Below are 72,089 nucleotides of genomic sequence, written 5' to 3'. Positions count from 1 at the left end.
AAAACCAAACTAAAGGGAAGGAACAACAACAACAGACGCCTGCATTGACAAGCGAGGGGGTCAAGAGATAGGTGTAACTTTAGTTTAAAAGATTACAAAACATGGTTTCACTTTATTTTGATGGTCCCTTTAACACATTCAGTTGAGTATAAGTAATTTTGCACCTTCATGTCTTACTAACGCTCATTAGAGTGTTAGTAGAGTATTGGTAGAGTCAGGAGAATGTCTAGAACGTCACTATAATCTGCACGAGTAAGCCATGATTAGCTGGTTGTTTGCATAAAATAGTCCATAGAAACTCACTTGATTTAATTTGTCTTTTAGACCTGATGGATGTGATCAAGAAAGAAAAATCTGTCTCCTGCCCTAAATCAAAGCTGAAGATTCACATAAGGATGCACAGCGGAGCAAAACCTTACACATGTGATCACTGCAGGAGCTGAAGAAGAGGCCGTAACACCTTTAAGAGAGACATGAATCTAATATTAATTTTTAACTTGTTCTTCATTGTTTTTCTTTAGAACATCTAGTTTCTCTTCTACTTCTACTCTTCCATGCAAACACAGTATATACTTTCATGTATCATTTAAGCTGGACACTTCTCTGAGATGCCTTGCTTGTCAGCAAAGAATCATGCAAAATGGGAGAGGGACGATTTAATGTTAATAAAATTCACAGTTATTCATTTTATGTCTCAGAATGTGTGTTTCTTGTCTTTAATTTCACCCCTGTAAGTTTAACCACCGTGCGCCTCTTCCCTTGATGTGCTGGATCTGTGAAACACGAGTCTGAGGGGATAGAGAAGGGGAGGTGGAAGCAAATGCATAGGCAGAGACTTGTGGCTCCATCGGTAAAAGAATTAGCCAATCACCATTGAGTATTTCACTTTCAGCAATTACGAGCATTGAGAAAAGTAACATGAGGAGGCTAGTCTCCCTTGGTATATCAACCAATCATCGAGATGTAAATTACATGATATTATTTTTAACTTCTACCCTTGATGTAACTATGGAGAGTAGAGCTATTTAATATTTGATTGCAAACTAATTTTGCAAGCATTGCGTTAGTTCAGGCAGGCCACGTCAGCCAAGTTCACATCAGCTGATAGCCAGCTGTTCATGACGTGTTCCAATCCAGTGTCGACATCTATCACAGCGGCACATATAAACTCCCATTCTTTCAGCAATTTCTCCATAGCATCACTGCTCGCATTAAACTATTGTATGGCTGCAAGTTAATTCAACATTGGCAATGAGGAAACTGCTATTCTTAGCGCAAGTCATTATTACATTACTGACCGTGTCTGATCTGGATTCAGACGAAGAACAAGTTCAACTTTTCTTAGAAAACGCCGGCGAGAATTTTGATCCGGACAATGCTCCAAGTGTGCGCAGAAGTTCGCGACTGGCCAACAAAACAACTCCTCTGCTCGTTATAGCTGACTGGCCTGCTGAAAAAATTATTGTGACGCTGTACAGCCACACCATCCAGTCTCCTCTCGGAATCAGCCGCGAAGAACTCCTTTCTTTTCAATTCTTCCTGGAAAACATCCCAGAAACGCCCACAACTCCATCGACTCCAAAACCATCCGGATCCAGGAAAGCCACTGCCAAACGAAAGCACTTCTGCATTTCCTCCCACGGAACGATCCAGTAACATCGCACCGCTCCAGTCTACAGAGGATCCTGTGCTGTCAGCCCTTCAGAACATTCAATTTCCCTTAACAAGCTTAGACGCTAGGATCAAAGTCTTGGAAAATCAGCCTTCTTTCCAATCAACTTCGTCGACGCCTGCTCCCATGGCTCCCGTTGCTGCTGCAGATGCTGCTCCCTCCACATCATTCATCATGGGACCTGCTGACCTTCTACCGCGCAGATCCTTAGCCACGGCTCTCCCAGCGTCCACCACCGGAGCCCCTTTTTTTCCACCAGCCGTTGCTATCTCTTCCCAGCTGTGCGCCCAGATCCTCGCAGGTAACAAAATAGTAATCTGGTAAAAATCCTGCTGTGCTCAGAGAGCCAAGATAAACGCATAGTTGACTGTGGAGACATATCTGTCATGCAGTGGCGGCTCCTGCAAAATCTCTCAGGGGGGGCAAATGTTTGGATGATTTATAAGTATGGTCCACCCATGCAATGGATAAATTAACAGCTTAAGCATGTAAAGGCAACTTCACTACTTTAATATTAATGAAAAATAAAGTGACTCTTACAAAAAAAATAAATCTTTATTTACAATAAATAAATCTCCTTGTTTGTTTCTATATGAGTGTTAACAATTCAGCAGCAAGTCAAAATTAATTCAAACAAAGCCCAGCCAAGATGCGAATTTCCAAAAACGTTTACTCCAATTTCAATTTAATAAGAAACAACTGAAATCACATAACTCACTATTTACGCTACTTGCTCTGGCCAGCGTAGAGCAAATCGCTCTGAATCTGAAGGGCTACATTTTATTTCTCCATTTAATAAACTAACTATTCCGTCAGATAAATATTTGTTGTGAAAGAAATATAGTTACATTGTCAAGCATTTTATCCAAAATTTAAGCACTATTCAAACCTTAAACACATCAAAATTCAAACACTTTCAATGATTTCAAGCACCCGTATGAACCCTGCACATCACTAGCTGCTAGTTACACTACTCACTATTATTACACGGCTTACATCACATTACTCGCTTAATACACTGCTTACTCATACTGAAATTTTGCTCTTCTCTCTTTCAAAGTAGCAAAGTGATCAATTACTCTCTCATTATTAGTTCCCTCTCCATGGAAAGCATAGCCAGTACATTCAGACGATAGAATTAACTGCGTTCGCCATGACGTTGTTCAAGTTCAACTGGCCTCAACTGTCAACTCGCGAGATGTCCTAACAGTCGCTCTCGCTCTCGCTCTCTTTTTTTTTATTTTTTTTTTATCACATTTGATGAAGATATTAAAGTAGTGTTTCATTTTTTATTGTTGTTCAAATTCAAAATTGTTTTCAAATATTATTTGTCACTTAATCTTAAAGATTTTTAATAGTGTATGTTTGTTCCCACCAATCGCTGCACAAGTTAAGGATACGTATGATGACGAAAGCACGTTAGTGCGAGCCCTCCCGGAACCCATAGAGAATGCATTGCAGTGCCTGCAGTTCGAAAAAAAAACATCTTTGAATGTAAGTCTATGGGAACACTCTGGGCGATTCTCAGCCAGAGTGAAATTGCCCAAAAAGAGGCGGTACTCCACAGAACGTGACATGACGCTGATTGGACTATATCCAGAGGCAGAACATACAGTGACGGCTAGCGTAACTCTGTGGTTGAATGAGACTGTGAATGTGATTGAAAAAGTCCCTTTCACACTTTGGTGGTGCGTCGCCCAATCGCCCTAATGAAGAACGCCCTAATTTAACTTTAACGAAAATGTGTGTAGGTTTTCTAATTGTAAATTTATAGTTATTGCACAGACGGACATTCCCAAGTCCGTGTGTCCTCGGAGAACGAAAACAAATAAAATAAAGCCTTCTACACCTGTCAATGTTCCTGAACTTGACAAAGCTTTGAGAAAGCATCCCGATTGCTGTTTTGTGCATTATTTGATAACTGGACTTTTTTTTGGATGGTTTAACACTTCTCCCAAAAAACATATTTCTTTTGCAATAATCTTCAGTCAGCCATCAAAGAGCCCGAAGTAGTTGATAGTTTATTGACAAAAGATGTAAAGAAAGTTATTTGATTGGTCCTTTCAATAGTTTCCAGTTTTTCGCAGTAATCCTTTAGGTGTAGCTACAAGGAAATATTTAATAACGTTTAATAATAGTGTAAGGCGTGGGGTTTAACTGTCCGTGGATTAATCTCAAGAATGACGATGGACTTGAAATATTGACGGCTAACAACTTTTATTGAGCAGAGTGTTAGAACTGGGGAGCAGAGCAACACCACACTTATCTCCCGCACAAAACTCGTTCGCTCTCCCCAAAAACTCCGCCCCTCTCATTTCCTCATCCTCTTTCTCTGAGGACTCCACACCAAAATAAAAGTCCTTAACAAAAATATGTATAAATAGAATACAATGAATATTAAACAAAAGAAATGTCACATTAGTTACCCTGTGGGAAAAGAAACGTCCACGTTTTCAACATACAGAAAATAACAATGCCATTAATAAACCAGGCAAAGCAATGTGCAGATTATTGGTGCACTAAAACCAAAAGTTTCAATAAACACAATATGGTCCGTAGTCCAAGACATGCAAGGATTTCAGCAAAAGTTATAAAGCAAAGGATGGATAACCCTTTTTCTTTTTTCTCTTTTTTTTCTTTCTTTTACTTCACAACATAGTCTTTGAACTTTGCAGGCAATTTGACAGGCCTGCGACCTAACGGTCTAGAGTCTAGAACAGCCTGTGGAGCCACAGCAGTAGGACAGCCCCCTTTTGAGGTTACAGTGTCCATATTATCAGACTGAGGGACATGAAACTGTCCAGTGTTTTGAGTTACGTTCAGTGGTGACTGTCCCACAAACAATGACCTAGTTGGATTGGGGACTTCTCCAGTAAAGACAACAGAAGGCAAGTTCTCTCGGACAGCAAGCATAGAAGAATTAGAAGTGCTAGGGGGTACTTCCTTTTCAACAGTCTGTGTAATGGGAGACAATGCATCTGATGCTGTATGCCCCAGCTTATATGTGGAAGACAGGTAGGGTTTAAGACGGTTATGATGTACCACTTTTGGTGTCTTTTCAGGAAAACCTTTTGGCTGAATAGCATACAGCACAGGATAACCATCGGCAGGCTGGACAGTTTGTGTTACAATGTAGGGTCCTTGCCAGCGTGGGGCCAGTTTACATCGGGAATGAGCAGGATCATTCAGCCAAACCAAGTCTCCCACACTGTACGTGGTGAATTTGGCCTTTTTGTCATATTGAGCTTTTTGCTGTACATGAGCATGTTCCTGATTCTCCTGACGCAACTTGAATGCAAACTGCAGTTTCCTGTAGACAGACGTAGCATACTCTGCCGGGGTGCCAGCAGAGGCAGTAGAAGCTTCAGTAGGACAAGGAAAGAGTAAATGAACAGGCAGTCTGGCTTCACGTCCATGAACGAGGAAAAAAGGGGTGTATCCAGTACTGCTGTGCACACTGGTATTGTAAGAGAACTGGATTGACCTCAACATGGTATCCCATGGCTCTGTTTGCTGATACAGACATTTACTCAATTGGTCTTTCAGGGTGCGATTGAATCTTTCAATTAAACCATCTCCCTCAGGATGATAAGGAGAAGTCCTAGTTTTGGTGACACCCAACTTGGAACACAACTCCTTGATTAAATCTGCCTCAAACTGGCGGCCTTGATCTGTATGAAGGCATTCAGGAACACCATGCTCTGTGACGTACTGTTCAAAAATACAGTGTGCCACCGTTACAGCTCTTTGGTCCTTCATGGAGTACAAATTCACGTACTTGGTGAAATAGTCTTGAAGAACAAGGACATATCTATGGCCTGATGGTGTCACCGGAAGCTCAGTAATGTCAGCTGCCACCTTTTCAAAAGGATGATTGGCATGAATAGTCTGTAAGGGAGCTACTCGATGTGGGACTGGCATAGATCTAGACTGGCATGAAACACACTGTTGGCAGTAGTTCTCTATGTCTCTAGCCATATATGGCCAATAGAAATGCTCCCTGCCCCTTGCAAGTGTCTTTTTATAGCCAAGGTGACCTACAGTGGAATGACCATGTAAAAAAACGTAATATCTGGGGGACAGCTTTACTGGGAATGACTACATGAAGAGAGGGTGACTCTTTTGGTTTGTTACAGGCAAAACGGTAGATTGTTCCATCCTGCAAATGCAGTCTATCAAACTGTCGCCAGTACACTTTGAGCTCTGTTGAACCTTTCTTTAGAACCCAGGCTGGGGGTCTCTTTTCTTCCTTCAACCATTCACTCACTGTCCTCAGTGTGACATCATCTTTCTGACACTGTGCAAGATCTACTGACAAAGTCTGAGAAAGGTCTATGACAGCATGAGCGGTCAGAGGGGCGGTGTCTACAGAAGGTTCTGGTTTGTCTGACATTGCGGGAACAGAAGGAAGAGTATCACTGTGACTCGGGCGTCTAGATAGTGAATCTGCATTTGTGTGCTTTACGCCATTCCTGTGTTTTATGACCCAATTGTACACGTCAAGCTCCAATACCCAACGTGCCCTACGTCCTGTTGGATCTCGATCAATAGGCATTGTCTTTAACCCTAACAAGGGGCGATGGTCTGTAACAATCACAAAGGGGCATCCTTGCAAGTAGTGTGAAAAATGTCGAACAGACCAAACAATAGCCCACCATTCTCTGTCAAAGGTGGACCAGTTACGCTCTGTTGTGCTTAGCACATGACTGGCATAGGCTACTACCTTTTCAACACCCTGTTGCTGTTGTGCAAGCACGGAGCCAATCGCATGGTGAGATGCGTCCGTATAGAGAATAAAAGACTTGCTGAAATCAGGGTAGGTGAGAATAGGAGGTGAGGATAGAACATGGCGAAAATACTGAAATGTGTCCTCACATTGTTCGCTCCATGTGAATTTGGTATGTTTCCTCGTCAGAATGTGTAAAGGGGCTGCCTTTTCCGCAAAGTCTCTGATAAACCGGCGATAGTATGAACAGAGGCCTATGAAAGCTCTAACTTCTGTAGGTGTAGTTGGACGAGGCCAATTCAGCACTTTCTCAGTCACTTTGGGGTCAGGTTGAATGCCATCCTTTGACACCACATGTCCTAGAAAGAGTACAGATTGCTTGAAAAGCTGACACTTTTGAGGATGGAGTTTGAGACTGGCCTGCCGCAATCTACCAAACACTTCAGCGAGATCGTGAATGTGATCTTTAAAGGTCTTACTGAAGACTATGATGTCATCGAGATAAACCAGAGTCTTAGACCAGTGGAGGCCACGGAGAACAAGCTCCATCAACCTCTGAAATGTTGGGGGGGCATTAGTAAGGCCCATTGGCATGACCTTAAACTGATAGAGGGAATCTCCTGTAGTAAAGGCAGTTTTTTCTTTACTAGCATCATCCATTTGAGTCTGCCAATAGCCACTTGACAAATCTAGAGTGCTAAACAAGGTGGCTCCAGAAAGGGCATCTAAACTGTCATCCACACGTGGCAGTGGATGTGCATCTTTGATGGTTATTGAGTTCAAACGCCTGTAATCAATACAAAATCTGTAAGACCCATCCTTCTTACGAACAAGTATCACTGGGGAGGCCCATGGGCTATGGCTAGGCTCAATTAAGTCAGCATCAAGGAGTTTCTGTACTTGTCTGTGGATTTCCTCTCGTAGGACAGGAGATGTACGGTATGCTCTCTGACGCACAGGGGATGTGGAGGATGTGTGTATGCTATGCTTAATCAAATCCGTTCTACCAAGATCAGTAGAGGAAGTACTGAATACATCACAGTTCTCTTGTAGAAGGGAGTTAACTACTTCTAACTCATTGGGAGTAAGAGTGTCTGTACCTATGCGAACATCAGGTAATCGGCACGAAGGGCTTGGCAGGTTAACCTGAGCTACAAGACCGTCCACAGGCTTATAGAAATCAGAAGGCATGTCACGCACAGTATAGAACTGACCCAAATGGGTCTGTTTGGGCAACTCAATGTCTTGGTGTGTAGGATTAAGCAGATGAACTACTGTGAGCCCATTTTCGACATTAGAGAAGCTACGAGCAACAGCTAAATCTTTGTCAAAGATCACATGTGGTTCCAAAATACCTTGAAAACCATGTAGCTGACTTCCTGTTTCTGAGGTACACGCTACCGAGGCAGGAACAACAATCTCTGTCAAAGGGGGGACTGAGACCTGTGAGAGGAGGAACACATTACAGCAAAAAGGCAGTGCTTGGGAGGAACTGAGAAGTGAAATTTTTTCATTCTTGAACAAAAAAACACCAGAGGCTGTGTCAATTGAAGCACCACGCATTTTGAAAAAGTCCCACCCAAGAAGAGCGTCCTGTCTAGAGTCTCTTACGACATACATGTTCATACTGAATATGTGTGACCCCAGACGTAATGTGACAGATAATGAGCCTAAAATGTCTAGCTGTTGTCCTGTCAGTGTGTGTGCCACCTGGAAACTTTTCAGTAAGGGGCGATGTTTAAGTGCAGGGATGCGTTGACGTAAGGCCTCACTGATGAGTGACAAACCAGCGCCCGTGTCAAGGAAAATACTGACTTCTTGGTCCTCCACGAGGCCTTTTATGTAAGGTGTCCAGACTGTGGTGTCCACAGATGTGACTGCATTGTTGCTATGGGCCGCTGACAGTTGAACTGAAGATTGGCCCTCATCTCCAGCTACCACTCGTTTCCCGAATGCGGATGTTCGACAAAGTGTACATGGCGTGAATGGGGTCGTTTTGGACTTGGAGAGCGACGTCTGTGATACTGCTCATCCCTCCGTCGATCTCGGTTCTCACCTGGGCTGCTGTCATCCTTCAGTTGATGCCTGTAGCTGGGTTGAGAAGGCACTGAGTCATCGTATGCAGTATATCTCTGCGGAGGGCTAAAGTGGGTCTCTCTACTGTCGTATTGTAAGGGTCTGTCATACCCTTGCTGCTGCTGATGATAACTTGGCCCGGGGCTCCCGTGTAGTCTGCGATGAGTGTTACTGGAACGTACCGGAGATCTTCCTCTGAAGTAGGGCTCATCAGATAAGGTGAAATGTTGATAACGAGAAGATGGCATATAGTGATTGTCTTTCACTCTGTCAAGTGAAGGTGATCTCTGACGATAGGAGAAGTGACGATCAGGAGGTGAGACAGCACTGGTGTGATGAGGCTTAGGCTGCGTCAACATAGTCACGACAGACTGAAGTTTGTCTACTTTCAGATGGAGGTCACTGAGCTGCGCTGCGAGCATATTGGCAGACTCAGTTGTGAGGCTGTGTACCTCAGCAGGTTGAGGTGCAGAGGATGTCGGCAGTGGAAAAGGCTCAGTGACTGTGGAACGTGCCCTCTCACACCGACCAGCCACTTTAATCGCATCCTCAAGTGTAGTTACACCAAACTCATACAGTTTAGTTTGCAGTGAAAGTTCAAGTCCAGCTATAAAGCGTCGCAAAATTTCACCTTTGATGGCAGATTCTCCATAATCCGGAAAAGCCTGGTGAACAAGGCGGGTCAATTCAGCAGCATACACTTCCAGTGGCTCGTTACTCCGACGCGGTCTGGCATTTAAGTATGTCTGAAAAGTTCTCAGTAGCTGTTTGTGGTCAAAAACTGCAGCAATTTTGTTACATGTACTGTCATAATCAGCTTTTATGTCATCCGACAAACTATCCCAGTAACTGAATGCAGCACCAGCCAATCTTGAGGGAAGTACTTTGGCAAGCTGAGGTTTGTCCATACCTGAGGTCTCACAGCATACTTGAAAACGACGAGCCCATTGAGAAAAACTTTCGTTGCCATCCCCAGTGAAGTCTGGAGGTAAAACAGCTCTGAAGTGCACTTGTGGGGTTGATACATTGTCTTCAGCCATGTTCAAAAGAGTGATGCCAATGCAATTGTACCAACCAGGCCAGTACCAGCAAAGTCTTATTTATAAAGATTGTCTGCAAGTTAGACTTATACTGTAACTTTTGCAGTGAGGATGAATATATAAATAAAAAAAAAGTACATGAACACATAAAATAAGTCTATTTTATAAGTCTTATTTGCAGTGTCTTCTCCTTTAACTCTCGGCTATGTGCAGTTACCGAAGTCCGCCACAGGAGGGAGACACACGCTCACGTTTCAGAAAAAGTGAGCGTCGTCAAATCCTGGCAATGAGCCAACTTCAAACCGTCGAGATGCAGGTGTCTTCTTTAACTCTTTTTTTTTAACCAAAATAAAACGAAATAAACAAATAACTACACATGAAAAGAAAACTCACACGATGGTGAAAACAATGAAGCTGCTCTAAAGTTATAAATATAGTCCGTCGGAATACAGTCCATGTAAATGTAAACGTTACACGTTAAGCAAAACGCGTCCGTACCCGTTTAACAGCAACTTCCCCAAAGAGGCCAGAGACGATCACCGCTGCCACCAATAAATATGTAAGGCGTGGGGTTTAACTGTCCGTGGATTAATCTCAAGAATGACGATGGACTTGAAATATTGACGGCTAACAACTTTTATTGAGCAGAGTGTTAGAACTGGGGAGCAGAGCAACACCACACTTATCTCCCGCACAAAACTCGTTCGCTCTCCCCAAAAACTCCGCCCCTCTCATTTCCTCATCCTCTTTCTCTGAGGACTCCACACCAAAATAAAAGTCCTTAACAAAAATATGTATAAATAGAATACAATGAATATTAAACAAAAGAAATGTCACAATAGTTTCTTCAGCTCCTCGTGACAACATTAATGTACCTAGCATTAACAGTTTGATTCCTCTTCCCAGTTTTTCTTTGTTTTATGCTTCAGTAGATCACGCCATTCAGTTCATTAAATGAGCTGGTAAAGGTGCTTGGTTGGGCAAAGCCGACATCATTGATGCTTTTAAAATCATGCCGCTTCACCCATCTCAGTGGCACGTTTTTGGAGTTCAATGGCGTAAAACTTTTTTTTATTCTGTTAGACTTACTTTCGGCTGCCGCAGCAGCCCTCGTATTTTCGATACTTTATCGGAAGTGCTCTGTTCGATCCTTTTAAATGAATATAAGCTGCCTTTCATGCTTCATTTGTTAGACGATTTCTTGGTCGTGGACTATCCAAAATCTAAACCCGAACGATGTATTAATATTCTGAAAGAAACCTTAATACACTAGATATACCTCTCTCAGAAGAAAAAAACAGTGGGGCCTTTAAATTCAATCGAATTTCTTGGCATCATCCTAGACAGCAATCTCATGCAAGCTTCCTTACTTTTTAATAAACTTGATCGTCTTAGGGAGGTTATTAAAGGGGTCATATAATGGTACATGCACTTTTACAAGTTGATTGTACTGAAATGTGTGTTGGCAGTGCCTGTACACAACCATAATAAAATGATAAAAATCCATCCAGTGTTTTTTTTTTTAATCTTCTTATATGTTTCCTCCTGTCTCAAATCAAGCTGTTCGATATTGTGACGTCACAAAATCGACGCCCCTCCCACGATGGCTGATTGACAGCAGCGTTTCAAAACACAAACCTGCCCTCGTGAGCGAGCTGTCAATCATAGCACGTGCCGACGCGCGTTCATTGTTGATAGCTGGAGCACTGTGTAGAATGGCGTCGGTCTAAGAGATTGTGGTGTTCTGTTCTTGGGTGTAATAACGAACACAGCAGTCATATTGATGGTGTTCCTAAATCCGTACAGCTGAAGACGCAGTGGCTGAGTTTGTTTGCGATGGGAATATTCCCCACGATCAACATCAATGCTGTCATGTTTGCGTGAATCTTTTCACCAGACTGCTTTACAAACGAGGGTAAGTATAAAGCTGGTTATTTGCTAAGAAGCTGCTCCTGAAAAAAAGGATCAGTACCAACTATTCGTGTTCCTGCTGAACCTCCAGAAGAAGAAGTGAGTGTAACGTTTTATTGACCTTTATATTAATCTTTATATTAATCTTTGCAAATAGCTTGCACGCTTCACAATGAATGTGGCTATTTTTACACTCAGGGTACATTATGGCATGTTTTCTATGTACGACGTTATCAATATAATTCATAATCCCACGTTTACGCGTTATGGTTATTGTGTTATTGTGTTACAAACGGTGTGCACAGAACAGAGGGGCAGGGTGAGCAAAGCCCATTATCATTTAAAGACACATGCACTGAAACGGCGTGCTGAAAACAGAGCTGTTTTTTACCAGGTAAAATGAGTGTTTTCTTACAATACTAATGATAATTTTTAATTAAAGTATATTACAAACTTTTAATTTAGACCCTAAAGAATCATATTAGCTTGTACAAAATTATACACACATTATATTACCCCTTTAAAACATTTTTAAACCGTGATTCTATCACTAAAAAAGGATTACTCTCTCTGTTAGGGCATTTTAATTTTTCTTCCTAATGATATCAATACCTGGCTCTAGGCAAGCTAACATTAAGGGCGAGGCCACACGCAAATTAGGATGACCTATAGAAAAGTATATATTTATTAAAGTAACAAGTTAAAGAGTACCTCAACATTAATTACACAAAATAGTGGTCTGGCCTGGCAGCATAATACAGCGGTTTTAGTTGTTTTCGCGGATCCGTGTAAATGGGGATTATTTTGACAATGGTGTCGTCTGAATTCAGAAATCAAGTTCAAGTTTCTGTTGCAATATCAAGTTCTTCTAAGCTATCTGCAGGGCTCGCAAAATTTCAAAATCGCTGGTAGCCCTTCGGGCAGGCACTCTCCAGATTTTGGTAGCCCGAAATGAATTTTACTAGCCCATATAAAAAGACTAAATTTTTAATGTAGATTATTGGTTAGGAGTCAACACAATGAATCAAAAACTTTTTCAAAACACAAATATCAACAAATATGCATCTGATTCTAACTGAACTGAAATGTGTGACCAGTATGGAACATGAATCAGTCTGTGTCGGTGGCTCAGCCCCCAATGAGGGTATGATAAAAAAATAAATAATAAGTAACTCTTTAGTTTAGGGTTTAATGCTCACTATTAACTTGTTTCATTCACATGCAGATGGCAGGGTTTTTTCATCACTGAGGTCCCGAATGTGAGGTAGGCTAGTTAGGGGGGTTCGGGGGCACCCCCGAGAAAATTTAGATTTCTCTGATCTACATATGTGCATTTTAAGATGTTTTGAAGGCCAAAAAAATTGGATAACAATAGCTTTAAAACCATATAAGTGGGCAGCTGATTATTTTTCTCTCCTCATCAGCATCACACTCCTATTCTCTTTGTTTTTCTCTTGCTCTGTCTCTTCCCCTCCTAAAGCTGAGCTTTGACCGATAGAGGCTTTTCATTTTTGTCTGTCAGTGAAAAAAGTAAACAAAGGGTCAACTGATAGGTTGATTTATGAATCATTTTCTCAGATGCATTAATTTACTGAAAGCTACTAGGAAAGCTAGGTAGCCTAACTAAGTTTATTGAATTCATTCACAGTATGTACACATTCATTATTGATCTTATTTCTAAAACAGGGCCGTAGACAGGGCTTTATAATCAAAGAGGTCCTACATTTAAGGTTATTAGGGGGTTTACATTTTTTGTTTCTCTGATATGTCCATTTCAAGACGTTTGAAGGCCAAAAAAAGGATAAGAAATAGCTTTAAAACCATGTCAGCAGGCAGTAGATGATACCTGCTCTCACTTCTTATCCATCACTCTTTCTTTTTCTCTCAGTCTCCTCATCTTGCCATCTCTTCTCCCTACCTAAAGCTGAACTTTTTTAATTTACTGAAGGCTACAAATTGTATTAATTCTCAACATGTACACATTCATTATTAATCTTGTGCCTATGATGAAAACGGCTTTGTTAATGCTAATGTCCCCTCACAATGACAGTAAACTAATTATTAGTCACATTACATAGGCCTATTTTCAGTTCCAAATGGCGAAATTCGACAAAAGTATATTCATTTGCCTGATTATTTTTGTCATTTGTTTCACATTTATGACCTAAAAAAGCTGTCAAATATGAAATGTTTAGTTTAGCTACTTACATTTTATCTCGCACTTGACCGTAAACTGAAGCGTCGAGTCGCTCTGCTCAAATTCGCGCTCAGCAGCTTCTTGTGAACATTAAGCCCGCCTACTTTGATTTGATTGGTCATCTCAATATTCTGACATTGACGAGCACCGCAGACCAGACACAGATGAACACACACACACCCTGTCCTCTCTGTTTCTGACGTGCTCGGCGCCGCTTCGGATTGAAGATGAAGAACGCGCTGAATCTGATTATAACAAGACTGAAGCGAACACTATTTCAGACAGCCCGTCGGGTAGGCCGGTTATGCATTTTGGTAGCCCGACTGGAAAACACAATAGCCCCGGGACGTCGGGCAGGCGATTTTGCGAGCCCTGATCTGGGATGCTGAGATGATTAAACTGATCAGGAAGATTATCGAAAAGCAATCTTTAGTGGCAGAAGTGATAGGTCTAACATTTGTAACACGGAGTCGGCTTTGGAGCCTTGGCTAAATGTAATTTACATGAGACTATAATGATATTAGATGTCATCGCTCTGCTGCAGAATTTCAACGGCACCAACACTTATTCTGTGTGATAATATTAGATCTAGAGTATGATTATGACAATGAGTATGTCCAGACACGGGTTGTCTAACTCCACTAGAGTTCAGAATGTCTTTAAATGCCAATCCCAATGAATTTTTTTTTCGATATCCACATGTATATTAAAGCTGCCGTCGGCAACATTTTTTTGATCAAATTCAGTGAAATTGACACTATAATCCGACAGAACAACATAAAAAAGGTGGTTTTAGAAAAAAAAACGAGCTTCTAACTCCACCTGGAGCGTGTTATTTGTTTGGCAAAAATCCACCGCTCCCGTCTCATCGGGTCCAATCAGCGTAGGGGGGTGTGAGATCTGACTGTCAATCACAGTTCGTGCACACGCCACAGATCCCCCCTCCTTCGCGCAGACGCGCACATTACAATATCACATGCACACGACACGCCTGAAGTTCGCCTGAAGATTGTACGAAGCGTGATGGCGGAGAGAAAATCTACTAACAGGGCCGTGCACAGACATTTTAAGGGGCAGTGGCCTAAACCAAAAAAGGGGCACTATTTTGTTTTTTTGGGGGGGTTAAGTTTCTGGGTTAACAACAGAAAATTAAGTTATTTGTATTAGATCTGATCGAGAGTACAATAATTTGATTAGACAAGCAGCTAATTCGAACGTGGATATGTTGTACACAGGGCTGGACTGGGGCAAAAAAATAAATAAATCGGCCCTGGCATTTTGGCCCAGACTGGCCCACTATATGATCATAAACACCACCCATCTTTGCACGCCCTTAAATATATGCATACCAACTCCAATTCCTTAACCCCCCCCCCCCCCATAAGAAAATTTTGTGCATTTTAATGTTAAATTCATCAATCTGGTGCACTTTGAGAGTTCAAAATTAAAAGCTCCAACCCATATTCAGTGTGCAAATTAAACAAAGAAAAATTCAAACCTCTTTTAGTTACAGTGTCTATTTACATTACACCTACTACATAATAATAGTTATAATATTAATCCAATGACAGTAATAGCCATATTTTGTAAAACAAATGCACTAAAACAATAAAGGAAACTTTCATAATTAGTTTTGTACCAATTTCTATACTTGAAAGAGATAAGCACATGATCTTTTGTTTTGACGGAAACTGCATCAAGCTTTTATTTTGGTGGAAAACATGGTTTACAAACGCCTCTCATTAAATTTCTAGTGAATTGCTGTAATCGTCAACTATGCAGATGTGGAAATAATCTGTAACTGGGTTATGGGTTCCTACACTCATGACATGGCCGAAGTGTTTTGAAAGTAGTTCTGCTTACCGCAGGCTCTACACTCTCTCATCTCTCTCCTGATCCTCCTCACTATCATCATCATCACAGGAGCTGATGAAGGGCAGAAAACATACACTACCGTTCAAAAGTTTGGGGTCAGTAAGACTTTTAATGTTTTTAAAAGAAGTATCTTCTGCTCACCAAGGCTGCATTTATTTGATTAAAAATGCAAACAAAAACAGTAATATTCTGAAATATTTTTACAATTTAAAACAGCTGTTTTCTATGTGAATATACAGTAAAGTGTAATTTATTCCTGTGATCAAAGCTGAATTTTCAGCATCATTACTCCAGTCTTCAGTGTCACATGATCCTTCAGAAAGGAAGAAAAGAAATAAAATAAATCAATACTTTTATTTATCAAGGATGAGTTAAACTGATCAAAAGTTACAGTAAAGACATTTATAATGTTAGAAAATATTATATTTTAAATAAATGCTGTTCTTTTGAACTTTCTATTCATCAAAGAATTAAAAAAAAAAGAAAATTGTAAATAACTGTTTTCAACATTGATAATAATAATGAATGTTTCTTGAGCATCAAATCATCATATTAGAATGATTTCTGAAGGATCATGTGACACTGAAGACGAGTAATGATGCTGAACATTTAGCTTTGATCACAGGAATAAATTACAATTTAACATATATTAAAATTGAAAACAGTCATTTTAAATTGTCATAATATTTCACAATATTACTGTTTGTTTTTTATCAAATAAATGCAGTCTTGGTGAGCAGAAGATAGGCTACTTCTTTTAAAAACATTAAAAAATCTTACTGACCCCAAACTTTTGAACGGTAGTGTATATTTTGACACAGTTTACAGTGTCTGCTTTAAGGGCCTGTTTCTATTTTTTCACGCTGTTTTTATGCACATTCCTTGCGTTTCTTCTCCATCTCGCTGACTATTTTGACAGATACACACTGACACTGCTGCACGCTCGCTCACTCGTTTAAAGTTGTGATTGGCCCAGCCCAGTGTCAATCAAGAAAAGAACCAATGGGCCGCTGATCTACGTGTTTCATGGGCTGGTCTGTCAGAAGAAAAAGAACAAAAACTAACGCTGACTTTTTCTGACCAATGCATTACACCGGCACAAACCCAGCACCGCCAATTAAGCAAAACAAAACAAACTAATGGGCCGCCGATGTACACATTTTATGGGCTGTTAAAAAAAAAAATAATAATAATAATAATAATAAAAATAATGTATGAGTATGAGATGTATCGGCCCAAAAAGCACGTCGGGCCACCGGGAAAGTGCACGGTATGCCCGATGGCCAGTCCAGCCCTGGTTGTACAAGCTGTTAGCACTAGTAGAAAGAGCCAGAAGCCAGAAGACCAAGAGCAAAAATTTACCGACATAAATAAATAAAAAAATAAAAAAACTAATTTCGCAGATTCAACCACTGTCTTGCATAGCCTACCTGTTAATGCGACAGCTTTTGTGAGCTGTCGTATACTGTGAGTGATGCTGCGGAGCGAGCGGGAAAACCTGGAGCGGATTAGCAGAATCAGCGGAATGCTTTGAGCTTTGGTGGGGGTGGGGAAGAGGGGCACCTCAGTCGATGAGGGCAGAGGGGCAGTGGCTCTAGCCACCGGGCCACCCCCCTGTGCACGGCCCTGTCTACTAACAAGCTTCCAATTCCTCGGTTATTGCTATCTATGGATAGATTAGCCAGGGCAGCCTACCTCTGAGTCCATGGTGTTGATCGATGCAGAAGAGACGCGCGCGTTCACAGAAAATCAGGTACACACGCACTGACGATGGGCGGGTGCTCGTTGGTAGTGGGGGAGGGGCATGAGAGTTGTAAACATTCAAAATTTTGGCTAAGTCCACTCAATCTGCCAGACTTGCCGACTGCAGCTTTAAAATCACCAACAGTTAGGACTGCAGCCAGTACTAACTCTGATAGAATGTCCGCAAATTCTTTGATAAATTCTGTATGGTGCCCTGGTGGCCTGTGTACAGTAGCCAGCACAAATCTCAAATGTGATTTATCATTTACACTAGATCTTGTTATATTAAGCACCAACACTTCAAAAATAATTATATTTGAAACTAGACTTCTTAGTAATTCTGAAAATATTACTATAAATACAGCAACACCTCCACCTTTGCCTTTTAGACGAGGTTCATGTTTATAACCGTAATCTTGGTGGGTGAACTCATTTAAAGTAATGTAATTGTTTGGTTTTAGCCAGGTTTCTGTCAAACACAGCACATCTGCAGTAGGTTATGGTCTGTAATCATATCATTAACAATAAGTGCTTTTGAAGTAAGGGATTGAATATTCAGCAACCCAAGCTTTATCATTTGTTTATTTGTATTATATCTGTTTTTTATTTGTTGAACATCAATAACATTTTTACCGTTAGATGGGTTTGGAATTTTTTTGTATTTCCTAATTCGGGGAACAGACACAGTCTCTATATGATAATATCTATGTGAAAGATTATCTATGTGATGGGATTTATCTAATCTCGGTGAGGTGAGACAGCTAGCAGATGGTCAGATTAACCAGTCTGTCTGCTTCCTGACCTGAGGGAGGGATGAATACCATCTCTTTTCAACAGGTCAGGTCTGCACCAAAAACTTTTCCAATTGTCCATGAATTCTATATTATTTTGCGGACACCACGTAAACAGCCAGCCATTGAGTGATGACAATCTGCTAACTATCTCATCACTCCTGCGAACAGGAATAATAACACACCCACTGAGAATCCTGTTGAATGTGACCTAGTTATTAGCGATTATATTACACGGAAAGTGAAAATAGAGACACCAGCCACCATAGTCACATGTTTGCCGGGAGCCAGAGCGCCTGACATCAAAGCAAATTTAAAAGTGCTGGCTAATGCTAATCGTAAATTCTCTAATGAATTGATGTTCGACTCCGCCAGTCGGAGATCACCAAAATTAATATTAAAGAGGTGTGTGAACTCGCAAGTATGATGTCAGGCACTGTAATTTGCTCTGGCCCCCTTCCTGTTCGCAGGAGTGATGACATAGTTAGTAGATTGTGTTCACTCAATGGCTGGCTGTCGTGGTGGTGTCCGCAAAATAATATAGAATTCATAGACAATAGGAAAAGTTTTTGGGGCAGACCTGACCTGTTGAAAAGAGATGGTATTCATCCCTCCTGGGATGGTGCTGCTCTTCTCTCTAGTAATATGGCACATAGTCTTAGAGCTCAAACATGAATTGGGGCTCAGGTCAGGAAGCAGACAGACTGGCTAAACCGACCGTCTGCTAGCTGTCTCACGTCACCAAGGTCAGATAAATCCCATCACATAGAGCCTCTTTCACCTATAAATCATCACACAGAGACTGTGTCTGTTCCCCGAATTAGGAAATACAAAACATTTCCAAACCCATCTAAGGGTAAAATTATTAATATATATATATATTTTTTTTGACATGTTTATTCAGTGTTAGCATGTGCAACATACAATGTGTCTTCCCGAGGGAAATAGAAATACACCTTGACAGAAAATCTTCAAAGTATTGTGTCATGGGTTTGGTTTAAAAAAAATAAAAATAAAAAAAAAACTACACAAACATCTCCAAAGCAAAAAAAAAAAAAAAAATAGCGGATAAATGATAAATAATGATGTTGGTAACTAGGTTAGACAAAGTTTTACAAACCCTACAGCAAGGCACATTAAAATATTTCCCATACATGAATACTGATACATGTCATTTTGGAACCGAAAAGAACATCAGAACACAAAATAACCCAGACCATTCTTTGTAAGTTGCAATGCCCACCTCCAGAAGGAGGGGCGTAACACCCCAGAGAGCACTAATTGGTACACAAGGCTATTTTTCTGACATCTAAAGGCAAGTGATCTATAAACGGAGACCATAAGTTATACAAGTTCTGTGCATTACCCCTAAGCACAGCAGCCAGTCTCTCATGCGGCAACACTGCAAAGACTTCTCTATACCACTGAGTCACAGAGGGGGGAGTGTCATTGATCCATCTAATAAGGATGCATTTCCTTGCCACAAGAAGTAGTTTATCTAACAGCTTGTATCCTGTTGCATCCAGTGTAAGTGTCACTGCCTGCCTCTTGGATGGAAGCCCCAGAAGGAAAAGACCAGGATCTTTTTTCAATTTTATCCGAAGAATGGTGTTAATTTCGCAAGCAATAAAGCTCCAAAATCTAGAGATATACTTGCAACTCCAAAAACAGTGAAAGTATGTTCCCAACTCTGTATGGCACTTAACACACAAGGCAGATATAGAATGATAAATTTTATTCATTATAACTGGCGTTACATGTAATCTATGCAATATCTTATATTGAGTTTCTCTGAGCCGGTTACAAGTAAAAGTGGACCTCACACATTTAATGGCCTCCTGCCAGTCATCATCTATATATTCATTGCATAGGTCTTTCTCCCAATTATGAGCCATTGTATTCAAAAGTCCAGAGGCATGAGAGTATATAAAAGAATAAAACCTAGACAAAAAGTGAGCAACATTAGTTGTGTTGAAGAGGAAACCCTCCAAATTGCTAAGAGCTGGCGAATCCAGCACATATCTTTGCTTTGAAAAAACATAATGCCGAATTTGTAAATAACCAAAGTGGTGTTGCTTTGGGAGATCAAACTTCTGTCGCAATTGTTGGAATGACATTAGGGAGCCATCCTGGAACAGGTCCCCTATTACACGGATTCCCTTCATGTGCCATGCTTTAAACACAGACAAACCTAAACCCGGGACAAAGTCCTGATTCAAATAGATTGGACTCAACATACACAAAATTTCACCTTGCCCAAAGAACCTTGAAATCTGACGCCAAACTTTAACCGAATTGTAAAGTATCGGATTTTTCCTCACTATATCCACATGCTTGTAGGGGCAAGCAAACAGGCTCCTAATAGAGAATGGGGAACAAGCCCAGGAATCCACACTAGGACACAGATTACAGTAGGACCTATACCACTCCCAAATGAGTCTGGCATGGCATGCCCAATTATAATATAGAATATTAGGCATAGCTAAACCACCCAGTTCTACTGGCAACTGTAAAGATTTAATCTTTTGTCTAGGCTTCCTGCCATTCCATGCAAATCTAGAAAAAGCACTTTCCAGCTCTGCAGCGACTTTCCTGCTTAACCATAAGGGCAGCATCTGGGTAGAGGGTACAATAATCGAGGAAGAATATTCATTTTGATTAAACTTATCCTACCAAGCAGCGAAAGAGGGAGAGCTTGCCAGCGGTTTAAATCTTTTTTAACAGTATGAATAATGGGGGCACAATTAAGTTTCCATAATTTATTCAGGTCAGTTGACACATTAATCCCAAGGTACACAAATCCAGATTTGGACCATTTAAAGGGGAAGTTAATCAAAGATTCTGTATTAAAATTGCCTAAAGGTAAGGCTTCCGATTTACTAAAATTAATTTTGTACCCTGAGATAAAACCGAACTCCTCAAATAAAGACAGCATTGTTGGTATAGATAATTTGGGTGATGATAAAAACAACAGAATATCATCTGCATACAGTGCTATTTTGTGCTCTACACCCATCATTGAAATACCCGTTATACCTCTATGCTGTCTGATAGCCTCCGCTAGAGATTCCAGAGCCAGCGCAAACAAGAGCGGACTCAGCGGGCAACCCTGTCTGGTGCCCCTAGCAAGTGGGAAGGGATCTGACCGTAAACCATTAGTAATGACACAGGATGTAGGTGAATGGTAGATTGCTTGAATCCACCTCAGAAAATCACCATCTATACCAAATCTCCGTAGAGCCTCAAACATATACCCCCACTCCACCCTGTCAAAAGCCTTCTCTGCATCCAGAGATAGAGAGATAGCCTCACAATGCTGTTGGTTTGTATATTGTATTACATTCAGGAGCCTTCTTATATTCGTAATAGAAAAACGCTTCTGAATAAAGCCAGTCTGATCAGGGTTTATAAGGTTGGAAAGAACAGTCTCAAGTTTTCTGGCCAGCAATTTAGAGAGTATCTTAGCATCAACTCCAATTAGACTAATAGGTCTATAAGAACTACATACATCGGCTGGTTTATCCTTTTTAAGAATAAGTGAAATATTAGCTAAATTTAAAGTGGGTGGAAGCTGACCATTTTTCAATGAATCTGTAAACATTTCGGTTAGTGATCCTACTATTTCTTTTCCCATTTTTTTTTATAAATTTCTGGGCAAAAGCCATCTGGCTCAGGAGCCTTCCCTCCCCTCAGAGAGTTTATAGTGTCTAGAACTTCCTCTTCAGTAATTGGCTTACAAAGGTCCACTTGCTCCTCCAGTGTGAGAGAGGGGAGCTTAATGTTATCAAGAAAATGGCTCATCCTTTGCTCTACGGAATGGCATTCTGATGAATAAAGATTTTGATAGAATTCTTTCATAATTTTATTAATGTATCTGTTTTCAAATCTATTAGCCCCAGAATTATCCTTTAAAGATGAAATTAGATTGGTCTCTGCCCTCCCCCTTGCCAACCGTGCAAGAAGACGGCCTGGTTTATTCCCCGATTCATAAAGTCTTTGTTTGGCAAAAAAAATAGATGATTCTGCCTTCTTAGTTAATAACAAATCTAAAGCAGAACGGGCTGCATTAAGCTGCTGGGATACGCCTCTGGAGGGTGACATTTTGAAATCTGTCTCCAAAGTCTGAATTTTTTTTTTCAAGCTCTGTTATATTTTTCATAGCCTCTTTCTTTTTAGCTGAGGTATAAGATATAATTGCACCTCTCATGTAGGCTTTTGCTGACTCCCATAAGAGAGATGGACTAACTTCAGGAGATTTATTGATGTCAATAAAGTATTCCCATTGCTGTTTAAGATATTGCATAAATTTAGAACAGCTCATTAATGAAGGATTCAGTCGCCACTGTCTACTGTACGGATCTCTATACAGGGGATGAACTATTATTGTAATGGGAGAGTGGTCAGATAAAGTCCTAATTCCAATGGAGCAATCCAACGTTCTGTCTAATATCCCTTGTGATGACAAGAATAGATCTATACGTGAAAACGTTTGATGCGGCTGGGAGAAAAAAGTGTAATCTTTCTCCCTCATATGAACAGACCTCCAAACATCAAACAATTCCAGATCCTTGCAAAATTCCAAAAGTCTCAAACTTTTCCTTGGTTTGGTATCTTTTGGAGGAGACTGGTCTATTGATGGGTCTAGTACACAGTTAAAATCCCCTCCCAGGAGTATGAGAGAGCATGAGAATGAAGAAATGTCAGCAAGTAATTTGGGAAAAAATTTAGGCTCATATGCCGTGGGGGCGTAAATGCAGCCAATCAGCACATGTTCCCCATATAAAAAACCTGAGAGAAGTACGTAGCGACCTTCATTATCTGTAACCGATTTTTCTAATTTAAAGGAAAGATTTTTATGAAGAAGAATTGCAACTCCCCTGCTATTGGACTTATAAGAGGAGAAAAAAAACCTGGCCAACCCAGTTTCTACAGCTTCATGTGCTCTATGTCAGAGAGATGGGTTTCTTGAAGCAGAGCAATCTGACATTTCTCCTTCTGAAAAAAAGAGAGAAGTTTTTGCCTTTTGACAACATGGTTAATGCCCTTCACATTGAGGCTAATTAATGATCACTCATAGACAAATTTTACCTTAAGATAGAAATAGTCTTAACCAAAAAACGGGTAAAAAAGAGCTCTGGGGTGTTAAAATAGCATAAAGAACAACATACCAAACTAAACCAAAACCTCCCTGCCCCGTTAACAAAAAAGTATACAAACCTTGCATAATAAGCACATCCCTCCCCCCAACCAAGCATGAAAACAAAAGTGTGGAGGACGTGAAAAAAAGCAGCCACATTACACCGAAAGACGGAGTTTAACTCTATCTAGCCCCCCTCCCACTCCCATCACACGTAATAGTACGCAGCAGCAACCAAGTGACTGAAATCACTGTATGTGCCTTAAACATAACACCTTTTTTTCCTTTTCTTTCCTCTCCTTTTAAATATATTTTTAGGTAAATAAACATTTTACTGGAATAGGAATAAACAGCTGCGTAACAACATCACTCAACACCACACTGCTGCTGAGCAGTAAAAGATAAAGTATTTAAATGCACCGTTAACCTAAACTGGTGCTAGACAGTAAAGAATAAATAATATTAATTAAAGAAAATTAATAATAATAAAAAATATATATATATTTTTAGACAAACAAACATTATACTGGAATAGAAAAAAACAGCAACAACATCATTCAACACCACACTGCTGCTGAGCAGTAAAAGATAAGAACTTTTTTAAATGCACCGTGAATCTAAACTGGTGCTGAACCGTAGAGAAAAAAGAAAAAAGAAAAAAAGAAAGAAAAAAACAGACTTTAAATGTACCGTGACAATTGTCTGTCCAATCATTTACCGACTGTGGTAACGTGATGCAGCGCTCATCTCAGCCAATCTTGTCAACATAATATTTTAGTCCAATCCGTTCAGGTACGCCTGTGCATCTTGTGCAGAATGGAAGGAGTGGTCAGACCCATTATGGTTGAAACAGAGGTTAGCAGGATAGCGCATCACAAAACGGACACCTCTTTGAATAAGCTGACCGCAAACGACATTGTATGCCCGTCTAGCCTCTCTGACTCTAACTGACAGGTCTTGCGTGATATGAATGTCACTTCCCTCATTTGAGAGACGTTCCTTCTTCTTTGCAGCAGCCAGGATTTTACTCTTGTCCGTGTAGTTGTGAAGCTTAATCAGCACAGGGCGTGCGCGGTTGGGTTTGAGCGGGCCGAGTGATCTATGCGCCCGGTCGATTTTAATAGCGCCATGTTTTGTTTGTTCCAGCAGCTTGGGCAGCCAGGTTTAAAAAAACTTAACAGATTGGCTACCCTCCGCGCCCTCCTTCAGACCAATGATACGAATGTTGTCCCGCCGGCTGCGATTTTCGGCGTCTTCTGCTCTCTCCGAGAGGGACTGTACAGTTTTTTCCAACGTCGATATCTTGTTGTGAAGTTCCGCCACTTCATCCTCGGTCTGGGAGACACGGCTCTCCGCCTCGGTGATACGCTTCGTGTTATCCTCTAATCGAGTTGTAATTGTGTCCAACGTCGACTCTAACCGAGCAAATTTCTCATCCAGGAAGGCGCTTAGATTATCAGTTACAGCCTGTACCAGACTGGACTGTTCAGCTAAAGAGCCACTATCTTTGTTACCCTGATTAGTAGGCGGTTGGCCTTTCGCTGTCGTGCGGCCCCTTCTAGTTTCTTGTTGAGAAGACGCGGGACCTGATCCTGACATGTTTACGAGTTGGATAATGAAAATTAAAGAAATAAACAGCCACGCAGTTTAATGTAAAAATGAGAAAATAACGCGATGGTCACGGGAGCTCGGCGAAAACGTGCCACTTAGAACAAGAGCATCACGTGACTCCTCTAAGGGTAAAAATGTAATTTAATTGATGCTCTGTTTGTAGCAGTAAATGAAGAGATGTCTTATCGATCACAAGTTCAGTATGGCGTACCACAAGGCTTGGTACTAGGACCGTTGCTGTTCACTCTGTACATGCTACCATTAGGAGATATCATTAGGAAGCATGGCATTAGCTTTCACTGTTATACTGATGATACTCAGCTGTATATTTCTTCACGTCCTGACGAAACTTACCAATTCACAAAATTAACGGAATGCATAGCAGATATAAAAAACTAGATGACTAGCAATTTCCTACTACTTAATTCTGAAAAAACAGAGACTCTAATTATTGGACAAAAAACGTCATCACGTAATAACCTAGAATATTGTCTAACACTCGATGGCTGCTTTGTCAAGTCCTTGTCGCTCTTTGATACAAATCTTTCATTTGAAAATCATGTCTAGTATCTGTAAAGCCACATTTTTACATCTTAAAAATATATCTAAATTACATCATATGCTCTCAATGAAAAATGCAGAACAATTAGTTCATGACATCAAGGCTAGATTATTGTAATGCTCTACTGGAAGGTTGCTCAACACGCTTAATAAACAAACAACAGCTGGTTCAAAATGCAGCAGCTCGAGTTCTTACCAGAACCAGGAAGTATGACCATATTAGCCCTGTTCTGTCAACACTGCACTGGCTGCCTATTAAACATCGTATAAACTTTAAAATATTGCTGATTACTTACAAAGCACTAAATGGTTTAGCTCCGCAGTACATGAGCGAGCTCTTAACGCACTATAGTCCTTCACGTCTATTGCGATCTCAAATTTCCTATAATACCTAGAATATCAAAATCGACTGCAGCCGGTAGATCCTTTCCCTATTTATCACCAAAACTTTGGAACAATCTTCTTAACATTGTCCGGGAAGCAGACACACTCTGTCAGTTCAAATCTAGACTAAAAACATATATTTGGCCTAGCATACACATAACACATTATAGATTTCTATAATTCAATGTTAGGCTGCATAGTTTAGATCAGCCGGGACCGGGAACACTTCCCATAAATCCTGATGTACTTAGTAAATCATAAGAAGGATGGCGTCTACGCTAATATTAGTCTCTCTGTTAATCCTGAGGTTTACCGCAGTCTGCCGGATCCAGATCTGATGAAGGACCAGCGCCAGGACACGACGACAACGCAGTCCTGAAGTGTCAACTCTCCCCCCTCCACTCCAACTCCAACCAGCTGGAACTGGACAAATATTCTGATTCATTCTGTGACGACCCCTGCTGTTGATTCTGTGAATTGCGGTTGGCACCTGAGCCCATTAATCACCTAAATTGCCAGTCTACTGGAAACACCTGTGTTCGTGCCTTGGATGCTGTTTAAGAGATCACCAATTGACCGGACAAGTTCATTCTTTGGTTTTGACGCTTTGGTTTTGGACTCTTTGGTTGTGTTGTATTTTGTTACTCTTTTCATTTTCACTTCAACACTACATTACATTTCAAACCTGCACCTTGCCTTACACACTGACTTTACTGATGTATACAGAAACACTGTTATTTTCTTTAATTGATTTTCATTTTATTATTTAGTGTTGCCTTACTTTGTAATTAAATAAATATTATTTTTGAGTCTATTATTTGGTTTTCGTGTGTCCCTTGTTTTTGTTGCTTCCCTTGAGCCAAGGGTCGTAACAATTCTGACTTCTGACCTGTAATGCTGCCTGAATCATACACTGTTCGCTCGTTGGCCAGAGGAGAACTGGCCCCCGACTGAGCCTGGGTTCACCCAAGGTTTTTTTTCTCCATTCTGTCACCTGATGGAGTTTTGGTTCCTTGCCACTGTTGCCTTGCCTTTTGGCTTGCTTAGTTGGGGGCATTTAATATTCAACAATATTATTGATCTGCCTTAATTTTGTTCTAAAAACTAACTTTGTTATATTATTTTCTTGTTATCAATAAAAACTTTCTTCAAACGTATGTGAAAAGAACTTTCTTTAATAAAAGTATCCCAAATGTAAACCACACCACTGTTACCCAATACATTGCTTCACATTTTAAAAGTTTAGAGCAACATTGTTTTAGAATTTCTTTTGATAGTTTTTGAACTTTTTAAACTTAAACACACAAAGCCAAAGTCAATACATTTCTATAGATAGGGTATAGTGGGATTAACATGATAAACAGGTTTCCATACAGGAGGGGGAATCTTTATCAAATTTGACATAAGCTCACCAATACCTCTCTCTTTCTCTTTAAATGTTTTGGTTCAACATGCTTCCTTGCTGATCAATAACTGCCTTAAACTTACACCAGAAAAAAAACTATATAATAGTAAAACATTCTCAAATTCATGGAAGGATGAAATAACAACTGGAGTCTGCATTGACTGGGATCACAAACCGGGGTCAGACTAACACTTCCTATAACACCGATGTACTCCTTACATCATAAGAAGAATAGTCAGAACGGCCATCCCTACAATCATCCAACACAATATCCTGACACTCATCATAGCTGTTAAGAAACTAATTGGTTTCTCCACTAAGTGGTTTCTCCACTGCATGGATCTTCATGTGTTTCTCCAAGTAGCATTGCTTAGTGAAAATCTTCCCACACTGATCACACGTGGGTGGCTTCTCTCTGCTGTGGATCCTCTCATGTGTTGTCAGATTTGATGTTTGACTGAATCTCTTGTCACAGTGTGGACACTTGTAAGGTTTCTCTCCAGTGTGGATCCTCTCATGTTTTTTCAAATTTCCTGAGTGATTGAATCTCTCGTCACAGTGTGAACACTTGTAAGGTTTTTCTCCTGTGTGGATCCTCTCATGTGTTTTCAGATTTTTTGACTGACTGAATCTCTTGTCACAATGTGAACAATTGTAAGGTTTTTCTCCAGTGTGGATCCTCTCATGTGTTTTCAGATCTGCCGAGCACCTGAATCTCTTGTCACAGTGTGAACACTTGTAAGGTTTTTCTCCAGTGTGGATCCTCTCATGTTTTTTCAGATCTGCTGAGCACCTGAATCTCTTGTCGCAGTGTGAACACATGTAAGGTTTTTCTCCAGTGTGGATCCTCTCATGTGTTTTCAGAGCTGTTGACACACTGAATCTCTGGTCACAGTGTGAACACTTGTAAGGTTTTTCACCAGTGTGGATCCTCTCATGTGTTTTCAGATTTCCTAACAGACTGAATCTCTTGTCACAGTGTAAACAATTGTAAGGTTTTTCTCCAGTGTGAGTTATCATGTGTCTTGCAAGTTTATCAGATTTAATGAAGCTCTTCCCGCACTGATCACATGTGAATGGCTTCTCTCCAGTGTGAACTCTCAGGTGATAATCAAGATATTGTTTGCTTGAGAATCTCTTTTCACACTGATCACATGGGTACGGCTTCTCTCCAGTGTGAATCCTCAAGTGAGTCTTAAAGTGTCCCAAATCCGCGAATCTCTTCCCACATTTATTGCATGCATATGGCTTCTCTCCAGTGTGGATCATCATGTGTGCGTTAAGGTGAGATATTTGTCTGAATCTCTTCCCGCACTTATCACATTCATGCGGCTTCTCTCCAGTATGAACTCTCATGTGAATATTAAGAGTTGGTTTGCATGAAAAACTCTTCTCACACTGATCACATGGGTACGGCTTCTCTCCAGTGTGGATCCTCATGTGAAGCTTAAGAGTTTCTTTACTTGTGAAGTTTGTCCCACATTGATAGCATTCATGCGGCTTCTCTCCAGTGTGGGTGCTCATGTGACACTTAAGATGACTTTTGTGTGTGAATCTCTTTTCACACTGATCACACATGAACGGCTTCTCTCCAGTATGAACTCTCATGTGAGAATCAAGATTTTGTTTGCATGAAAAACTCTTCCCACACTGATCACATGGGTACGGCTTCTCTCCAGTGTGGATCCTCGTGTGTTTCTTAAGAGTATCTTTACTTGTGAAACTCTTCCCACATTGATAGCATTCATGCGGCTTCTCTCCAGTGTGGGTGCTCATGTGACATTTAAGATGACTTTTGTGTGTGAATCTCTTTTCACACTGATCACACATGAACGGCTTCTCTCCGGTGTGGATCCTCATGTGTGATTTAAGGTATGCTGATTCTGTGAAACCCTTCCCACATTTATCACATACGTACGGCTTCTCTCCAGTGTGGATTTTCATGTGTCTTTTAAGTTGATCAGGATTTATAAATCTCTTCTCACATTGATCACATGTGAACAGTCTCTCTCCAGTATGAAGTCTCATGTGATAATTAAGACTTTGTTTGCTTGAGAAACTCTTTTCACACTGATCACACATAAAGGGTTTTTCTCCAGTGTGTATTCTCATGTGTCTCTTAAGGTGTCCTGAATTCGTGAAACTATTCCTGCACTGATCACATGAGAACGGCTTCTCTCCAGTGTGGATCATCATGTGATAATCAATACCTTGTTTGCTTGAGAATCTCTTTTCACACTGATCACACATAAAGGGCTTTTCTCCAGTGTGTATTCTCATGTGAAGCTTAAGGTGTGATGAATAATTGAAACTCTTCCCACATTTATCGCATGTGTGCGGCTTCTCTCCAGTGTGGATCATCATGTGATTCTTAAGATGTGCTTTTAGTGTGAAGCTGGTCCCACATTGACCACATTCATGCGACTTCTCTCCGGTTTGGGTTTTCATGTGCGCATCGAGATGTTTGCTTGATAAACTCTTTCCACACTGAGTGCCGGTTGTAGATTTCTTGGCTCTTCTTTTCTTTAAAAATGTATTTTTAGTCTTTGAGTGACTCAAAGGTTTTCCTCCAGGTTTGACATGATGTTCCTCCTCCACTTCACTCTGCTCTTCACTCTCCTCACTCTTTTCCATCAGGTCTGACATGGGAAAAAAATTATCAATTTAATTTTCAATAAATCAAAAGTAAAAGAGAGAAATATAAAGTGAAAGGACATAAAAGTGAGCTCTAATGTAATAAAATACTAGAATCAATTTATTTAAATAAGTATATTTCCTTGAATGAGGTACATTGATCTTGTTCTGGAATTGTTTAACTAATTACAACTAGCATTTATTTTTCTTGCAGAATTAACAATAATGCCTTTTAAAACTAAATGTTTCCAACATGCCCCAAATTGTTTCTGAATTATGTGTGAATACAACAAAGGGTAAATTAAAAACATCTCTCATGACTTTGAGTAGCAAGCTGAAGTAATTAAGATATCCAGATTTGCTTTTACCTAGTAACAGACGGGTTTGCTGGATTATACATAAGAAGAACCAATCATATTGAAGAAAATGATGTAATCAATGAATCATGTCACCTTTGCCATGCACCTTTTGTCTAAAAATTGTATTGAAAGGCATTTTCTGGAGTCTGTCTGGTTAATGCTGTGCAAGATTATGGTGCTCATAAAGATCGGGGCATATTTTTGTTTTTTAGATATTTTTGATGAAATCCAATGGCTAAGGGGTGGCTAAATTGACAGCCATTTCATGGGCTACTTGCACAACTACTTCCGCGTTCTACTTATTACATATCGGGAGTTTCCAGTTAGTGCATTCAGCGCACATACACGCATGAGAATGCAGATTATCACAACGTTTAATGGATGCCAATTGATTAAAACAATGAATAATGATGTATTAATTATCTTGAGGCTGCTGAAATGTTCCTATAAATATATTTTCTTTCCAGCTGTTCGTTCTGAATAATAAATAGGCTAAATATATTTCTGCACAAACCTGCAGCAGTACTATACGTCTTCTCATTAACAGAGTTTTTCTCTTAGGCTTCTTATACCTGTTTAGTTTAATTTTGACAAAATAAAAAGGATGGTTGTGTGCATTGGTGCTTTATTACTGTCTTTTTAAAATAGTTGAATGAATGAATGCTCGCGATCGGTGCCGGTTGTGGCCGCCCCCCTCCCATCCGCCCTGGCCTATAATATCCATTAATCCACGGCGTTTAAAAAAAAATCTAGCCTGCTGGTTTGAAAATATGTGGAATAAGGGCTGCCTCCGACTAATTTTTTTTCTTTCTAGTCGAGTTGTTCATTTAAGCCATTTGTGGACAAATGGCCCCTTTATATATATTTTAATTACTTAAATAGGCTATAGCCTACTACAGGATAAAAAAGTGTTATGACCGCACGCATAAAGCTTGCCGGCGTCTTATTACTGCTATATATTTGCTTCTTATTTATTGAATACGGGCAATTGATTGATAAAACATTGATCAAAATTAAGATACAATTTATACAAAACGAAATTCTTTTAAAAAGAGTTTTCTATAAAACAAAACTTAATGAAGTCGTCAAAATCATGTTTTACAGCGCCGTTGCTAGGAGGGCGCCAGCGCCTCTGTCTCTCAGCGCCTCTGCCTCGCGAGTGGATGATAGCCCTGAAAACGCCTAGCAATGATATACCTTTAGTGGTAGTATACCTTTAGTTAAGTTATACCTTAAGAGTCTTCATAGCGCGCTAAGAGACAATGTTTTTGGAAAACGCAGCCCAGGTATGATGCGTATGATGCGTAACGGAGATTCCAGAGCGCTCTTCTTTGGTCAGAACCATGGAGAGTGATCGCGGATAGGTCTGTCCTATGCACCGAAACTTTAAACAATGCAACAAAATATTTAAAGAGCATCAAGCTATTAAAATCTAGGCCTTATATTATGTATACGCACAGATAATATAACAGTAGGATATTAGTCTATATTTTGTATTAGGTTAAGCTGTGATTGCGTTATTTATTTATGTATTTATTTAATGTGTACATAGCATCGCAAGAAGTACACATGACAAAGCCAGCACTTTGGTCATCATCCTTCATTATTTTGGCAAATGTCTCCCACAGTTTTCTCTTTTTATTTGTCTATTTGCGGCGCTGAGGGAAAAGTTCCCGCCACTGGAAGAAGCGTTCGCCGCCCATTTGTGTCCTCCTGCGCACCCATCAAAGCCGTGCAGAATGTCTTCAGCACTCGCGGATCGTGCATACTCCGCCACTTCGGCGCTGCTTCTGCTACACACCATGGTCGTTCTTTTCTCGAGAAAAGGAGTTTTCTCATAGCGTTTGCAACGCAATACTCGTTCCCTTATCTCTCAGGGAACCGAGGTTAAAGTAACCGAGTAGCCTACGTTCTGCCTTCCCTTCTACATGAGTCAGGTAACAAAACTGACAAAAATGTTTTTAATTTCACCCCAATGATGATATTTCATATATTTCTCACACTTTGATCAATATATAGGCCTATATAGGCTATAGATTTTTTTATATACATTTCAAGTTTTGCTCTGGACAATTTTTTTTATGTTTGTAAGCCTATTCAACATAATAGCATACCTAACTCAATTAAAAGTACTGAAATAATGTATATGTGACAAAAAAAGGCTGTTTATTATTTTGGCCGGTAAAAAATATGCTTGGCTGGTGGATTTTTGGATTTTCACTCTGGTCGTGCGCTTGAGTGCGGCTATATTATGTAAACGCTCATTATCCTGTAGGCTATAATATAAAGAGGCAATTTGTCCACGAATGACTTAAATGAACAACTAGCCTATAGCCTACTAGTCGAATAGAAAAAAAACTTTTAGTCGGAAGCAGCCCTTATTCCACATATTTTGCGGAATGAACGAGCGGAGCGTAATATTCAGAAATGCGCTCTCCACTCACGAGCTCTGATCGGAACAAACCCGAACCTCACTGTCTGCTGAACTTGCGCAGAAACATATAACCAGTTTTTTTAAATGGTTTCTAAAACGACACTATTTTAGCAAAAATTATGAGCTTATTGGCAATTTTTATTTTTTTTTATTTTGGGTGGGCCTGTTGAAAAGTGGGGCCCGTGCCTGAGCTACACTTCTTTCAAAACATAACCTGCGCGAAAGAGAAAAAAAAAAATCAATGCATCATTGTACCCAGCACTTCTGAAAATGCACTTCCGAATACGTCTCTGTCCCCAGCACATTTCAAACCAAACTGACGCCCATGTGACATCGGCAAATGTAATTTTTATTTCCCGATGGCCGATGGCGGTTAACGAGGCAAATATCGCCCGTTACTGATGTTCAGCCAATGCATCGGTGCATCCCTACCAAATTTTTAAATCTTCTTATCGCTGACACTCATTTTAGGTGGTGTTTGTTCAACTCATTGACCACAGTACATTGAAAGTAAACACAACCGGAAATAAGTGATATGTATTGTTTCCAAACGGAAGTGCGTCACAGAGTTCAGTGCAAGTGGTCCATTAACGCATTGAAGGCCCAGAAAGGTATAAAAACATTGTTAAAATAGTCCATGTGACTACAGTGGTTCAACCTTCCTTTTCTAACTAGAGTTAGTGTGTAATGTTGCTGTTTGAGCATAGGCTAAACAACATCTGCAAAGTTACAATGCTCAAAGTTCAAAGCAAAGGGTGATATTTATTTTTTCATATTTTTGCTTTTTTTCAGGACTACAATAAACAACTGATAGGGACTACAAGACATTCCTCCCGGGTTAGTGACATCACTAACCCTAAAATTTACATAAACCCCGGAGTCCGTGGTTAAGCGAGGTCTGTAGCGGGAGAGAAAGGACATGAGCGGTGCGTAAGTGGGTCAAGTGCAAATGACGAGAGACCAGATATAAGCCGCTGTGGAAAGAGAGTGAAGAGAGAGAGAAGGACTGAGGACTCGTGCATGGTTACTGGTGGAAAGAGTGACAGAACCTGTCTATGAACTATGTCTGTGCTGTAGCGAATCTACAGTGAATGCACTGTGTGCGCGACTTTTATATGTTGTTATTTTGAAGTTATCCCAATAATACGTACAAGTCCCAGTCACGCCGACCCTGTCTTCTTCCTTCTAGGACTGGGCGATATTTTTCCTTCCCTTACTTAAAATCAATCTGCAGATGACAAAGAAATTGTTCCAAACAAGTTTTAACTTTATTTTGTTTTGATTTTCCCTTCTGGGATTTTCCGCTTGGGGTTAAAGTGCAATCAGAAACAACAAGCAAAAAAACAAAATGGCAGGCCCTGCCTTTGTAAACAGTGAAAATCTAACATAACATAACGTAACAACATGAAATGGGTGGAATGGGATCTGACAAGTGCCAAAATCGGTGTTTATCGTTTGAATTTCGTAATTATCGACAGAATCTGAGAGCTGAGAATTTGTTTCATAGCAATTAGAGCCCGACCGATAAAGGATTTTTAAGGCCGATACCGATACAAATATTTGGTGATTAACCCCCTGAGGTCGGCGGTATCGCCGGCGATACCAGCTCGCTTTTTTTTATCAGTGTAAAAGAAACTCATAAATACTCTGTTGACTTTGATTTTCCATAGGAGTTCCATACATCAATCGATTCTGTTAAATGTGTATTATTTTTGTGTATACTCACAATAAAAACATAGTGTTGTGCTTTTCGACAAATAAAGAAAAATAAACACAAAGCGAGTTCTGCCTTCTCTCTGTCCGTGAAGTCCATTCTGAAACGCGACCGAAAATGAACCATAACTCAATGAATACTTCTCACACATACACGTGATATATGTCTTTATGAAGCTTGAATTCTCTTCTTTTAAATGAAGTAATTTATATAAAAAACAAATATTCTCATCTTGTGAAATCTGTATTAAAAGAGAGCGATTCCAGTCGACCTCATTAGAGCTAATTCAAATGTAATGTGACACGCCCACGGAGAGCGCGCGCTATTCAAACGCAAATGGCTGAGGTAATCCGCGCAATCCTGTGAACGCCCCCCGTATCAGCTCGAGAAAACCAAAACACAAGTTTATTCAGAACATTACTTGCTTACACCGTCGCAGCGCTGTGAGGAATAATGAGGAATACGAGCTGAGGAATACTAGTAAGTTTTTCCTTCTCGGGTTTCTGTTTATGAATGAATGAACGGCATAGATGCGCGCTGTTTACCACAGCTGGCAAAAAACAATATTACGTGACAGTTCTCCATTATGGACGCGAGCTCTAAAAAAAAACAATAAAAGACTTTCAAACTTTCACAGAGACCTCAAAACAGAAAGTACAAATCCTTTCTTTAAAACGAATTTCGTTTTGTATCAATTGTATCTTAATTTTAATAATTTTTTCATTATCAAATTTCCTGGATTTAAAGTAAATAAGCCTATCGTCAACGAATGATGATGTTTTAGCAAACTGTATTGCTATACTGAGATGAGTAAAAATCTGAAATATGTTGAAATAAAATGTAGGCTATTTGTATAAGCAACGTAAACTGCAAACTAACATTTATATGCCCTAATATTTCATGAAAACAACTTTACAGTCAGGCGAAATATGAAAGACAACATTTTGTTTAGTAGATCTGGGTACAGTTTTTACTGTAGAATATACTGCCTCATCAAATAAGCTTTTGTTTAGCAATTTCTATATATAAAATAGCCTAATATTTTTGTCAAAAATAAAGTCATCAACTAAGATGTTAGCTGTTCCAATGTTGGCTATATTCAAAGTAATGAATACATAGATAAAATGTAGGCCAATAATCTTTTTTTTTTTTTTTTTTTTTGCAAAGAAAGAGTACACTTGAAATATTGTTGAAATTGTAATTATTTTTGTAATTGTAACCTTTTTAATAAAATAGCAAAACTTATGTACAAGATAGATGTAAGCAAAATCTTAAATGGTCAATATAGTAAGTCTTCTAAATATCTTTTGTCCTTGCATTGTGGCTCAGCCAGTGTCACACCTGTGTGAATGGCTCATCATTATGCAGAGTGGGTGGTAATTCAGGTGTAAACCACTCTTCGTTCACGCCCCCTCGCATATTGGCTTTCCAAGCAAAACATGTTTTACATCAATTTAAATCAATGTATGGTTTTATTTGAACGATAAAGCAAGACTATTTTCACATAATTTTGAAGAAAAAACAATAGGCGATGACATCCATTGGTCAAAAGTCTTATTGACACATATTTACTATGTGTTTTGTGGCCTTATTTCAGAAATTTTAGTTTTTAGTTTTTTCAATATCTACGCATAAACATTATTCTCTCAAAAATGAAAACATGTACATACACGTGGCTCACATATTATGGTAGCCCTGTTTGTGCTTTATAGAGTGAATTTACACCTTTGCCATTAATATGTTTATAAGCAACTGAAAAAAGCACAAATGTCAGGGCTTGTCAGAACATCTCAAGGGCCCCAAAAACAGCTCAGACTCCAGAGGGTTAAAAAATCTGATATTCCGATATATCGGCCGATATATATGTAAGGGATAATGTATAGTGAGGCGGTCGTTATAGCGAATAACAAGCCTGACAGGCTGAACGAGAAAAGTCTTAAAAGCCTGAAGGGGTTGTTATTCGCTATAACGACCGCCTCTCTATACATTATCCCGCTTATTACATGGCTACCTACAAAATAAATAATTAATTTGACACAAATTATTGATTTAAAAAGGCGTTTATTGTTTTAAAAACGATTGTTTTGCTTCCGCCAAAGAAAATAGTCCGTTCCACGTCCATAGCAACGCGCTGTTTTGCATGGCAACGGTCTGTTATAGTTCGCAGCGGTCTGTTATCAAGAAATAACAGACCGCATCCTACATTGGAATTCAGCCAAGCCATGTAATAAATTTGTTTAAAAATCCAGAAACGCGTAACAAAACATGAACAGATTGCCCTAAGATATGTTATTTGTAGTTATTTTAAAAGTCCTCAGCCTGACTAAAATAATATGATGATGCAGTTTAAAAATAAACTTGTTTGTTTTATTGTCACAACAGAACAGAATATATTAAAGTTCTGATAAATATAATGTATATTAAAAATACAAACTTAAGATATGAAACAAAGTCCTTTGAACAAAAAGAAAATCAACTATTATTATTAATATTGACAGTAATAATTTTAAAAAATCAATGATGATGATATTATTATTATTATCATCATCATTTGTATTATTATTAAACAAGACAAAGGTCACTCCTATTGTGTGTTTGTGTGTGTGGTGTGTGTACGTGTGTGTGTGTGTGCCATCATTTCCCCATCAAATGTAAGTTTTATCAGAAAACTAATCAGAAATCACTGGAAACAGCGTTGAAAACAAACATGATAAAAGCGGCCGTCTGCTGCTATTTTTGTTGTTTACTTGAATATTTAAAACCCAAGCATCGATGTTTTACCACAGGTTTACAATAAAATGTGATACATTGATCATAATGAATTAATTTATGTCAAAATTGCACATAAGTCACTCAGAAATAAATTGCCGTTAACGTTAGGGCTATTTCACAAGAGGACACACTTACTTCTTCAGTCGCGTCTGTTTTTGTTTATCTGGTAACGTTAGTTAACGTTACAGGACATATTTGCATCACATTTAGAAAGAATGATAATTTCTACAAATATATGCCACCAAAAATACGACCTGAGGAGCTTTAGCATTCTCTCGACTCCCATACAGATATTTTCAGTCAGAGAAAAAAAAAGTTGCTTTATTTTATGATAGTCCGGTTTAAAGAGACGAGACGTAGGCTACTAACAGATAAAATAAAAACATGATTGTGCTAGCTTTTATGATTGGTCTGATTTCTTCAAGCGTTCACTGTTTTTTACTATGCGTATCTTCAAGCGTTTACTATGTTTACTATGGTAACGGTTAGCGTGCATAGTCTTTTGCATCACAAACAGAAGGCATTCAAACATGAACAAGCGTTTACTATGTTTACTATGGTAACGGTTAGCGCGCATAGACTTTTGCATCACAAACAGAAGGCATTCAAACATGAACGCGAGTTGAATTATTTTAAAAGTCTTTAATGCTGACAGAATCATCCGTCACTGCCGTCTCCAGACTCAGGTGAACTCCGCCTCTGTTCGTAACCACTCCTCTAGCCCGAGCTGGCCCGCTTTGGCCCAAGGTATTCGACAGCCAGAAATCCTGGCCGTTGGCCCCAAGTAGGCCCCGAGAAAGCCCCGATCCAGCCCCAGAAGTGACAGTGGAAACGCGACTGGCATGCACACTAGCACGGCCTGGCCCTGGCACGACAGTGGAAACGCGGCTATTGATGTTAGCAGTCTTCCTTGTAGAGTGCCCTCTGGTGGACAAACTATGCAGTGCCAACACTCATAACATGGTTGCAGGGTGTTTCGTTGTTTTTTTTTGGTTTTTTTATATTCATTTATCGGCCGTTATAAATGCAGATACCGATAGTTTGGAAAATGCCTAATGTCGGCCGATAATATCGGCCCGCCGATATATCGGTCGGGCTCTAATAGCAATAGTAACCTCTGTCTTGTCTGCCGGTGTCAGAGTCCTCTTTGCTTCGCGTTTTTTCTCTGCGTGAGAAAATGGATGTGTGGCGTGAGAGCGTGTAAAAAGTGACGATTGCGTGAGTCTCACGGTGAATTCGTAAGAGTTGGCAGCTCTGTGGATTCAGTCTGTAAGACTGTCGGTTGTTTTTTGGCGGGTGTGTTTGTCTTGTTAATTTGCCATGTTGTTGTATGCCAAATGTGCGGGGGAAGGGCTGAGCCCGTTCGGAGCTACGGAAGCCCAAAGGGAAGTGTCGGCGAATGTTAAAGAGAAAAATGATTTTCATTCAAACAAATCGACGTAGTTCTACACATTCGAGTTAATCGATAAAATGGATTTATCGCCCAGCCCTACTTCCTTCCAATTCTTGAATCTCATCACAGCCTACTTTTGCACTCAGAATTATTCCTTGGCATGCTCACTTACTAAACTGCATTTTTTATTGTCTGCTTGCTATTACATTGTGTGCAGAGTGATGTTAGCATTTAAGCTAGCTGATGAGAGAAAATTGCACTATCAAAGAGAAAAATTTACAGCGAAAATATGGAATACCAGGGTTTTTTTGTGGCTCAAAATGAGGCGGAGGTGGTAAAACCTTATAATGTATTTTAATAATAAGGTAATTTAGTATTTTTCGTTGATCATCATACAGCCTAATATTTTTCCCACATTATTTTTGTGGGTGGAGCTTGGTAAACTCAACACATTATAATGATTTATCTGTCATCCTTCCTCAATTAATTGGAATGGAATGTTTGTATTTGTTACGTGTGGGAATAATATTGAACCGTTAGTGTGTGTGATGTGTGTGTTATTTCTTTTGAGTTCGTAGGTGGAGTTTTGAGAAGGGATTTTCCTTGCACCGCGGAAGTGAAGTGACGTCATGGGAGTTCCTGCTATTTAAGCCGGGACGGTGTTGCTGGCGTTCTCTCTCGCTCTCTTGCCAGCTGGGGGTTTCTCGCCTTGCGGCGAGCTCATCCTCGCTTCGCCTCGCCTCGCCATGCTGGAGCGACTCTTATGATTGTTTTTCTGATTCTGTTCCATTCTTTAAAACCAGGTAGTTGTGTTATTTTCTTAGTACACTTTTTTGTTATTTATTTAGTACAGCGAAGGTAAGCAGTTGCACGGAAGATTCACCCGTTACAGTTATTTTCGGGAGCTAGGTAAGATCTCTCCTGGAACAATAGGTGTAGTTAAGGGTTCCTGTTTTTCTTGTAGCTGCCCTACCTGTGTTGTTAATTTATGATTATTGTTTGTTCATTCCTTGAGGTGCCTCTCATTAAAGCTGATGGCGTGGTTGACATCAGAGACGTTACCCAATCGTCTGTGATTTTTTGATATGTTCGGTCCTTGTCTTTTGTGTGTTTTTAAAAGAGCCAAATTAGATTAACGGCCGTAACAAACAGTATTACTTGGCCCGCCCGACCCGCGGATTATCCTCGATCCACGCAGCACTATACAGTTTGAGAATGGACACAAGTGGTAACCAGAACAGAACCTGGCTGTTATTCAGATACAACAGCCAAAGATAATCTAATGTTTACAGTTTATGGGTCAAGAGCCCAACTAAAGCAACCACTGATCTCCATAACGGTGACTTAAAAATTAGATTTTCTCCTTTGGTGATTCTGCTTGTTAAAATCAGGTGTCTTCAATAATGCTCAATCATCACTCAATTAATCACTTAATGAGCTTGTTAACTTTAACACTCTTGAGTGTTAATTTAACACTCATATTTTAACACTGACTCTGGAGCCATATAAACTCCCAGGAGAGTTAATTTAACACTGGACTTTTTGCTGTGTGTGAAACGTGTAACATTAAAACAACAGTAATTTGAACAATAAAATCCAGTGCATTTTTTCCATGTAACTAACTATTGTTTTCAGTGTCGACTAATCTTGCACATTGGAAAGTAGGGCTGAGCGATATGACCAAAAAAATCATATCTCTGTATTTTTTGGTTAAATGGCGATATACAATATATATCTCGGTACTCTCTACGTTTTTCTATTTGGATAAAGAAAATCTGTATAGATAAAAAATAAAAAAAATAAAAAAATCTTTGGGCAAAAGTCAAAGCCCCATTCAGGATCATCAGCAGATCATCTCATTTCATTCTGAGTGTTTGCTATTAGAAACACATTATTTGAGTCGATAAAAGCATATAAAACTGCAATTTCTCACAATATGACGTTAAACATCAAACAACAGAATAATATGTCCATATAAATCTAAATATAGTTCTACTAGGCCTATATCTAATTACTATATTATTACAATAAAGTAATTAGATCATTAAATATTTTTATGATTAAAAACTTTAAAAATAAAGAGCACCACCAATATTGTTTAGCATAAAACGCTAATCATATTTCACTACATTATTAATTTTAATATTAAGATTTAAAATATCTCACGTGGCTTGTAAGAGGCTGAATGAAAATCTGTTTCCATAATGTAAAGTAACTAACCAATTTGATGTGTCGTGTCAAAGATGTAAAAAGGGTAGAAATAAAGTGTCAGCAATACGTGAGATCAATTCCCCTCACAGATCTCAAACTTTAACTTTTGACTTGACATTCAGTAACAGTTCTCACTCCAAACATCGAGACAATCACACAAACGAACACAAAATCGCTCAGGTCTGAATGAACTCAACATATTCTCCTCATGCTCGCTGCTGCTGCACTAAATGTTTATTTCAGTAGGAAGACGCCAGAAAAGACGCACAAGTATCGCTGTGATCGATGAAAACAACACAGAAATGAGTCTGTCGCTGAATCGAACTGTATAAAGTGTGTGTGATGGTTGTGTAAATATGAGAAATACCGTGAACTGCTCTCCTCATCTCAGAAGACTCGACGCTGACTCTGAAATGAAAGCAAGTTCGGGTCGCGCTGCCGCTCGGAGTAAGAATGGGCGTGTCGAAGGTTTCTCATTGGTGAAAGGAGATTCTTTCTGGTAACTGCTTTGGCCAATCAGAATCAGTTCAATGAGAAAAGACGTTAGCGGCGTTAGTCACATGACAGGAAAAATTAGCTGCAGAAGTAACACAAGCTGTCCAAAAAGATTTAAAATAAACATAGAAGAGTCTTGTGTTTTTTGCCAATCAAATAAAGGAGACTATTTTTCATTTATTGCATCACTGTATGTACACAAAAAAATTGGTCTGATTTGGAAGAATATATTGTCCACAAAATTGAATGTGAACATCAGAATCAATATTTATGATGTCATGTTATACTTTGATTTATGCGGTTTGTCCAAAAAAAAATTTTTGTTATTCAACTGTTTATTATCCTCGGAAAATACCATATTCACAAATGTAAATGGTCTAATTCACAACCTTGTTTTAAGGTATCTGGACTTTAAACCATATTACAAAACAACAGAAAACAGGCAAAATACGAAGGCTACAAGAACATTTCATCTCCTGAAGGAACTGCATATTTTTTTAATTTTCCCCTTCTATACATTAATTAATATGTTATTTTCCTCTGGTCTGTACTGTACTGTACATTTCATTTTTTTTTTTTTTTTTTTTTTTTTTTTCTGAGCAGGTTGCACAGTATTTGTAGTGTTCTCTGTACCTATTGTCCTGTATATTGTTCATAATAAAGTTTGTAATAAAAAAATAAAATAAAAACACGAGCTGTCCAAAACAAAGCCCTTTTACTTTCACGATTGGTTGCTGATAAAAAGGAAATGACCTGATAGTTTGTCCAATAATAATAATAAAGTTAATAATTAAACATTTTATTCAAATGAAATTGTAGGACATCAAATAGGACAATTGAAATGAAACCTTTACTAGTTTCACTTTAGAATATTATCTCAACAGCTGTTAATGAACGCTATTTATTTATATTACACACTTAATTTCGTAAGAACTAAAAACAATTATAACTTTAATAATGGTGAGGCTGAAATGGAGAAACAACCAACGTGTATTTATAAGTTTTCATTCTTGCAAGAGGGTCGTTCTGACACACAGAGAGTGTTTTGCAATCAGAGAAGAAATAAAGGAAGTCACTCTCCGACAGTTAAAGGAGAAGTTCACTTTTAAAATGAAAATTCTGTCATCATATGCTCACCCTCATGTTATTTCAAAGCTGTATGAATTTCTTTCTTTTGCTGAACAGAAAGGAAGATATTTAGAAGAATGTCAGTAACCAGGCAGTTTTTGGGTCCCATTGACTTCCATAGTATATTTTTTTCCTACTATGGAAGTCAATGGGACCCAAAAACTGTCTGGTTACTGACATTCTTCTAAATATCTTCCTTTCTGTTCAGCAGAAGAAAGAAATTCATACAGCTTTGAAACAACATGAGGGTGAGTATATGGTGACAGAATTTTCATTTTAAAAGTGAAATTCTCCTTTAACGGTCACACATTTCCTTCAGAGGATGTGTGAGGATTTACTGTTGATCAGATAAAACTACTCCTCACATGTTGTTTGGGGTGTTGAGGGAGGCCCACCAGAGAGTGGCACTTCCTTCGCTTCATTTGCACCTCCAACTCGACGTCAACGCAGAAAGGGTCACAATAAGAAATCTGTAACTAAGGATGCAGCCAACAAACTATCTTGGTTAATAAAGAATATAACCACCTAAAAGTGTTCTGCTGAATAAAGAGGTTGTTGTTCATCTCTGCATGTCTCAAACCACATGAGAGAGCACACAGCAAAAACTCCAGTGTTAAATTAACACTCCTGGGAGTGTATGAGTCCACACTCAAGAGTGTAAAGTGTTAAAATATGAGTGTTAAAGTTAATGAGATAATTAAGTGATTAATTTAGTGATGATTGAGCATTATTGAAGACACCTGATGTTAACAAGCAGAATCACTAAAGGAGAAAATCTCAAATTGTAAGCTACCGTTATGGTGATTTGTGTTTGCTTTAGTTGGGCTCTTGACCCTTATATGTTTACTTTAAATTTTGCTTGCCTGCTGTTGTTGATTTATAACAGTCGGATGAACAAAGTAAAAAAGTGTTATGATGGTGTTGGTTATATTATAACATTCAACATTTGAACTTGAACACTGAACTCATTAAGATCCTTCTTTCTGACTTAGATTTATGTTGTTGATCACAGAATAACTGTGATTCTGCATAAATATCCAGAATTTTAGATATTTCTTAAAAGTTGATTTGAAAAAAAAAAAATCTTTCTTTTAGGCACACACAGATGTCAAGATTCAGTCTATGCATCTCAACAATGGTGAGGAGCAGAATATTAAATTAGGAAAAGGAAATTGCATAGACAATTCAGATCATAATTTATTCATACCGCAATGCATGATGGGAGCCATTAATGAGTTGTGATTGGTGGCAACCACTGCAACATGCTTTATTATTGTCACCATTGTTGAGATTCACAGACTGATTATTGATGTCTGTGTTTCTAAATAAATTATTTTGAAAGTATTTTGATCAGAACAATGAAATATTTTTGGATTATATGAAAAATACTGAAAATCATATGCTGTAGAATCACAGAGCTGCTGTAATTGATAACTTAAACCAAACTATCTTAATAAGTTTTGTTTTTCGGATCTCTGCATGATTATGTCAAAACATAACCAACACCATCAGATCACATTTTTTCTTTGTTTATCCGACTGTTATAAATCAATAACAGCAGACAAGCAAAATTTAACCCTCATGTGGTGTTCAAAACCCTATAACACCTGTGGTGTTCCCGGTCAAAAATGACAGGCCCATGAAAAAAAGCTTATAAATCACTCATTATACCATATTTTCACCCAATCTTGGATTCAATCTTTTTGTCAACATGTTCTCTTTCAATTAGGACTGGTTTTATATTTTGATTTGCATCTGAATAATCATAGGCCTCATTTATTTGAGAGTAGGCATTTCATTTTTTGAGTAATTTTTTTTACATTTTTTAATAATTTTGGAAATATTAAATAAAATCTGAAGAAAATTGGTATTGTTGATCACACTAGTCTACTCTAATGTTTCACCAGGAATTTTGTTTTGAAACTTTTGTTTTGTAAAAAATATGGCACATAGTCACACTTGTGGTGTTCCCGGTCAAAAATGACCGGCCAATAAAAAATAGCTTATAAATCACTCATTATACCATATTTTCACCCAATCTTGGATTCAATCTTTTTGTCAACTTGTTCTCTTTCAATTAGGACTGGTTTTATATTTCTGTTTGCATCTGATTAATCATGGGCCTCATTTATCTGAGAGTAGGCATCTCATTTTTTGAGTAAAAAACAAATAATTTATGAGTAAATTTGGAAAAATGAAAAAAAAATATGAAAAAATGGCTACTGTTGATCACACTAGTCTACTCTAATATTTCACCAGGAATTTTGTTTTGAAACTTTTGTTTTGTAAAAAATATGGCACATAGTCACACTTGTGGTGTTCCCGGTCAAAAATGACCGGCCTATAAAAAATAGCTTATAAATCACTCATTATACCATATTTTCACCCAATCTTGGATTCAATCTTTTTGTCCACTTGTTCTCTTTCAATTAGGACTGGTTTTATATTTCTGTTTGCATCTGATTAATCATGGGCCTCATTTATCTGAGAGTAGGCATCTCATTTTTTGAGTAAAAAACAAATAATTTATGAGTAAATTTGGAAATATGAAAAAAAAATATGAAAAAATGGCTACTGTTGATCACACTAGTCTACTCTAATATTTCACCAGGAATTTTGTTTTGAAACTTTTGTTTTGTAAAAAATATGGCACATAGTCACACTTGTGGTGTTCCCGGTCAAAAATGACCGGCCTATAAAAAATAGCTTATAAATCACTCATTATACCATATTTTCACCCAATCTTGGATTCAATCTTTTTGTCCACTTGTTCTCTTTCAATTAGGACTGGTTTTATATTTATATTTGCATCTGATTATTCATAGGCCTCATTTATTTGATAGTAGGCATCTAATTTTTTGAGTAAAAAACAAAACATTTTTGAATAATTTTGGAAAAATTAAATAAAATCTGAAGAAAATTGGCACTGTTGATCACACTAGTCTACTTTAATGTTTCACAAGGAATTTTGTTTTGAAAAACTTTTATTTTGTACAAAATGGCACAGAGTTACTCTTGTGGTGTTCCACTGGGCCATTGAGGGCCATTGTTTCAGTTGGCCATTGAAAGTGAATGGGAAAGACATGTGTTAGAAGTCCATGAGGAATATCTTTAGATCTGAGTGATGGATTATGGTGAGTTTGGGCTCTTTTTAATCTTAACAATCTCATGTAAATAATGATGTGCCATTTTCCACAATTTATGCATGCTTCATTGAGTTATGAGTTAAAACGCGACATAAGTGCTAGGCTACATCTATATTCAAGGCTCTGTGTGCGCCTGTTGGGGTTTGTGTGTTACAACTCCATTAGGAATATCTTTAGATCTGAGTGATGGATTATGCTGAGTTTGGGCTGTTTTTAATCATGATAGTCTGCTGAAAATAATGATGTACAGTTTTCTACGATCTGTGCATGCTTCGTGAAGTTATGAGCGAAAACCAAACGTGAGTGCTTCATGAGTATATACTTGGCTAGATGTGTCTGTGGTATTTTCTGTGTTAGAACGCCATGAGGAATATCTTAAGATCTGATTGATGGAATATATTGAGTTTGGGCTCTTTTTAATCGTGAGCTCCTGCTGTAAATAACGATGTGCCATTTTTCATGATCGATGTATGTTTCATGAAGATATGAGTAAAAAGGCCAAGTCTAAGCTACCTTGATTGGCTACGTGAGTCTGTGCGTCTGTGGTATTTTTTTGTGATAGAACTCCATGAGGAATATCTTTAGTTCTGAGTGATGGATTATGTTGAGTATGGACTCATTTTAATTGTAAGCATCTGCTGTAAATAATGATGTGTCATTTTCCACAATCGGAGCATGTTTCATGAAGTTACGAGCGGAAATGTGTCTAAAATTCAGAATCCATACATGGTTTACACATGGGTCTCTTGAAGGGCTTCTTTTAGAAAAACCTAGCTCAAGTTTAGTAAAAAGCCTGAAACAATTATGCTTGTTGTATTCTACTCATTGAGACCTTTCAAATGACATATGACACAGGACTATCTGAGCTGTATGATGTATTTGACATATTGCTGAATGTAATACAAAAAAGTAGTTTATAAATTAGGATTTTTTTTTCTTCTAATTATCAGCAAATAACTCGGCACTACTTAGGAGTTTATCAAATTGGCTACATTCATTGTAAATTTCAGACTCTAAGCTTTCAAATGACACCTATTTTAAGTTGATCAAGGTAATAGTTTTGAAAAATATTATGATTATTTATTTCGCAGCTAGGTGGCACTTGCAGGGGGTACACTCAGTTTTAGAGTGATAACTCAGCAGTCGTTAGGAGTTGATCAAAGTGATTAGATGCATTAAAAAGCTGAGATTCTAAGCTTTAAAATGATACATATTTTGTGTTGTTCCATTCATTGGATGCATTGGTCTCTCCCATTCACTTTCAATGGCCCATTGAAACAATGGCCCACAATGGCCCTCAATGGCCCAGTGGAACACCACAAGTGTATCTCTGTGCCATATTGTACAAAATAAAAGTTTTTCAAAACAAAATTCCTGGTGAAAAATTAAAGTAGACTAGTGTGATCAACAGTGCCAATTTTCTTCAGATTTTATTTAAAATTTCCAAAATTATTCAAAAATAATGTTTTTTTTACTAAAAAAATTAGATGCCTACTCTCAAATAAATGAGGCCTACGATTAATCAGATGCAAATAGAAATATAAAACCAGTCCTAATTGAAAGAGAACAAGTTGACAAAAAGATTGAATCCAATATTGGGTGATAATATAGCATAACAAGTGATTTATAAGCTATTTTGTGTAGGCTCGTCATTTTTGACCGGGAACACCACAAGTGTGACTCTGTGTCATTTTGTACAAAATAAAAGCATTTCAAAAGAAATGTCCTGGTTAAACATTAAAGTAGACTAGTGTGATCAACAGTGCAATTTATTTTCATATTTTTCTCAATATTGCCAAAATTATTAACAAATAATGCTTTTTTCACTCAAAAACTGAGGTGCATAAGCTTGGATAAATGACTCCTACAATTAAACTGTTTGAAAATTGAATACAAAACCAGTCCTAATTGAAAGAAAACAAGTTGATAAAAAGATTGAATCCAATTTTTGGGGATAATATAGCATAACGAGGGATTAATAAGCTATTTTGTGTAGGCCTGTCATTTTTGACCGCGAACACCATAGGTGTAACAAGGTGAAAAAAACAACACAAAAAAGTTTCAGTTCAATGCGATAACATTAACTAGTATTTTCAGGAAAAAGAAAATCTTCTCCAGTCAAAAATGACATGAACACCACATGAGGGTTAAAGCAAACATATAAGGGTCAAGAGCCCAACTAAAGCAAACACCCATCACCATAACAGTGGCTTACAATGTGTGATTTTCTCCTTCAGTGATTCTGCTTGTTAACATCAGGTGTCTTCAATAATGATCAATCATCACTCAATTAATCACTTAATTATCTCATTAACTTTAACACTCTTGAGTGTTAATTTAACACTCATATTTTAACACTTTACACTCTTGAGTGTGGACTCATATACACTCCCAGGAGTGTTAATTTAAAGTCCACATGAAATCAAAATTGACCATACTTACTTTGTTTGCCTAAATTGATTGTTTTGTGGTGAACAATTCATCCATACAAGTCAATCCACACAAAAAAATTTTTTGGCTTCGTAATCTTTAATCAAAATCTGAAAATGCCCCTCCCCTCTGCGTTGGAGGACCTTCCCTGATGACGTAGGTTTGAGGACTTGGGTTGGGAAACGCTTAACCACTCCCCTCAAACCGTTAGTCTGCTATGAGCAGAGATGGAGAGGAGGAGCGCTAGAGTAAAACCCTGCCCTCTGTTCAATATTCCGTTTCACTGGGAAACACGTCACAACACTGGAGAAAAGTCGTTTGCAACTTCCGGTTCACGCGGACTTTAAGTTTTTGCTGTGCAGTGACAAGGGTCATTATCCACTGTTGTATAATATTAAGAAAATGCAATTACCTGCCTCCTTGTTTATTATAGATGCCTTTATTGTTACACATATTTAGCCAATGTATTGGATATAATGCATTGCAGTCAATGTTGTTATTTTTTTGTTTGAAAAAGATGGCTTATATTGTTTAGGCATAGATGTACAGTAATTGGTTATGTATGTATATGTGACTGTGCCAACCCATGTTAAGAGGAGCAGAAAAGTGCGATTATGTGTGTGCGCTAGACTCCTAGAACTTTAAATGAACTCAGCCATCTTAGTTGAGTTTACTGTAGTTCAAGGACATGAAGAGGTGGACCGCTTGCACCTGCCTGGAGAAGGATCTGGGAAACTTTGGAGGAGTGTCAACCTAACGCCTGTTAAAAACAACAGGAGTATAAAAGACTGATGAACTGACTGCCTCTTGGGATACTGATACGCCAGAGCCCCCGACGCCTAGAAGCCCAGAGCTGGGGACAAAAAACCCCGAGCAGAAGATAAGAAGCCCAGAGCTTACTACACCTTTGATTCAAAACGGGATTATTGTATTGTATACTTAAACGATGAAGTTGTATTCGCCTTTATATTTTTGTTTATCATAAAAAGAAAAGTAACCAAATAAAAAAATTAAATTGATTACAAAATCTGCCTACTGAGACTTAGATTTATGATGCTGGAAGACTTTTAATGAGAACATAACCACAGAGGAGTCTTCTGACCAAATTGTAAGTACCTTTTGAATGCTTACGGTTTAGGTCAGATTTGACTTTCTTTATCTTACCTGAGAATAATAAATAAATAGGTAAAAGGTGTTAAGAGTGAAGTACACACCGTAAAACATGGCGCCCAACGTTTTAGGGGCATTGATCCATCGACCCCTGGCCACGGTCGATCGAGCAATGCTTGCCCATTCGCTTCCGCACTCGTACGCTTGAGTATAGGAGTACAAACTTTGAAAGCTAGTAAATTACCAACTAAAAGGCAACCTGTAAGACCCCAAAAAATGTTAATAATCTAGAAAAGATTATTTAAAGAAACAACCCAGAAAGGGTTAAAATAAAAGACGTCTAAGAGAAACTTCTAGAAAAGATAGTATTTAAAGAAAGCCCAGAAAGGGCAAAGATTAATATAAAAATAAAATTCAGAGAGTGGAAAAATGAATGCTATAAATGCATACCCAGAAAGGGTTAAAATAAAAGTCGACTAAGAGAAATTTAGCCAGAAAGTAATAATCTAGAAAAGATTATTAAAAGGAAAATCCCAGAAAGGGTTGAACAGAGATTATTTATAGACAGCCCAGAAAGGGTTGAACGCGCGTATAACAAATACCGTAAATAAAAGCCGTAAAGATTGAGAAAGCCGTAAAAAAGGAGAGACAGAAAGTCTCAAACGGCTAGCCTCAGAGAGTAAGAGGCAGAGACTGGCTAAAAGAGAAGACCTGTTAGTGGAGGACGCTTCGCTTATGACAGGGCAAGCAGTAAAATCCAGCAATGTAGATATTTAACATGAGGAGATTCTCATGTATTAAAATGAAAACTAGCCTTCCAGGCAGACACAACGGTTCTAGAAATGGAACGAGGCTCCGCTATGGAGATAGGCCAGAATGGTTCAAACTTAAAGACTGAGGTAGGTCTAACATGAAGTGGAAAAATGTGTACATGTAATACCATTACAGAATAAGACTTCTAGACAAGGAATAATGGTTAATAATGATTAATGACTGTTAATAAACAGCTAAGAAATGTTTTTCTAAATATTACGAATGATAGAGTGCTAAAAAGAATTTAAACCACCGGACCTGGATAGACAGGCTATATATCAAATTGATATTAATATCTTTAAACAAACAGAAGAAATGCACCTAACATTGTCAGAAGACAGTTTTATGAAGTGGAAATATGCAGGCTAAAAGTAGGACTTAAAATCTGTTTATTAAAATAAAAATAAAAAGTTAATTTAGTATGTTTACATAACAAACAAAAAGAGATGAATAATTGAAAATTAGCTCATTATGAATAATAGGTGCTAGTAGACATGGTAATGTTGACCTGATTGACACTTCTGGATGCAGGCTTATCATGCAGGTGTTTGAGAACAGCAAGAGAGCAGATGAGGACAAACAAGCTCTCATTATGATCCATGCAAGAGCACCAAATGGCCTTGACTGAATCTGGAACCCTTCCAAAGAAGGGGGTGGAAATAGCAGAAGAAGTCCTATATACACAGCAAAAACTCCATATTCCAAAGAAAAAACAACAGGATATGCATTTGGTACACACGTTGTCTGAACTAACGGGTCCCCAAATTTCCAACAAATTTGCTGTACCTGGTTTTTGTAAGCCAGAGTTTTGGAAATATTCTTGAAATTGCAAACAGCATGTGCCTGCCGTTTGAGAGGATTATGCTTTGCTTCAAATCTCATACACCACAGTTTTGACAAAGGTCCACATTTAATTAACATACTAGGATAATGTATCATAAAGTGGTGTTTTGGGATGAGATTTCGAGCAGGATAAAGTTCTTTGAACAATTTATGATGATTTATGATGAGCTGTTTCAGGAATACTGCAAGACCTCTGGTTACAACAGGAGCAAATATAATGCTGCAAATTTCTCGTAACAAAATGAATAACTGCCAGTGCAGACTCTCAGGATTGACAATGTCCCACAAAAGAAAAGGTAAGTTTTGAATGAGACACCACATCTGTAATGCTGTTTGTTTGATTGCTGTCTCAGATTTCACGTTAAGGATGACACTTGGTTTGTTTTTTGTGTTTGAATACCCATAATCATAGCCATAAGCATATTCTTTCATTTAACTGGTCCAGGCACAACAGTTTTTCTTCAGAAATGTAGCGCTGAAGTAAAAGTCTCACTTCTAAAGGTGCAACACCTTCAAGCACATCATGCATTATATCAACACCTACATTTTCGGTTACATGAAAGAATTCCAAGGTATTCAAGCACGCGTCTCCTTTGATTCCTGTAATACTAACATCATTCAGCACAACATGCTGCAGGCAATTGTGTATGTTCCTCTTTTCAATATCATCTTCATTAAACGTAGTTTGTGAAGTTGGTTTATCAACAAGGCAAATATGGCAGAACTTATTTGCAGAAAAACTTTCTGCATATCCACACAGCGCATGACAAGCCAGATTGTCAGCAGTGAAAAGGCAGACTGTTCCATATACTGTGTGCGTTTCTCCTCTTATCAAAAGCAAGACATCGTCTAGTTCGGTGAAGTCTTGTTTACACTTTCCGAAGAGAGAGAGTGCGCGCGCGCGCGACCGGGTCTCTCTCTCTCTGCTCACAAGCGCGGCAGTTCATCTACTTTAGACGGTGTAATGAAGCGTGTGGGTTACTACATCCTACAACCGAACATTTTAACTTACCCTCTCGTAACTTCTGCACCTTTTAGCTTAGACTACAAAATTGCAGCGAGAAATAAAAATGGCGGATTGCTCGAAGTGTTGGGCCGGAAGTCAATGTCCTTATTTGGCAGTTCCGCTGCAAATACTGTGACGTAATAGTTCAAAAAACGTCATAGAAAACAGAAAAATAGGTTGAAAAATATGACCAAAACAGAATATAAAGATATCAACAAAGCACCTGAAGAGAATAATTTAAACTTTTCTGTACTTCTAAAAACTCCACATATACAACAAAATGCATATAAGGGCTTAAAAAAGTGGATTTAGCATGATATGTCCCCTTTAAAACATACTTACAGTTTGGTGCATTATGGACTAAATTTAAATTAATCTTACCTAATTACTTAATCTTTTTCTAACAGGACTATTTTATAGTGACATGCTGTTCTTTGTCTTACTTTGTTGACTAGGTGGGAGTTATAAGAAAGCTATGTAGAGAGTGTGGCTTAGATGCCACAGGATCTCGTAATGATCTTCTTCTCAGAATTTCCCGTGAGATGAAATCAAGACACACTTATGATAAGGTGTTTCAGAAAATTTGGGCCGCCTCAGGTAATCACATTTTCATTGAAACATGAAGTGTTGGTGAATGGTGCATACTTTATTATGCTATTTGAAAATTGTACAAACGCCTAACTTTACATATTGGAGTTCTAACCTGGTAGAAATGGAAGGTATTTTCAATGTAAAACCTATTTACAAACATAATGTCTTTAATGTGATGGGTTATGGCCTTTTTTTTCTAACCCTTACATTCTTTTTGTGGCATTAACACATATTTCCTCAGGAGGATGGGCAGTCGTCCTGTGCCCCTGTGGGATAGTATACAGCATAAAGCACAACATTCGTTCTGAGAGTCCACGTGACTTTGCCGATATCCTTCTCTAATGGAGGCACATGCCAAATGTGGCTATATATGACTTTGCGCGTGGACTGGCCACCCACACTAACTTGAGGGAACCTGAAAAAGTCCCCTTTAGCCCCTTTGAAGGTCGCTTACTGGCACCTTCTGAAGAAACAATAGCCCTGGCAAAACAAGGAAAGGTGAAGGTATCATTGCAATGGCTGGAAAGCTCAAAAATAGTCCCAGATAGGGGAGGTCATCCAGTGACAGGCTCAGCAGAGCATTATTGCTTGTATGACAAGTTCCATGAGGCAAATACAAAAGATGACAGGGACTTTCTGCGGAAAATTTCCCTGGTCCCACAGCTGGCTGGGAAAGTTAATAGTCAAGTGGCAGAGCAGCTCTTTGCCAAACTAAAAAAAAAAAAACTTCTTGAACATGAGCCAACCATCTACCTATGTATTCTTGATGAGGAACATTATTCACCACATGAATGCACAGAAAAACAACACAAGGTTGGAGAGAATCCAGAAGGCCTTTGGAGTTGAGGTGTCAATGAACATCCATGGCCAAGCTATGATGGGTGAGCAAACTATTCCATGTTTACCAGTGAAATGTCAGGGTGTTATATCAATATCTTCCAGAAATGTATGTCTTTGCAGCAGATCACTGTTTTAGTTAAGATTAATTATATTGGGTGGATAATTTAATGAAATAATGTCGTGGTGTTCTGTCTCATTCAACTTTGTAAATTCATTTGCTGTAATTGTTTTTTCAGGAACTGCAGTTTCCACTGAGATCCCTACTGAAGAACCCCCCACACAGATGTCGATTTCAATTGGTGAGTGTGGCATTAGATGGATGTTTGCCTGAAATGTCCTGGATTGGAATGTAAATATCTGACATCACTGGACAACATCTGTACTACAAAAGTACCATGGCACTTCACTTCACATGCTGGTCAGAAGGCACTGGTATGAATGTTTAGAAAATATACAACCAAAATAAATTATTGTAATTTTATTTATTACAATTAACAGACAGATAACTAGATAGTTAAAATTATTAGAGAGACATTCTTTATAATAATTAGATTTTGCATTGCGGGTCATTGTCTTAGAAATATTCCCTAATTGTCTGTATGATTCCCAATCATAATTTTTCCTTGACTGACGATATATAGCCCAAGCCTTGTCCCTCTGCTTAAAGAACTTATCCATGGCAGGTGTCTTCCCTTCACCTTTGATATTTTCCAGGGAGCATGTCTGTCGATTACAATCATGACGCTGGATGATGGAAAGGTCAGCACAAACATATGCAAGAGCAAAAGTCACAGCAAAAGCAAAGTAAAAAGCAACGCATAGCTGCTTGTCATTGGGTTATAAGCATGTCCATCCGACACGTCCTTCCGAGTGTGACAGCCAATCAGATATCGTCTTGGGCGGGACCTACGCCCCGTTATCTGGTTTTTGCATGTCATTAGCGTAATGTCCACGTGGTTGCGCGTGCCCAAACTCCTGAGAGTTTAGTTAAACGCTTTAATAAGACAACTTAATAGTTTAAATATGGTGCATCCTACACACATCTACTTTATATCAAAATTCTAGAAATCATTTACCCATCAAGTAGGTACCAAAATACATATATTTCCCATAGTAGAGGTGGAAGTAAATATGGATTTAGCTGTGATAAGTGTTTAACACACAAAATTAACTTGAGTAATATAAAGCATACATAATACAGAGAATACACATGTATGAGGCAACTTCTGGTGATTAGTTCCTATAACTGAGGTAGAAAACCCTACGAATAGGCTGTAATGAGAGTTAAACACACAGAAAGAACTCCACAAGTTATATAAAACATACCTGTACATGATACTTAAGATATGAGGTAAACTGGTGATCAATTCAGCTTATTGGAAGCAATTTTGAGACCATTGTTTGTATTAAACCACAAGTGGGTTAATTTCAGTCTATTGGTTTTGGAGACAAAAGTCTCTGGAATTTACAGCTGCAGGAAGGAAGTGTTCCCTGGTTTAAGGTTTGTGGCCATGGGAATGCCTTAGCATCCTTCTTTTCCTGATAAGGCTGTGGATTTATGCATTGGGGTCACCACAGGGTTTCTTGGCCATTTGGTCTTAAGTTTGGGAAACAAAGGAACAAAAAGGGAAAGGGGGGTGACATCTCCTTTAGCCATCTCGGCACCATGACTGTGTTTTATGACTTACTAATGGTTCGATGGGGAATCGTTCCGAACTGTGGAATGCAGTGTTGGGTTCATTTAATGAAATGTCCTGTTCATGGATAATCCTACATCATTATAATATATAACTATCTGTGATCTCAGACTGTGATTGTTTTTCACCTGAGTGAGTAAAGATAAAACTGAAGGAACCTCTCTCAACATGGATGTCGGTGATCCTGTTTCTCCACTGAATGGATCTTCATGTGTAGCTTAAGGTGACTTTTAAAAGAGAAATTATTCCCGCACTGATCACACGTGTGCAGCTTCTCTCTGCTGTGGATCCTCTCATGTGTTTTCAGAGTTGACAGCAGATTGAATCTCTTGTCACAGTGTGAACACTTGTACACTCAAAAAAATAAATTGTTGAATGAACGTGATTTAATCGTAGCACCCATTATGCATCTAATCAAATCAAGTAAACTTGGACTACTTTGAATATTTTATATGAACACAATATACATTTGTAGATTCAACATGATTGTAATATGTCAATGTAACTTCTTTGCAACTAATTGAATCAAAATGTTTGTATTGTGTTAGTCTAATCAAATTTATTCTTATCCACTCAATGTCGGTAAAGTGCTTCAATTCAACAAAATTCTGCCTTGTTACATAAACTAGTTAATGTCTTGTTTTGGTAGTTTAATGAATATCTATCTTGTTGTTTCAATTACATTTGTTTTAGATGACAGCACTAAGAAGCATGACATTACCAAAACTTAGTAATCTACTAAAAAAGCACAGAAAACATGCAAACAATTTAAACATTTAATTTTTTCTTTAACATGCACCAATCAAGTTTAAACTGTTTTCTTCACTTTAAGTCTTCCATCCATCCATATATAAAAACCTTACAGCAGCTTGCTGTGATATCACAAGAAAATTATTTTGATAATTATAAATGACCAGTTGCTTCACATCTGAAAAATTAAGCCATTTTAACACAATCCTTTTTGGGAATTTTTAAGTTAAACCTTGGCCTGACACAAAAAAGTTTAACATTTCAACAAACATGAATGAACATGAATTTATAACATAAAAACAAACATTTGTAAGTGTAACAATTTTTTTAGCTGTAAAATAATAAAAGAGACATAGTCTGATACAATACTATTAAAAATAAAATAAAAATAAAAATAAAATAAAAAACACTTGCAGCAACTTGCTGTGATATCATATGCAAATTTTGTTATTTATAAATTTCCAGTGTAGACATAATGCTTCACATCTAAAACCAAACAACATAATACTGTGCATCAGTGACTGCTCCACTCCCAGAAAATAATTGTAAGTGTGTAACAACTGCTTCAGCCAGTTTTCCCTTTGGTAAAACAGTTTTAGTCTCAGTCCATTTAAAAGCTCAATTACTCCAGCACCATAGACAGTTGCCTATAAAAGCGCTTCTATGCAACTGAAAATGTGCATCTTCCTGAAGTACACCAGTCTTGTTCAAGCTCACGTGCTGCTTTGTTTGGAGGAACTGTGCCAAAAATAAGTTGTCCATATACATAAACTCTAAGTGCATTTTGTTTGACTTAAAAGTCTTGTTCAAGGTTACCTGCTCCAGAAGCTTGTTTTAGAGAAATTGTGCCATTAATAACAGTTGTCCACCTATCTACGCAACAGCTGCAACTGCAGAACTCCAAAAGTGCTTTCTGATTGACTTTTCTGTCTTTTTCAAGCTCACTCACTCCCAAAAGCTTGTTTTTGAGGAACTGTACCTTGGATGACAACATCTGTCATCATTTAGATTTAGAAAGATCTTCTGCAGGACTTCAAAAGTGCATTTGAGCTCTGGTGGGTAGCTCAGGATCAAACAGTATATCAGTCCAAATAACAGAGCACAAGCCTGTGCAATGCTATTCAAGTCATTGAGAACTTCCACACCTGCAATTAGGACACCAATGTCTGCTGGGTCATTGTCAGGCAGTGCTCCCTCCATCAGTATGATATACACTCCCATCACAGTTTGCTCCATGGTACTTTGTAACTCAAAGCCTGAATCCTGTGGGACGAAATACATGAAAGATCACAAACAAAAAATAGCTCAAATATTTATTACAAGAATTGCACACTTATACACTCACTGACCACTTTATTAGGTACACCTGCAAAGTAGACATCAATCCAATACAGGAGCTCTGCTGTGAATTCTACATCTACAAAGTTATAATTTCTCAGTTGTTAACCTGAAACTGTCAGAAAGGTGACATTTCTACTGTTTATTATTGAGGTCACAGTGGGTGTGTGAACCCCCCAGTGTTATTGTAGTGCATTATATTATAAGATTGTTATAATTTAACTGCCCATGAACAAGGTGGCTAAACATTAGAAACATCTAAGAATATAATGCACAGCAATAAAACAAAAGCATGCCGTTTCTGATGCCGTTATTTTTTATGAAAATTAGGCCCCAAAAGAGTTCAACCAATATGAATTAAAAAATTATTGGTTTAGTACATCAACCAATTCACATAAGAACTTTGTCATGGTGTACCATCAGTTTCCTATAAACTAATTTGTCCAGCTCATTAATTTGATAGTTATGTGTTCTCTCATGTCACATGTTTGTAGCAGCAAATAGGGAAAAACATGGCCCAAGTACAGATTCAATGGGCCTTTGAAACTGTATTTTATCATCAACTCACCAAATATGCCTTCACCAGATTTTCAGGGTCTTCATTCAAGTAGGTGCCCAGAGACTTGACACAGGCTCTTCGGGTATGTATAGTATCATCTATGGGGTGGGGACAAGATTTATTCAAACTTCAGTGGTGGCACAGCTAAAGAGTACTGTTTGGGAAGAAAATGGCAAACTGCATCCGTCTTTCCATCTGCATTGAGAATGACTATTAAAGCCATTTATCAATACAAACCTTGGCATCCATGATTTGTGTGATTTTCTTTCCTGCTTGCCCGCCTTTTCTACTGAAGATCTCCATCAATCGTGGCGAGTACCGGTCAAGCTCAGCAAAGAATGTAGAAAGCAGTGGTACAGTAAAAATCCGCAAGAACTCCCTATCAATCTGAAAAAAAAAAACAAAAAAAAAAAACATTGATAATACATTTGTTAACTCTCATTATTTTTCAAATGTGTTCCAATGTGTAGAAATAAATCTTTTTCTGTGGAAAGGTTAGAACGCTCACATATCTCACATCGAAAAGTATATGAACGTTGCTGTCTGTGTAGAATGTAATGGGTGAACCATCTATACACGTGGGTTTTAAGTCCTGCCCATGTCTTAAATATGCATGGACAATTTAAATATACACAAACATAATGATTGCCGCTTCCTAAACAATGGTGTAGTTTATAATGCTTAAGTAATTTGTACCTACAACTCTCCTTTGCAACACACTGCCTGCACTGCCACATAAACGTCACTGAAAGAAAAAGAAAAGGAAAGTTCAGTAATCAATGATAGTTAGTTATACATTACTGTATGTGAGTGTTACGAAAAACTACTTACCATGTAATAAAGGTGAGGTTCACACCAGAAGAGCATGGGGACAGCTTTATATATATTCTTTTTTTGTATAAAGAAAAGGAACAATTTCGCTGTGAAAAAAAAAAGTGTATAAAAGTTAATCTGCAAAACTGTAACTAATTTACTCTGTGTATGCTAAGGCCAGAAATGAGTATTCATCAGTATTCTCCTAATTTCAAAGACTAACTTTAAAAAATGGGCCAAAGAATATGCTGCTGTTACTAAATATCAAGAGTTTTACTTATATTGATAACTAGGCCTATATTCCCTGAATTAAACCGTGCATACCTATTCAATCATAACTTTTACTGCAATTTGTTAGGACATTTCAAATATATGGGCGACTGCATCATAGATTTTACTTGACATTTTTTGCATATTGTATTCAATGAGATTGGTAAATTAGCATTATGTGGCATTTTGGAACTCCATGTTTGAAAAGACAGAAATGATTAGTTACAAAATGTTTAGAGTAATATTTTGCTTACACACATGAACATTTAATTTAGATAATAAAAACAGTCCCTCCGTTGGCAACCTCAGCAAAAACTCAAAAGAGAAATAAATAAATAATTAAATAAAGCTCTTAACGTCAGCTAGACAGAAAAGAGCGACGAGAAGTGCACATTGTTTCAACATTAACTTCTGTTGTTTCGGATGTAACCGATAGACCAAGTTATGTACATGTACAGGGGCGGTTCTAGAGGCGGGGCCCTGGCCCCTGCTGAAATCTGATTGGCCCCTGATTGGCCCCCGTTCCTAGGGGTTGGGGGAAAAAATCGGTTCTTAGATGCATCGCGATGCGGACGTGGACGATTCTGAATCGATTCACAAATGTCAAAAATCGATTTTCTAAAAAAAATATATATTTTTTTCTAATAACGTAATATTGACGGAACGCAAAAGGCGGAACTCTAAAGCGGACGTGCAGTGCGCGGACAGTCTGTGGCGAGCACATAACAGAGTCGCGCACATAACAGACGCATGATGGCCAGAGAATGTCTAATAGGAAGAGAATTGGCACTCTCTGCTTACTTCCGGTTTCTGGACTGGCTGCAGTAACACGTCTCTGTCCATGCGGGGGCGCTCGCAGGCGAGTGCAGAATGAATGGAGGTCTATGGCGAAAAACCCTCAAAATCCACTTTTCTCAAGATATAATTTTTTGTCTAGTAATTTGAATGTTGTATTCGAAAGGAGATGCAAAGAAATTACACATTGCTGGGTGTTAGATTTTTTAGAGTCACTTATTTGGTTTAAAAAGTCTTTTAAAATGTCAATGACGTCAGAATGCTGACGTCATTAGCAGAATGCTAGCGTGTTATGGGCAACAACAACTCAACCTGTAAGAAATCGAAAAGAAATAAGTACTCGTTCATTCAACTTTCGACCTATAACCCATGTTGAACTTGCAAAACCTACAATAAAATCTGAGATTTCTCAATGGCAATCGGGTGAAAGAGACACATTTAGCCGTATAGCCCCATAGACTCCCATTCAGTCTGCACTCGCCTGCGATCACCTCCAGTGGAATTCTAATGGAACTGCAACCAAGATCGATACAATGGGGCTAATAGGAAGTGCCAAGGCTCTCCGTAGACGGGCTCTGTGATGGCTGAGCGCCAAATTCGAACGGCAACCTCTTCGTTAAAAGCTAACGTATGGAAAATTGGCAATTTCATTGTTACCTATTTAGTATTTTTTGTATGAGAGCTGCTTTCTGTATTGTTTAGTTTTCACATCAATATGCTGTAAACCGATCTCTACGTTATACTGCCCTGCAATATGTGCAATGCCAGTCACAAAAAGTTAAATTTTGACTGTGCTCTCTGCAGATGTTCATTCACTTTTTTTGTATAAGCAGTTTTGATTGTGGTATACAGCAAACAGTTCAAGTCATAATTCTTTATTATTTAGTTGTGAATAAGAGCGGCTTTGTATGTTACTGATTATTCAGAATATGCATAAGTCCACAAGCATTATGTTTGTATGAGAGCTGCTGGTACATAATTCTATATTTTTGAACGAAAACTGTTTGTGAATTTGCTACAGCAAAATGTTTTTTTTTCTTTTTTTTCTGAAGGATTATATTGCTCATTGGAAATAACAAGAGGATGTTGGTTAGAAGTCTATTATTAAATGCTAGAGATTCAGTATATGCTGAAGTTTGTATTAATTTACTACAAGTACGCTGCTAGTACAGGCACACATTTATTTTCCTGTTGGTTCTTTGCAGTGTTGGGACAAATGCTGGCAAATGTAACCTTACAGTTGACTTGCCAAATCACTTCCATTTGTTTTATTAATAAAATTAATATAGGAAGTATTGGAAGTAAGTTCGTTATGGGTCATCATAAATACTTTGCTTTAAAAGTACCAAGTAGTAAAAAAAAAAAAAAAATTGTTAATAATCTATAATCGTTACCCTCTGAATCGAATCGAATCGTGAGGTGCCTAGAGATTCCCACCCATCAATCGTCGACGAGAAGAGCAACCGGAGAATTCTTCACAACGATCACAGATGCAATTCCACCCCCAAACAATTAACAATAATTTACTGTTTGTAAGTGACGACATGATTATGAAACTTAAAAGGTGGAATTCAGAAAGAAGTGCATTGTGTCCTTTATGCACAGTATAAATAAATGACAAAAAAAATCATTAAGAACTTTACTGGCTCATATTTTTTTATTAGAGCGTTTGAAAAGGAATGACTGCCGAAATGTATTTGCACCGTACTGAATAAATTATTTTGTGTGCTTGAATGTACCCTGTATTTGGCCCCTGAATGTAACATGTGGCCCCTTAATGGCCCCTGTTACAGAAAAATCCTAGAACCGCCACTGTACATGTACCCAGGAGTAACGTTATATCGTAAAAATGGCACATTATGTAAGTTATGTAGTTAATAGTTAGGCGTAGCTAACATTGAATTGTAACAGAAATGCACCAATTGTAGCGGATATATTAACGTTGAGGTGAAACTCCTATCGACGAAGACACATAATTGAATCCAACACGTGCTTCAAGTCTGTGAAAATAACCCTGCTTAGAAACATCGAAACAGTGTCTAATAACTTATTTTTGATCTATAACCCAACAGTACTAATAACAAACAGGTAAATATAAAGTACTTACCCCTCAATATCAAGGATGCAGATTTGCAGAACGATGAGACCGCACAAAAAACTTCCAGCCGCCTGGAGTGGACTCGCGTGCTCCTGAACTTCCCGCCGCAGTGCTGAGCATGCGCAGTGGCTCGCCAGAGAGAATTATTGATATGAAACGCCTCAGTCTCATTGAATCAACAAGTGCTGATCTAATTCATTTAATTATTTCTTAATTTAGTTACAAACAACAAGAATAAATCATTTAACAGAAGTAAATTCGTTATATTCTTATTAATCAGACATATTTGTATTTTGCAAATCCAGCAAGTGGCTATTTGACTTTTTTGAGTGTAAGGTTTTTCTCCAGTGTGAATTCTCTGGTGCAGTTTTAAACTGTTCACTGAAATAAAAGTCTTCTTACACTCAAAGCACATGTACTCTCTCACACCAGTGTGTATTTTCTGATGTACTTTTAAATTGCACAGCAGTGAAAAACTCTTTCCACATTCAGAACATGGATGTGGCTTCTCCTTTATATGAACTATCAGATTGTGTCTCTTCAGGGTTGATGCACTAATAAATGTTTTTCCACACTGATCACATGTGAACGGTCTTTCTCCAGTGTGGATCATCATGTGAACATTAAGATGTGGTTTTTGTGTGAAGCTCATCCCACATTGATCACATGAGAACGGCTTCTCTCTCATGTTGATTCTCATGTGAATTTCAATTTCTCGTTTGCTCGCGAAACTCTTCCCACACTGATCACAAGAGAACGGCTTCTCTCCAGTGTGGATTCAACACCGGATCTGCTTGCCACAGAAATGTCACACAGTGAATTACAAGAACACAAACTTTTTGCAAGAAGTGTAAACAATTGTGAAAATTGTCTTGTGCAAGACAATGGGGGACTAAGCATTAACCGCATGGGTTTCTTTGACAAATCAATGCTGATCAGAACTTGATGACAATCACATTAACTATATGGAGCATCTGAATGTTCAAACGCAAACAGAAAAGCAGTGAATCTCCTCTTTATGGGACTTTTTAAAGCATACAGATGGATTAGCAGTTCAAAAATGATTAAACATTAAAGAACAACAGTTATGTTTAGCCGTCGGCAGATGTATAGGTCTTTAAGGGATAAAAGCTAAAATTATATTTAGTTTGACCTGATGTTGACAATCAATATGAACATTTCTTAAACCTCCCTTTACTGACCATGTGTTGAAAACCAAAAATGAAACTTTTGCAGCCATTTCATAGGTACATAACTGTTTATCTAAAAGTGATGAAGTGCTTGAATGTTTCTAACATGAATGTTCTTCAGCATCATGAATGAATGAAGAATAAACACCAACCTCTTTGTTCTTCAGGATCTTCAGTGTGTTTCATTCTGCAGGGTTCTGGATCACTCATGTTCTCACTGTCCTCTTTAATAAACTCAGTCTTTGCAGATTTCAGCTCTTCCTGATGCTTTCATGCTCGTCTTCACTTGCAGCATTCATTGGGAAATTTGTGTGGGAGGAGCTTCACTGATTATGTGATTGATCTGCCCAAAATAAAAAAAAATATATCAGTTGCTGAGTTTGTTTCCATTCCACTGAATGGATGACATTTGCTTGTTGTAACTCTTCAAAATTAAACTTTATTTTTGTATCTTTTTTCAACACTGAATACTACACATATTTAACTATTAAAAATGTTTATTGGTCAATCCCAGGCAACTTTATTTAATTTTTTACAAGGTTTCTAAGCAGAAGATGGACGCATGTTTTCTCAGTCCTATTACCAAAACTCATGTGCCATTTAAAAAAGCATTTCAATTAATTCCTTTGTTTTCCCAACAAGAAAGTGTTTATTTTAAATAAATTGCAGGTTATATGTTTAAATACTTGATATTTGTGGGAAAAAAATCACTATATAGAGAGGGAAGTTAAGACAAAAAAGGGAGAAAAGAGAGGTTTGCAAGTGTGTTTCGCTTCTTCCCATGCAGGATGCCATGGATGGGTGTTTCTGACACCGGCATAGTATGAGTTCTCTCCATCTTATACAAAACAGAAGAAAGACAAAAGGTTTAAGTCACTTTGTGGTGGACGGGCTCCCTGGAAGTATGGTGTTCACATTGTAAAACTAATGCTAATGTCTATAATATAAGTAATTGCAACCTTAAATGTTAAAGGTACAATATGATACTATGAGTACTAATATTTACAGTATTAAATCAACAAAACAGAGGACTCTACTCACTCCTGTTACTTTAACTCACCCCTGTTATTTTTCATATAAGTAACAGGAGTTTTTAAGCAAAAAGTTATCAAATACATGGCATATGGCCACATAGCATACATGCTAATAAAGACACGGAGGAAATTCTAGTGACTTACTTTATCTTTTTTTTAAATAAAATCTAAGAAATAATTTAGGTAACAGGACAGTATGTTGAGATTGACCTTCTCAGTCATAGTTACAATTTTAAATCAAATATACAGAAATTAAAATGAGATGACTTATGTTCTTCCAAATGTGTATTTTATCTAAAATATTAGGTAACATGTTTTTTTCTCATGAAAAAATAAATACATGTAAAGCATTGATTGGATACAAAGTCACACAACAATGCAAAAAAAAAAAAAAAAAAGAAGATTTCTGAAGGATTTTAATTATTATATTCCATGGTAAAGTATTTCTAAGTATTTTTTATTATTATTATTTTTAAATAATTTCATATTTTAGAGTTAATTTTCATACATTTTTATACATATAATGTATAATGGGGACAAAAATGTCACCCTGTCGGTGGAACGGCTATTTTATACTTATTGATAACAGAATATAAATATTGTAATAAAATTATTCCAAATATAAATAATGGTAAGAAAAATAATTCAATGCATAAAGACAGAAATAAATGTACATATAGTAGCCAACAAATCCCCTCAGTCTGCTGACACCAATGAAATGAGCTTTAAGTGTCAATTCACAGCAGATCTGAAGACATCAGCATATACTTTAAGTAAGGAATAATTGACGACAGGCCGACAGGAATAATTCAACGGCCTGAAGTCAATTATTCCGCTTATACTACAGTTACCACACCTCGAAACATTGTTCAGATTATGTATTTCAAGACGTTTGTAAAGTTTTTGTCATTAAAACGCTCTTGTATGTAGGACTAATTTCTTACGCATCTAATCCCATGCCTCCGTTGCTAATTCCAAAACGTCATTTTAGAGTTAGTAACGGAGGTTTGAGCCACTGATAGCAGACTAATGCTGGGACACACGACTAGCTGACACAATCTCTGACTGTTTTCATCGCAGCATATTTTAAACACCGACTTTGAACACAGACTGAACGCGCTGAACACGCGTTTGGACATGATCAGTCATAAGAATCAAATAACATTCATAACCGGCCTTAAAGTGTGTCCCCGGCTTTATGCAGTTATTAATGCAGTTATTAGAGAGAGATGTGCAATAATGAGACAGAAAAGCATGTGCGTCAATATTATTATTTATTTATTAATTCAATTCGTTTTAATTAATTCGTTCATTCTTTTGTTTCTATTATTGACAGATGACAGACTAGTCAAATAAATGAAACGCAAAGCCCTTTTAACAAGTAGGCCAATCAATAATTATTTATTTGTTAAATTATCTGCAATAAAAATCCGTGCTGCAGGACTATCCATTTATTTAGCCTATATTCAGTTTAATTTTCTATTGATTATATAGGACTATATACTTTATTTATTAAAATTAAACTGCATGTTTCCATTGATTGTGAAGCTAGACATTGAAAATTGCAGATCAAGCTCATGGGGCTGCATGTTTTTTCTTGTTATGAATTGTATCCTATTTTCCGTTATTACAGTTGACTACGCGAAGTGATATGGAACTGTAATGCGGTCAAGACCTGCCTGGAACTACTTTAGCTGTGCGTTTCCCTGAAAATAATGCACACCTTAGAACGTTCGTCAACCAATCAGATTCAAGCATTCAACGGCCCTGTAGTATAAACGTCAACAAGAAGTGACATCACCCAACATCACTTAGAGCACCTTTAAAGTTTGAGATCTGTGAGGGGAATTGATCTCAAGTGTTGCTACAGCCACTTTATTTCTCCTCGTTTATATGGATTAAATGTGTTAGTTATTTTACATTATTAAAATAACCTGCAACATATAGGCCTACTGCTAAATCCTTTTACACTCGAGCCTATAATGAGTCACATGAGACATTTGAAAGCTATACATAAATAATATTCTACCTATTACACTTGGAATAATATTACTTGTGGTGCTCTTTATTTTTTAAGCTTTATGGTCTGTTTTAGTTTCTACACATTTTAATGATCTAGTTACTTTATTGTAAAGAATGTAGTTATCATAAAATCAATGATAACGTCTATATGCGTTTATTTCTGTGTTGATGATTTTAACTGCTTTTCTTACCATTATTTATATTTGGAAGATATCTGGACTTTAATGAAGAAGCAGAATAATGTTAGGATTAGCAATACAAATTGTTAAAAATAATTAACGAAATGGCACCAGTTACTGTAGGATGAATAGATAGACAGACATTATGCTTATTTAACAGGTTAAAGAATGACAAATATTTTTGCAACCTCTCATTTTCTATTTTGTGGGTATGTGAGTTTTATGTGAGTCTTGTATTGTTCAGTCATTTCATGGGTATATCGGGAGAGTTGTTTGTTGTGTAAGTGCGCCCTCTATTGGATAGAGGCTCGAGTGGTGGTCATATACTGAATCTTCGCGTTCGTTTCTCAGTCTGCATTTCTACTGGACTGAGAGAGGTAGGTGTTCACATCAGTGCGATGTAAGCTTGAAATATACCGGTTGAAGCTTTAGCTTTAGTGCACATGGTAACTTGTACGTGTATTTTATGATGAGTGCAGATACATTTAGTAGAGATGTGTCGAGAACTGCTGTTTTGAGTGCTTAAGAAATGGCTAACCTCGTGGTTTGTTTTGCTGTGTGCTAGCGCTCGCCACGAGTCGCCAGTCTATCATCTTGTAATGCAGCCCACATGTTTCAGTTGTCCTTTTTCTTATGTTAGGCTGATTCTCAATGGAGATAGAATCCTGAACTTTTGCTCTCTTTGAAATTGTACAGGAGTACTTCCAATAAGTTACCTGGTTTAATATATAATGTGTTCATTTAAAAGTTTTCTTGTACTTATTGATGTCCAATGGCACTGAACAGCCCAGATGTAAAGCATGTACATATTGCTTCATGCATGTTACTGTGTGTGCTAACTAGTGAAAGGAAGATGGTTCAAAAAACAAAAACTAACTGCGTAATTGTTTGATTTTCGCAGACCAGCTCCATAGCTCCACCCACTGCGATTACATCATCAGTGAAGCTCCTCCCACATTAATTATCCAATAAATGCTGTAAATTCCCATCAGCTAGAAAGGGCAGCCAACATCCGGAAGAGCTGAAATCTGCAAAGACTGAGTTTATTAAAGAAGACAGTGAGAACATGAGTGATCCAGAACCCTGCAGAATGAAACACACTGAAGATCCTGAAGAACAAAGAGGTTGGTGTTTATTCTTCATTCATTCATGATGCTGAAGAACATTCATGTTAGAAACATTCAAGCACTTCATCACTTTTAGATAAACAGTTAAACTATGAAATGATACAGATTGTTCTGGGTTTGTTCTTCAACAAATGGTCTGTAGGGAGGTTTGAGACATTTTTATATTGATTATCAATATTAGATCAAGCTAAATATTTTACATTTATTTTATATCTGGTTTCCAATTTGCAACAACATTACCAGAATTTTAGTCATTTTCAATATAGTTAAACAATAATTATTTTTTAAGAATAATCAGTAAACACCAAGTTACTGATAAAGTTGTATTTGTCAAATATCATACAAGTTATTCATAGTTATAGAGATTCTTCTTACAGTAACTTTGGTAACAGGGTTGAATTGAGTTCAGTCAATGCTACAGTTTGTGTAGAAACTGAGACAATGGATTGAGATTAGGGCTGTGCGATATATATCGTGAGATTGTTATGCGCATCTCGTCAGTAAAGCCGGTTCCTTGATTAGTAGTAAATCACCATCACCTGCTTTCAGATGGAGCGGCATTTAGAGATAATTAAGTGATTAATTTAGTGATGATTGAGCATTATTGAAGACACCTGATGTTAACAAGCAGAATCACTGAAGAAGAAAATCACAAATTGTAAGTTACCATTAAGGTGATGGGTGTTTGCTTTAGTTGGGCTCTAGACCATTATATGTTTACTTTAATATTTACTGTTGTTTGTCTGCTGTTATTGATTTATAACAGTTAAATGAACAAAGTAAAATGATATCTTATAGTATTGGTTATGTTTTGACATAATCATGATGTGATCTAAAAAAGGAAACTTATTGAGATAATTTGGTTTAACTTGTTAGCAGCATTTTAGTGATTCTTCAACCTATGATTATCAGCACTTTACTTATAATTCTAAATATTTAATAAACATTGTTCTGATAAAAAGACATTCAAATAAATTCATTTAAAACACAGACATCAATAATCAGCCTGTGAATCTCAACAATGGTGACAATAATAAAGCATGTTGCAGTGGCTACCACCAGTCACAACTCATTAATGGCTCCCATCATGCATTGCGGTATGAATAAATTATGATCTGAATTGTCTATGTAATTTACTTTTCCTAATTGAATATTCTGCTCGTCACCATTGTTGAGATGCATAGACTGAATCTTGACATCTGTGTGTGCCTAAAAGAATGATTTTTTTTTTTTTTAAACAACTTTTAAGAAATCCTTTATATTATATCAGAAATTCTGGGCATTTATGCAGATTCACTAACCAACAACTTAAATCTAAGTCAGAAAGAAGGATTTTAATGAGTTCAGTGATCAAGTTCAAATGATGATTGTCATATTATAACCAACACCATCAGATCACTTTTTTTCTTTGTTCAACTGGTGATTATAATTCAGAAACAACAGACAAACAAAATCTAAAGTTAATTATATATGGGTCAAGAGTCCAACTAAAGCAACCATTGATCGTCATAACGGTAACTTACAATTTGAGATTTTCTCCTTCAGTGATTCTGCTTGTTAACATCAGGTGTCTTCAATAATGTTCAATCATCACAAAATTAATCACTTAATTATATCATTAACTTCAACACTCTTGATTGTGGACTTATATACACTCCCAGGAGTGTTAATTTAACACTGGAGTTTTTGCTGTGTACAAAGAGCCGTAGTTAACTGACAAGCTGAGCCATATCGCATTAATTATCGCTGGCGATACGTCCGCGATATTAATGCGATATGGCTCAGCTTGTCAGTTAACTACGGCTCTTTGTAGTAAATGCCACTCCATCTGAAAGCAGGTGATGGCGATTTACTACTAATCAAGGAACCGGCTTTACTGACGAGATGCGCATAACAATCTCACGATATATATCGCACAGCCCTAATTGAGATTATATTCTTGTATTCCCATCATGCAGTAGAAAGAGCCCAGATGATGTCACAGTTTTAAGAAAGGCTCTGTTTTTAAAAGGAGGAAAATCATGTCAGGAGTAACAGGGTTGAGTGAAACATGTTGGACTTTTGTTAATTTAAAATTGTTAAATTAAAACTAGTTAAAGTCGCGGCCGCTCTACACTTTGAGCATGTGAAATTTCTACAGACGTGCCGTGCGACGGCCGAGAAATGACGTCACGTTCTTTGGCAGCTTTTTCACAAACATAAATTTAACATACCGGTATAACAAATAATAATAATAATAATAATAATAATAAAAAGCAATCCACTCCACTTGAATGATAAATGTTTGTGTTATTTCTCACAGGGTTATTCACTTGAGCTTGTGTTTCTGGTGTCTCACTTTCATAGACTCTCAAGTCTAGTGTGAACAGCCATTAATAATTAAAAGTCAAGTCATCTTCATTTATATAGCGCTTTTAACAATGTAGATTGTTTCAAAGCAACTTTACAGAGATAAGCGTGTAATTTAAGGTAACAGAGATTGTTTTGTCTTTATAGCGGTTCTTTAATAAAGTTATTTTCCAGCTAAAGTTAGTATTGATTGATTCGCTTCCGACGCAACGATCATTTGTTAAATAAATTTTGATACAGAATTTTATTTTGTCACTTCGGGGTCCTGACAATGCTTTATCTGTAGAGTGGGAAAGGGATCCTCCATAGGGAGAGACTAGTTGGCACTTCAGCACTGCGTTGTCATCGGGGTCCAGACGAAGGTCCTTCGTCAGATCTGGATACGGCCTGGATCTGGCGGACTGCGGGAAAACCTCGGGATATACTAAGACACTAAAATTAGCGTAGATGCCATTCTTCTTATGGTGTAACAAGTACATCAGGATTTATGGGAAGTGTTCCTGGTTCCAGCTGACCTAATCTATGCAGCCTAACATTGAATTATAGAAGTCTATAATGTATTATGTGAAAGCTAGGTCAAAGAGATGTGTCTTAGTCTAGCTTTGAACTGACAGAGTGTGTCTGCTTCCCGGACAATGGTAGGAAGGCTGTTCCAAAATTTTGGTGCTAAATAGGAAAAGGATCTACCGCCAGCAGTCGATTTTGATATTCTAAGTATTATCAACTGGCTGGAATTTTGAGATCGCAATAGACGTGAAGGACTATAATGCGTTAAAGGGATACTTCAGGATTTAGCATTAAGCTTTGTATTAGTAGAAAACCTGTAGTATTTTCGAATTACCATGCTTTCCACCCTCATATCCCCTTGAGACGAGAGATTTATGTATTTTTTGTCTGCAAAATACGCCCACTGTTTAAAAAAAAAAGAACCAATAGGGGAGAATATTTATGCGCGAAAAGCGGGAAACTCTGTATATTTGTGCAGTGTGCGCATGTCAAAACATCAGGTCCGATTTGAAACTTGTGACATATAAACACGCACATCAACCCGATTACTTTATTAATCATTCATGTAAACACCTTGTTCGGATTCATCAATCGGAATGATTTCATTACGATTGTGTCCATGTAAACGCAGCTATTGAGAGCGTATGGCTCAATTTAGATATATTTTTAAGATGGAAAAATGCGGTTTTACAGATACTAGACACGTGACTTTCAAATGAAAGATTGGTATCAAAGAGCACACCCAGGTTACAGTATTCTCAACATGACATCATGACTTTGCGTAAACATACACGCCACTTTCAAGTCAAAAGTGGCGTGTTATTTATACGCATTTTGAGCTATTCGCGTGTATGTTCACGCCGAAACGAACCGTCATCTTCCGCGTGTATGTCTATGCCGTTAAATGTCCGAGCGAAACGGAGCAAAATGTATGTGAAATAATCATGTTGGTCCCCTTTGGAAAACGTGTCGATGTCACAGTTTAACAGCCTCAGACGTGAATCTTACACGTACCATTATCCCCGGACGTTTGCTAATCCTACCATCTAATCATAACCATTTCTTAAAACTACGTAGGCTACAATTATAAAGAAAAACAACAGACAGACAAATATAATCACAATAATTTATTTAATAAGAAAATGTCAAAATCGGTACCAAAAGTTGTTCACGTGACGATGTGTCGCAGTCCTCTCTGGCAGTGGTTTTGTATGAGGTAACAGAGCAGAATTTAAGTTATTAATTCAAATCCATCATGAAAATGTTAATCCGTCTTCGGTTCGGTTCGCTCTGAGGGCTGCGCGGCAGTGGTGCGCGCTTCATTTCAAATGTGAATGACGCAATCTGTGACGAAGCAGGCGAGGCGAGAGCCAATGAGCGTTTGATATTACTGCCGTGACCATAGTAACCTGTCGTAACGCTTCCTGAGGGTGCAATTTTTGAATTTGAATTCATAACAAGCGCGGGGTTTGACGTTTACGGTCAAGATGACGATTACTGGATAAAGGGCTGAGTTTGGATCTTTTTCTGGCAAATATGGATTCTGAAGGTTTGGATTACATCAAGCTAATAAAATTGGTGTATTTTGTGAATCGATGTTGTGTTGTAAGGTTAATTATTGTGATTATACTCGTCTGTCTGTTGTTTTTCTTTATAATCGTTGCCTAGGTAGTTTTAAGAAATGGTTATGGTAAGGTTTAGGGGTAGGATTCGTGGCTCAAACTATATTTTAATGCCATATTGTTCATAAAAATGCCATTTTCCTATATCTGTCCATTACGTTTTATAATTTTAATATTGTCCATAAAATGGGTATGTTTAGGTGTGGGAGTAGAGTTAAGGGATCTTACATTTATAATCTATGGTATTAACCCTAGTGACGGGTAGGTTTAGGGACGGAGTTGGGGTAGGTCATATTTATAATGTAACGTTAAGTCAACGGCGTTGATAAACACGCTGAAAAGCGATTATGCGTGTTGATAGCACGCCAAAAATGGAAATCGAATTGGCGTGTCATACATACGCCATTTCATGAGATCAGTCTGGTATTCTAGGTTATTACGTGTGGGAGTTTTTTGTCCAATAATTAGAATCTCTGTGTTTTTTTCAGAATTTAGAAGTAGGAAATTACGAGTCATCCAATTTTTTATATCAGCTATGCATTTTGTTAATTTAGTGAATTGGTAAGTTTCGTTAGGTTTTGAAGAAATATAGAGCTGAGTATCATCAGCATAACAGTGAAAACTAATGCCATGCTTCCTAATGATATCTCCTAAGGGTAGCTTAGGAGTGTACAGAGTGAACAGCAGCGGT

General features: G+C 37.9%; 2 protein-coding genes across 2 annotated transcripts in view; one reads left to right on the top strand and one right to left on the bottom strand.

Annotated features, from left to right (window-relative positions):
* Positions 1–26,883: 26,883 nt before the first annotated feature.
* LOC311088957 (uncharacterized protein) lies at positions 26,884–62,818 on the bottom strand. The gene is made up of 2 exons (XM_084123354.1): positions 62,711–62,818; positions 26,884–29,768 (listed from the first exon to the last, which is right to left on the bottom strand). Exons 1-2 carry the CDS (start codon positions 62,766–62,768, stop codon positions 27,430–27,432), a joined length of 2,397 nt encoding a protein of 798 aa, XP_083979480.1. The 5' UTR covers positions 62,769–62,818; the 3' UTR covers positions 26,884–27,429.
* A 3,894-nt stretch (positions 62,819–66,712) lies between these two features.
* LOC311073835 (uncharacterized protein) overlaps positions 66,713–72,089 on the top strand; it is an 11,049-nt gene continuing 5,672 nt past the window's right edge. Inside the window, exon 1 of the mRNA XM_084099849.1 lies at positions 66,713–66,917. Within this exon, the coding sequence (XP_083955975.1) occupies positions 66,860–66,917 (58 nt within the window). The 5' untranslated portion in view covers positions 66,713–66,859. The remainder of the gene's footprint in view (positions 66,918–72,089) is intronic.

This window comes from Abramis brama (assembly GCF_963993115.1).
Source record: "Abramis brama genome assembly, chromosome: 1".
NCBI lineage: Eukaryota > Metazoa > Chordata > Actinopteri > Cypriniformes > Leuciscidae > Abramis > Abramis brama.
This window is presented reverse-complemented; position numbering and strand designations above follow the sequence as displayed.

Excerpts from the sequence above, each read along its gene's own strand:
- LOC311088957 (XM_084123354.1), bottom strand. The coding sequence starts at position 62,768 with ATGAGTGATCCAGAACCCTGCAGAATGAAACACACTGAAGATCCTGAA. Across the intron at positions 29,769-62,710 it reads AGATCCTGAAGAACAAAGAG|ACCTGATGGAAAAGAGTGAG; the intron begins GTTGGTGTTTAT and ends TTCCCATGTCAG.